This window comes from Pseudoliparis swirei, chromosome 2 (genome assembly GCF_029220125.1).
Source record: "Pseudoliparis swirei isolate HS2019 ecotype Mariana Trench chromosome 2, NWPU_hadal_v1, whole genome shotgun sequence".
In the NCBI taxonomy this organism is placed as follows: domain Eukaryota; kingdom Metazoa; phylum Chordata; class Actinopteri; order Perciformes; family Liparidae; genus Pseudoliparis; species Pseudoliparis swirei.
In genome coordinates, this window is record NC_079389.1 from 20,422,353 (window position 1) to 20,494,441 (window position 72,089).

The 72,089-nt window shown below is 42.5% G+C and overlaps 2 protein-coding genes across 2 annotated transcripts in view; one reads left to right on the plus strand and one right to left on the minus strand.

The window, feature by feature from the left end:
* Positions 1-431: 431 nt before the first annotated feature.
* ube2f (ubiquitin-conjugating enzyme E2F (putative)) lies at positions 432-31,744 on the plus strand. Its single transcript, XM_056431675.1, has 10 exons — positions 432-639; positions 2,702-2,873; positions 3,607-3,636; positions 4,801-4,866; positions 13,412-13,479; positions 16,189-16,259; positions 16,465-16,522; positions 21,113-21,145; positions 22,223-22,285; positions 30,807-31,744. The coding sequence occupies exons 2-10, from the start codon at positions 2,759-2,761 to the stop codon at positions 30,855-30,857; spliced, it is 555 nt and encodes a 184-aa protein (XP_056287650.1). The 5' UTR covers positions 432-639; positions 2,702-2,758; the 3' UTR covers positions 30,858-31,744.
* Positions 31,745-49,729: 17,985 nt separating this feature from the next.
* ramp1 (receptor activity modifying protein 1) overlaps positions 49,730-72,089 on the minus strand; it is a 48,632-nt gene continuing 26,272 nt past the window's right edge. The window contains exons 2-3 of the mRNA XM_056435363.1: positions 65,838-65,973; positions 49,730-51,727 (exon numbers count right to left, since the gene is read on the minus strand). Coding sequence (XP_056291338.1) covers positions 51,472-51,727; positions 65,838-65,973 — 392 coding nt within the window. The 3' untranslated portion in view covers positions 49,730-51,471. The remainder of the gene's footprint in view (positions 51,728-65,837; positions 65,974-72,089) is intronic.

Below are 72,089 nucleotides of genomic sequence, written 5' to 3' on the forward strand. Positions count from 1 at the left end.
CAGGATATAATGGTCATTTCTAAAGAAGACGGCATTAAATAAAGCAAAACAATGCCGTGCATGGACCCCAACATGGCCGCCAAAGGTTGTTGTGGTCACGCTCTATAGCTGTCCTCGTGAATGCCGCTTGGTTTAATGTTGTACAGTGTCACACCCTATACATAATAATATATACTACACCAATTAAACAATGCGGCATTCACGGGGGTATACGTGTTTTCTTCCTATTTTCAACACCTGTCTAACTACGACAACAACTTAAGCGTTCGGTTCAAAGTCACCAGTTAACACGGTCGCTTCTTAAACCGTAACACCGGCAATGCCTCCCACAGGGACCGACCGGAACGTGTCCTCTGCTGCTCCGCGGAACCGTTAGTCTGACGCCGCGTCTACACGGACAACAATAGAAGACGGAACGCACTGCGCTTCCGTTGCCCATGACACCGGAGCGAAGTTCTGACAGATGACTCTCCAATCAGTTTTTATCCGCTCCGAAGCCCCCGAAATAATCACTTTTTAACGTTATTTACAGTCGGACACGCCTCCCTTAACCCCCGGCTGGGGTTCGCAGACAGCGCCTTGAACAAAGGAGGGCGGCTGATTATGGTGTAGCACGGAGCGCGAGCTCTGAGAAAGCAGGTAAAAAAAAAAAAGGCAACCCAAGCTAACACTGGCGAGCAGAGGTTCTCCATGAATAACTATTATGGGCCTCCACGAACTAACACGAGCGACATCTCTTTGGCCCCCGGCGACGTGCGCGAGGAGCGAGCGCGAGCCCGGGGTGGGTTTCTACACCGACGTTGGGTCCAGCTAGCTGAGACGTAGCGGCGTTATCGGCTCGTCGTCAACGCCGGTTAAAAGTACAGCGACAAGGCGGTAACGTAACGTATCAAAGTACTCGCGTTACATTTGCGTTACTCTCGACTCGGGTACAAACGGTTGTCGCCTCTAGGGACTCGCACTTCCTCGTGTTATCGTGTCGAGTTAGCTGGACTGGATTTACTTCCTAACATTAAAGACAAACTCCACCCTTTTTACAACTTTACATTTATAAAGTTAAAAGGTTTATTTTCGCAGTGCAGGTGTGTTTATCGACTGGCTAGTTGTGTTTATGTTTTTTGTGTTCTTCTCCCTGTTTTCGGGGGTTCAACTAAGTCGATTAAATAGCCTATTAGCCAGTTTAAATGAACCCAATGATTGAAATCAGGCTATCGGTTTCTCAAAGGTTGATAAGCTCTCAAACAAGCCCAAAAAGTATACAAATTAATAGATAATTATGAGGATATATGTACTGTATGTGCCTAATAATCATGTGTCTATACATGTATGTGGAGATGACTTTTGGGCAACATCCATGGCGTATAGGAAGTCATCATGACGTGATAACGGATCTCTCTCCCTATAAAACGTTAATCTAACTAATATCACTCCTTCATCTATAAGATCTCCGAGGAAGGGAGCAGCAAGCTTATCCAGCTAACTTAAGATAGACTTCACTGGAGGTTCAAGTTGTTGCCAAACTGGCTATGTGGAACCAAAAAGCCTGATTTATGTCATCTTAATCCTAAAAAGTATCCAGCTAACTCAGCTAGCAGGGTACGAGGAATAGGGCCCTGTTCCCCCGGCAGCTAATCCTAGTATTGCTTATTTATAATACTTGTCTCTTGTTTTCTCTAATCCTGTAAACTTCCCCTCTGCGGCAATAATAAAGAATAATCTTATCTTATCCAGGTGGTGCAGTGACTGACAGCCGAGGCAGGTGGACTCAGTGACACATATTTTATGGGTCACACTGTTACCTGATAGCCGAGCCCTCTGCTAGAGAGGTCAAAAGTCCTCTGCACCACCTGAGCTGTACTACTAGTAAAGAGTAGCGGTGGGCAGTTAAAACTAGTGGGTTTAAAGCCAGGTGTCCTAACCCATGCAACACATTACTTCTTAGTTTGTAACATGACATTGATTAATTACATTTTTTAATAATTATTTTGAATATATGAACGTCAATTTTGCCGGGATTAAGCTGTCATTTCTTGATTTGAAATGTGCTCATTTATTATGAATGTTGTTAATTTCAAGTGCGTATGCAGAAGAATAAAAAACGCTTCCGGGAAATAAGTAAACAACAGAAACGGCAGAGGCCGACACGGGCGCCTGCAATGCGTCAACAGATAGACGTGTTTACAGAGTAAACGCTGTAATCTCTGCGACACCCTTAAAGCACACATTGACGATACAGTACTGCCTCTCGTACCGTATTGCTTAAATATATATATATATATATTATACATTTTAAAGTTGCCAGTACATCTCGCTGTGAGTCTTTTGGTCTGAGAGGACACCCAATGTGAATTTCTTATTTAAAATATTATTAATATTATATATATATATATGTATATATATATGTATGTATATATATATAATATTTTAAATAAGCCATTATATAACAATGTATGTAATATATGTATGTATATGTATATATATATGTATGTATATATATACATATACATATATGTATGTATGTATATATACATACATTTTTATATAATGTCTTATTTAAAATATCAATATTATATACATACATATATATATATATATAATATTTTAAATAAGAAATTCACATATATATATAAACACATACCCCCCCTGCCCCCTCTATTCTATATTAACTTGTTTGTTCTTTACTTGTTTGTGTGATTGACAGGCCTTTTTGGAGCAGCGGGGGTGGGGGGGTGCGGCGGCGAACCACAGCAGAGCAGCCATGCTTACGTTGGCCAGTAAGCTGAAGAGAGACGATAGGGGAAAGACGGTCCGCGCTTCCGGAGCCTCCGACTCCACCCACAGGATCTCCATCAGGGACCGCCTCCTTACCAAAGGTACCCGGGTCGCCGTCCTCTTGGTCCACTGCTTTGTCAGCTCGCCTCACTTTCTTGTATGCGGACACATAAGGTGTTTCCTGATCGTTTTCTGGTTTATTTCAAGACAGAAATACAAACACATGCTCCTCTTCATTCAGGGGAGTTTGGGCTTTGTCCTTCTGTTTTCTTTTTCCGTTTCTACCCGTCTCTCTTGATTCCCCTTCTTTCTCTCTGAATATATTTATGCCTCTTGCTCCTTGGGTTTTTATCTATCGGTACCTCTCTCGCTGCCTGGAGATGCAGCTCCCTAATATATTCACCTTTCTGTGTTTTCGCCTGTCTTGGCTTTGGTCCATACCTACTTAAAGGCATTATTAGACCCAATCACTATGACCAGATGAATGGCGGCTATGGAGAAGAGTAGAATCAACCAACAAATACAGTTCTCTCTAAAAGTGGGTCAATGTAATCTCACAAGCACCCGTCAAATGCCCTCCAGTACGATGTCCGAATGACTTACTCTATTGTCTCGTTTAGCTCAACCTTGTAAAAGTAAATATAGCAAATAGATGGATGCATATAGATGTATTTCATTGTTATTATTATGCTTTCCTGACTGACATTTTCAAAAAGCAAAAATATTTGAGCGTGATAGTGTTACTGTCGTCGTGTGAGGATCTCACACCTGTGTGTGTGTGTGTGTGTGTGGGTCTTTTCTCATTCATGATTCTTTCTCTTCTTCTCTCAATAGAAGTTGCAGAACTTGAAGCCAATCTCCCTAGTGAGTATCGTTTCTTTCGTATCAGTCTCTCTCTGACTTTGCATTCCTCCCTGCGTTTACACACTCGTGTTAGTTCAGCGTGTCTCAGTTATCTGGTCATCGTCATGCATCAGTGCTGAGTACATTTTGATTGCTTTGGCTGAACTCAGCACATTTGTGGCCTGATGATTTGAGCTTTGTGCCGTGGATGTGGACTGGCCTTACTAACAGGAACCCCGGAGATAGGAGGAGAGACGCTGCTTTACATTTACACGGCCTCCTCTGGGTGAGACGGGTTTTCAAAACGACTCGTACCAACACATTTGGTCTATTTTTTTATTTTCTTCTGTTAACTCTTTATGGAGACTCAGACTTATTGACTCGGACTTGTGTGACTCAAAATGCACAAAGCACTACAGACTTGCCGTACGAGTCACGCACGAGTCGGTCTGTTACCGAGACATGATGACGACATCTTAATCAGAATGAGTTTCGAGTTTAAGCCTATCTAGCGGGAAACATCGATCTATAAAAGAAACATTGTTCCTCTGTTATACTGTCACCCCATCAACATTACTGCATTTTTACACTTTGATTTCCAATTCATGCTTTAAAGTTCTGTTGCATAATGTTGCTTTTCATGTGGTGGTTGCTCGGGCACATGATTTATGAAAAAGACAAACAATCTTTCAGACGTGATCAAATGATTCTCATTGGTTGTTCAGTGTCGTTTTGTACAGCGTCTGCTCTGCCCAAATAAAAAGCAGATTCACTTAATTCAGTGTTTCCTGTATACACATTACAGTCGTTGTAATATTACACACAGTATTTAGCACAGACTACAACCAAAAAGGTTATTCGGGGAAAGGAGCTGATGTGATGTAAAGTTTTTAAACTTTTACACGTGAACATGGTTTGAAAAAAGAAAGAGGGAAAAAAAGAAGCTCTCCCTTCTTGGCCGCAGTACACGTCCTTGAACACCAGGGGGAAATGTAGTGCCACAGCGATGCAGCCTGCAGCCTGTGTGGACAGTGTGAACATACTGTGTGCGGCTCAATACGATATATCATAGATGTTAATGCCACTCTGACACAAAGGCAAGCCATCAAAACTAATGGGCTTTTACTGTTGACTCTAATTACTAATACCCCCCCCCTCCCCCTCCACCCATTTGTTCTTGTCCAGGTACATGCAAAGCCAGTTTCCCAGATGAGAACAAGCTGCATCATTTTCAGCTGGCAGTGTCTCCCGGTAAGAGAAAAATTACCCGTCTGTCTTCCTTTTTTTTTTCCGTCTGCTTTCTCATTTCATTTCACAGCTGCTCTGACGATGGGACGCAGCCGTGTGGTATATATATATATATATTCTCATTCTCGGGTAACAAAAACCCAACCATACCTATTTTCAGGTGATTACACAACAACAATTGTTTTTATTTATGTGCTCAGTTTTCTGCCCACATATCTTCCTAAATCCTACACATTGTTCCTTTTAATTCAATTCAATTCAGTTTATTTGTATAGCCCAATTTCACAAATTACAAATTTGTCTCGGAGTGCTTTACAATCTGTACACATAGACATCCCTGGCCCAAAACCTCACATCGGACCAGGAAAAACTCCCAAATAACCCTTCAGGGGAAAAAGGAAGAAACCTGGAGGAGAGCAACAGAGGAGGATCCCTCTCCAGGATGGACAGATGCAATAGATGTAATGTGTACAGAAGGACAGATTTAGAGTTAAAATACATTCAATGAATATGACAGAGTGTATGAATAGTTCATAGTAGGCATATTCCACGATGGAGACCTCCACGATCCATCAGGCAGATGGCGGTGGGGAGGAGGAGTGGGCGGAGTCTCAACAGGACAGTGGCGTAGTCATGAGCAGGAATTTACACCCAGACGATCCATCAGGCAGATAGATCTATGCCGTCTCATAGGGTCCGATGACACCATGAGACGTAATGTCTAAAGGTCTTCCGGGGACAAAGCAGATTTAGTTACGTGTGATTGAGAGATGAAAATTCATCCTTAAGGAGAGAAAAAGAGGAGATAGTCAGTGCATCCTAAAACGTCCCCGGCAGCTATAAGCCTATAGCAGCATATCAAGGGCTGGACCAGGTGAACCTGATTCAGCCCTAACTATAAGCTCTGTCAAAGAGGAAGGTCTTAAGTCTACTCTTAAACGAGGTGACTGTGTCTGCCTCCCGGACTGAAATTGGAAGCTGGTTCCATAAAGAGGAGCTTGATAACTAAAGGCTCTGGCTCCCATTCTACTTTTTAAGACTCTAGGAACTACAAGTAGTCCGCATTTAGTGAGCGTAGCTCTCTAGTGGCAATATGTACGACAAGCTCCTTAAGATATGATGGAGCATCACCAATCAAGGCTTTGTAGGTTAAGAGAAGAATTTTAAAAGTGATTCTTGATTTTACTGGGAGCCAGTGCAGAGCAGCTAGTGCAGGAGTGATGTGATCTCTTTTCTTAGTTTTAGTGAGAACACGAGCTGCAGCATTCTGGATCAACTGAGGGACCTAAGAGATTTATTAGAGCAGCCTGCTAATAAGGAGTTGCAGTAATCCAGTCTCAAGTAACGAACGCTGAACCAATTTTTCTGCATCTTTTGAGACAAGATGTGCCTGATTTTTGAAATATTAGATGAAAGAATGCAGTCCTTGAGATTAGCTTTACGTGGGAGTTAAAGGACAAGTCCCGATCAAAGATAACGCCAAGATTCTTTACAGTGGTGTTGGATGCCAGGGCAATGCCTACAGAATCCACATCACCAGATAATTGATCTCAGGTGCTCAGGGCCGATTAAAATTACTTCGGTTTTGTCTGAGTTTAACATCAAGAAGTTGCAGGTCATCCATATTTTTATGTCTTTAAGACATGCTTGAATTTTACAGAGTTGGTTGCTCTCCTCTGGTTTTATCGATAAATATAGTTGAGTGTCATCTGCATAACAATGAAAGTTTATGGAGTGTTTCCTGATAATATTGCCCAAAGGAAGCATGTATAAAGTAAATTGCATTTTCCCATTCAAACCTTTGGGCTCACGAACAAATTATGTCTTGAATGTATCTTCCTGAGTTCAGTTGTGTGTCAGTGTGTGTCAGTGTGTGTACAGCTTGCAGGCCCAGTGTTGTCTTGTGACAGAAAAGGCTGATTGTTTCAGCGTACGGAAGACACTCATGAATTATTGACGCCGCTGTTAGTCGGTGGATGCTCTCCTTTCTTTCCCTCTTTCCGTTTGTTGCTTTTCTTTCTGTTTTGTAACTCTTTTGTTCCTTTTCTTTTTTCCTTTATCCGCCCATCGCTCTGGTTTTCGACGCGTCGCCGTTTCCTTCTTCATCCTCTTTTCTTCTTGAGAGTTTGTTTAAGCTCTATCTCCGCTTCTCACAGTGTTGTTCTCTCTCTTCTCGTTCATAAAACAGGGGAGACGATGTGTGCGGTCTCATTAAAGCCCCTCCCCCCCCCCGTCAGTGTTGCAGCGAATGTAATCTGGGTGAGGTTTAGAGGTTTATCCTTATCTCAAATTGGCCAGTGTTTGAGTAGGAAGGGGGGGGGGGGGTGAGCTGCTTGCCTTTATGCCGATATTTGAACTGAAACCTTTTGCTCTCAAACAGTTCTCAGTGGTATCGACACATTGAAAGAACGTTTTGAATTGCACATCATCTTCAGCTGCACGTCAGACGCCTCTCCACCTGTGGGACTGAGATTCAATTCAATTCAATTCAGTTTATTTGTATAGCCCAATTTCACAAATTACAAATTTGTCTCGGAGTGCTTTACAATCTGTACACATAGACATCCCTGCCCCAAAACCTCACATCGGACCAGGAAAAACTCCCAAATAACCCTTCAGGGGGAAAAAAAGGGAAGAAACCTGGAGGAGAGCAACAGAGGAGGATCCCTCTCCTAGGATGGACAGATGCAATAGATGTAATGTGTACAGAAGGACAGATTTAGAGTTAAAATACATTCAATGAATATGACAGAGTGTATGAATAGTTCATAGTAGGCATATTCCATGATGGAGACCTCCACGATCCATCAGGCAGATGGCGGTGGGGAGTAGGAGTGGGCGGAGTCTCAACAGGACAGTGGCGTAGTCATGAGCAGGAATTCCACGACCCAGACGATCCATCAGGCAGATAGGATCTATGGCGTCTCATAGGGTCCGATGACCCCATGAGACGTAAAGTCAAAAGGACTTCCGGGGAGAAAGCAGAGTTAGTAACGTGTGATTGAGAGATGAAAATTCATCCTTAAGGAGAGAAAAAGAGGAGATAGGTACTCAGTGCATCCTAAACGTCCCGGCAGCTATAAGCCTATAGCAGCATATCAAGGGGCTGGACCAGGGCAAACCTGATTCAGCCCTAACTATAAGCTCTGTCAAAGAGGAAGGTCTTAAGTCTACTCTTAACGAGGTGACTGTGTCTGCCTCCCGGACTGAAATTGGAAGCTGGTTCCATAAAAGAGGAGCTTGATAACTAAAGGCTCTGGCTCCCATTCTACTTTTTAAGACTCTAGGAACTACAAGTAGTCCCGCATTTAGTGAGCGTAGCTCTAGTGGGGCAATATGGTACGACAAGCTCCTTAAGATATGATGGAGCATCACCAATCAAGGCTTTGTAGGTTAAGAGAAGAATTTTAAAAGTGATTCTTGATTTTACTGGGAGCCAGTGCAGAGCAGCTAGTGCAGGAGTGATGTGATCTCTTTTCTTAGTTTTAGTGAGAACACGAGCTGCAGCATTCTGGATCAACTGGAGGGACCTAAGAGATTTATTAGAGCAGCCTGCTAATAAGGAGTTGCAGTAATCCAGTCTCAAGTAACGAACGCGTGAACCAATTTTCTGCATCTTTTGAGACAAGATGTGCCTGATTTTTGAAATATTACGTAGATGAAAGAATGCAGTCCTTGAGATTTGCTTTACGTGGGAGTTAAAGGACAAGTCCCGATCAAAGATAACGCCAAGATTCTTTACAGTGGTGTTGGATGCTAGGGCAATGCCGTCTACAGAAACCACATCACCAGATAATTGATCTCTAAGGTGCTCAGGGCCGATTAAAATTACTTCGGTTTTGTCTGAGTTTAACATCAAGAAGTTGCAGGTCATCCATGTTTTTATGTCTTTAAGACATGCTTGAATTTTACAGAGTTGGTTGCTCTCCTCTGGTTTTATCGATAAATATAGTTGAGTATCATCTGCATAACAATGAAAGTTTATGGAGTGTTTCCTGATAATATTGCCCAAAGGAAGCATGTATAAGGTAAATAAAATTGGTCCAAGCACAGAACCTTGTGGAACTCCGTGATTAACGTTGGTGGTTATCGAGGCGTCATCGTTTACAAATACAAACTGAGATCGATCTGATAAATAGGATTTAAACCAAATTAGTGCCGTGCCTGAAATGCCAATCGACTGCTCCAGTCTCTGTAACAGGATGTCATGGTCAATGGTGTCGAATGCAGCACTAAGGTCTAACAAGACCAGGACAGAGAGGAGTCCTTTATCTGCTGCCATTAAGAGGTCATTTGTAATTTTCACCAGTGCCGCCTCGGTGCTGTGGTGTTTTCTAAATCCTGATTGAAATTTCTCAAATAAACTATTATGATGTAGAAAGTCGCACAACTGATTTGCGACCACTTTCTCAAGGATCTTGGAGAGGAAGAGGAGGTTAGAGATCGGTCTGTAGTTAGCCAATACCTCTGGATCCAGAGTGGGCTTCTTCAGGAGAGGTTTAATAACAGCCACCTTGAAGGAGTGTGGTACGTGGCCTGTTAGCAGAGACACATTGATAATATCTAATAGAGAGTCGCCAATTAAAGGCAAAACGTCTTTAAGCAGCCTCGTCGGGATGGGGTCCAAGAGACAGGTAGACGTGTTCGAAGTAGAAACCGTTGAAGATAATTGGTCACGGTTGATAGGAGAAAATCCTCAAATATACACCAGGGCATACAGCGGTTTCCAAGGCCATTCCACTTGAGGACAGATTGGCACTGGTTATGGGCAAGAGATTATTAATCTTGTCCCTAATAGTTAAAATCTTTTCATTAAAGAAGTTCATAAAGTCATTACCACTGAGGTTTATAGGAATGCTCGGCTCCACAGAGCTGTGACTCTCTGTCAGCCTGGCTACAGTGCTGAAGAGAAACCTGGGGTTTTTATTTTTTTCTATTATTGATGAGTAATAGGCTGCTCTGGCATTACGGAGGGCCTTCTTATATGTTTTAAGACTATCTCGCCAAACTAAGCGGGATTCTTCGAGATTAGTTGAACGCCATATGCGTTCAAGCTTTCGTGACGTTTGCTTCAGTTTGCGGGTCTGAGGGTTATACCAGGAAGCAAACCTCCTCTTCCTCACTGTCTTCTTCTTCAGAGGGGCTATCGAGTCCAGTGTCATTCTCAGAGAGCCTATGGCACTGTCAACAAGATGATCAATCTGGGACGGACTAAAGTTAGACCAGGAGTCCTCTGTTATATTGAGACGTGGTATCGAATCAAATACAGAAGGAATCGCTTCTTTAAATTTAGCTACAGCACTATCAGTTAGACATCTAGTGTAGAAACTTTTGACTAACGGAGTACACTCGGTAGTATAAATTCAAAAGTTATGAGGTTGTGGTCTGACAGAAGAGGATTCTGTGGGAAGACGTTCAAATGCTCAATGTCAACGCCATAAGTAAGAACAAGATCAAGCGTGTGGCCAAAGCTGTGAGTGGTTTCTGTACTCTGGCAGAAGCCAATCGAGTCCAACAAGGAGATGAATGCAGCACTAAGGCAATCATTATCAACATCCACATGGATATTAAAATCTCCAACAATAATAACTTTATCGGTTTTAAGAACCAAACTTGATATAAATTCTGAGAATTCAGATATAAACTCTGAATATGGACCTGGTGGCCGTAACAGAATCACAAATCGAATTGGCTGTAGTGTTTTCCAGGTTGGATGTGAAAGACTAAGAACAAGGCTTTCAAATGAGGTGTAGTGTAATTTTGGTTGAGGATTAATTAATAGGCTCGATTCAAGATGGCTGCTACTCCACCTCCTCGACGGTGCCTCGAGGAATGTGAGTATTAATATGACTTGGAGGAGTCGATTCATTCAGGCAGACATATTCTTCATGGCTCAGCCAGGTTTCAGTTAGGCAACATAAATCAATGTGATTATCTGATATTAAATCATTTAGTAACACAGCTTTAGATGACAGAGATCGAATATTTAGGAGACCACATTTAATAGACCTATTTTGTTGCACTGCTGAAATAATTGTGTTAACTTGTATAAGGTTATTGTGTACGACTCCTCTTCTGCTTACTTTTGATTTATTTAATTGAAGTGGCCGTGGGACAGACACAGTCTCTACTCTAAAGTCAAGGGTGGGTAACTGCTCGAATGGAAGAGCAGAGATGGTTTGAAATGTAGCACAGATGAGCACAACTGGCTGCTCAACGCATTCTTCTTCTTCTTCTTCCTCACTCTTCTTCTTCGTTTTCCTCACTCTTCTTCTTCGTTTTCCTCACTCTTCTCCTTTTTCTTCTTCTCCTCCTTCTTTTTCTCCTTCATATTCCTCACTCTTCTTCTTCGTTTTCCTCACTCTTCTTCTTCTTCTCACTCTTCTTCTTCTCCTCCTCCTCCTTATTTTTCTTCTTCGTTTTCCTCACTCTTCTTCTTAGTTTTCCTCACTCTTCTTCTTTTTCTTCTTCTCCTTCTTCATATTCCTCACTCTTCTTCTAATTCGTTTTCCGCACTCTTCTTCTTCTCCTTCTTCTTCTTCGTATTCCTCACTCTTCTTCGTTTTCCTCACTCTTCTTCTTCTTCATTTTCCTCACTCTTCTTCTTCTTCATTTTCCTCACTCTTCTTCGTATTCCTCACTCTTCTTCTTCTTCGTATTCCTCACTCTTCTTCTTCTTCTTCTTCGTTTTCCTCACTCTTCTTCGTATTCGTTTTCCTCACTCTTCTTCTTTTTCTTCTTCTCCTCCTTCTTCTTCGTATTCATCACTCTTCTTCGTTTTCCTCACTCTTATTCTTATTCTTCGTATTCCTCACACTTGTTCTCTTCCTAAACACGCCCTCTGTCCCTTAACGAACCTTTAATGGGAATTGATCGGACAGAAGGAGACGGGTATATAAACCGGTCAAACAAATGCCACGGCAATGCAGTATAAAATGCGTGTTCCGGCGGTCGCTGTCGCCCGCGTCAATTAATTATCGGTATTTGCGTCGCGTGTGTTCGCGCGAAATGTCGTCGGCACTCGCGAGTTGGAAATGCAGGATGAAGCCAGTGTTTGACCTCCTCGTTTACCCTCCCGTCTCAGTCATCGATCTCGGTCGAGCTGGTCGATCTCCGCTGCTCAGACGCAGTGAGGCCACTGCCGCGGCACAGGAGGGCCAATCGAATACTGAATCGATCGCTCTGTGATCGACGCATCTGCTCCTGTGGCTTCCCCCCCCCCCCCCCCCCCCAGGTGTACAAGCTAACCTCAGGCTGTTTTGTTCACATATTGTGTTTTGGGTTTAGGTCTTTGTGTTACAGATGATGTCTTAAAGGTTTTTTAAATTCGCATTGAAAATGCGGAAGGTTATGTTTTGATGGCCGTGTATTTGTATGCGTGCGTGCGTGTTATTCGCATAAGTCAAAAAGTACAAACATGCGGACGGCTTGCCAGAATGAGTCCTTGTTACCTTCGCATTAAAAATGCGGAAGGTTATGTTTTGATCGCCGTGTATTTATTTATTTGTATGCGTGTTATTCGCATAAGTCAAAAAGTATTAAACCGAATCGCATGAAATTTGTTGGGATGATTGGTTATTATCCGGGGGCCATTTGATTAGATTTTGGGATCGATCAGGTCAAAGGTCAAGGTCATGAAAAGGTCAAAATCTTCTTTTCCCCATAGCACGGTCAATTTATATCCAATTGGCATGCAACTAATGCCAACATGTTCATAATTCAATGCCCAATCTTGTGATATGCGAAGGTATGCGCTCTACCGAGTGCCCATTCTAGTTTATCATGTTTCGTTGTTACTGCAGGATACTTAACCCTCACCACATTCCAGTCCCGCCTCAAAACACATATTTTCTCATCTGCTTACCCGTAGCCCCCTCCTTCCCCCTACCCATCAGTCCATGTGTGCGTATGTGATTGTGTGTATGTCGCTTATTGTTGTTCGTCTCCCGTCTGTCTGTCTTAAACCGTTTCCCCCCCGACTGTGTTAAAGCGTCTGAGATTTATATAAAGCGCTATAAAAATCTAATATATTATATTATTATTATTATTAATCCAGAGGGTCTCTGACACATTTTGCTAAACCCGTGTCGAACAACAACTGAAGCCTCTCTATCTACAGGAATTCATAAATTGGTGTGTCATTAAACCTGTAATGTACAGGGTTCGTACGGTCACGGAAAACCTGGAAAAGTCATGACATTTTAAAATGGTCATTTCCAGGCCTGGAAAAGTCATGGAAAAAACTTAAATCATAAAAGTTTTGGAGAAGTCGTGGAAATTTGTTATCACATGTTCATTTACGCCGAGTTTGAAATAATTAATATATATTTTAAAGAAAGACGCTCAAAATATAAGCCGGCGATAGCTCTCAATACGCAACATTTTCTACAGTTTTCATGTTTATACCGAGATTTCAGTTTGGTCATGGAAATTTGGTTAAAAGTCATGGAAAAGTCCTGGAAATCCATCGGTCAACATGTGTAAGAACCCTGAATGTAATGTGTATCGATGATTGAAAGCCGTTGACCGCTTGTCTTTCTTCCTCCAGATGAGGGTTACTACCACAGCGGAAGGTTTCAGTTTGAAATAGACGTCCCCGAAGCCTATAACATGGTGGTGAGTGGTCCAGTGATTTCTCACAGTTGGGTCTGCCCTCGTGTTTGTTTGTTTGTTTGTTTGTATTTACGTATGCATGCCCAGCTGCGTATTTGTGTCATCGGCATCTGTCGGTGGCTTCCTGTCTTCGCCTGTCATAAATATCGACTCTGTCGATTTGGGCACGAAGCCTTCAAATCACAAACTAAAAATACGTGCAAATCTCATTTCCTTTCGTTGAAGTTCACATTCAGGAATGTCAGAGTGGCGAGCGGTCGATTCTTCTCTATTCTCTGCAGACTATACTGCATTTTTCATCCTTGACTTCACAGGTTAAACTTACTCTGTTCACCTGTTGGCTTCATCTGTTGATTCTTGCGACACAGGCTGAACTCACCATTCAAGTGTGTGTGTGTGTGTGTGTGTGTGTGTGTGTGAGTGTGTGTGCATCTATCTTTTGATGGTCTCTATGTCTCCCTTAACATGTACGTATGCTTTGTGTCTTTAATCACGCACACACACTCTGTTTCCTCTCCATGCAGACACACCTGTTGCAGTTTTATGACGCCTGCCACAGATTGTTAAATAGTATGCATTCAATCATGAAAGGTTAATCCATTCACGAAAGTAAAGCGTAGTGGCGTTCAAGTAGATAATTGCACGTTTGGGAGGAGCGGTGAGACATTTTCAGAAGCATTCCCCATCAGTAGGCCTAAATCCCTCTTATTAAAATCATGTTGATTGCATAATGCAGTTAAAATGTACAAACATGCGGACAGCTTGCCAGAATGAGTCCATGTTACCTTCGCATTGAAAATGCTGAAGGTTATGTTTTGATCGCGTGTATTTATTTATTTATTTGTATGCGTGTTATTCGCATAAGTAAAAAAGTATTAAACCGAATCGCATGAAATTTGGTGGGATGATTGGTTTTTATCCGGGGACCATTTGACTAGATTTTGGGATCGATCGGGTCAAAGGTCAAGGTCAAGGTCATGAAAAGGTCAAAATCTTCTTTTTACCATAGCACGGTCAATTTTTATCCAATTGGCATGCAACTAATGCCAAAATGTTCATAATTCAATGCCCAATCTTGTGATATGCGAAGGTATGCGCTCTACCGAGTGCGCATTCTAGTTTTTTTATTGTAACGCTTAGTTTGACGTCACTAAATACCACTCTAGTTACCCCTAACTCCTTTATAACAGTCCACTTGGTCTCTGAACAGCTTCTCATTGATTTGCTCTCTTCTTCATATTTACAGGCTTAGAAATGTGGTGTAATTGGGTTTCTATCTTCCATCAAGTTAACCATAAAATGTTTGAGGTTTTTTGGGGATGTCGATGTTGAGTCATTGTGCGAAAAGACTAATAATGCAGCAGCGTCTCAAACAAGTTTGAGTTGAATGTTGAGTATTGAAAATGGTTTAAAAACCCCAAAACACAGTGGGACTCGGAGCATATGCAGACTTGTAAGGCACAGAAGCGTCGATGTTGCCCGACAACAGTGAACACACCATCTGTGCACACTGGCCATTTGAAAGCCGATTTATTTCACTGTTCACGACTTAAGGATCTCACAAAAATGGAGAAAATTGGAAAATAAACTCATTTTTTTTACAAGAATATTTAAACCAAATCACCAGAGATGCAAATACTGTAGTGGATTTATTTCACGGCCTTGTTCTCGACCGTATGTCTTTGTGTGGGCGCCGTTGCTAAACAAAATAATTTTGAATAAGATTTGATTGAACCGCTTTCTATCGCAATAGAACGCGATGACAAAATACGGCTGAATTGGTCCGGCGAGCATTTCACACGTTATCTACAGGAGAGAAAGAAAAGAAACCTTTTGAGAGTCGTCGAGGCTCTCTCTTCTGTCTGTTGATTCCCTTCAAGGTGAATCGGTTTTAATATCAAAATATCTCACAAAACCCCAAATCATTGAAGTATTAATTATACAACTGTGTTATGGTCGAAGGACAAATAATATACACTACCGTTCAAAAGTTTGGTGTCACCCACCCAGACAATTTCGTGTTTAACATGAAAACTCACACTTTTATTTATCAAGTGATTTGCAAAATGAATAGAAAATATAGTCAAGAAATTGACAAGGTTAGAAATAATGATTTTTATTTGAAATATTAATTTTGTTCTTCAAACGTCAAGCTCAAAGGAAGGCTAGTTTTATAGCTTCTCTAACCAGCATAACTGTTTTCAGCTGTGCTAACTTAAAAAGGGTTTTCAAGGGTTTTCTAACCCTCCGTTAGTCTTCTAAGGCGATAACACAATGTACCATAAGAACACTGGAGACAGGCCTCCACACACCGATGTAGATATTTCATTAAAAACCAGACGTTTCCACCTAGAATAGTCATTTACCACATTAACAATGGATAGAGTGTATTTCTGATTAATTTAATGTTATCTTCATTGGATAAAATAGTGCTTTACTTTGACAAATAAGGACATTTCTTCGTGACCCCAAACTTTTGAACGGTAGTGTACATTCATCTCTATATAATCCTTAATTAATGATGAAAACGTGGACTCGCCGAGGAGCTGAAGCCAAACGCTCTGCTGGTACCACAACCTTCAATTCAACTTGTTTTCTCCATCACACCTACAGCAAAGACTCGTTTCAAGTAAATATTCTCAGACTCTTGTACACGAAATCTATAAAACATAAATATAAATGTATCTTTCCCTTTTCTTGCTCATTTTTCAGCCTCCTAAAGTGAGATGTCTGACCAGAATATGGCATCCTAACATCACAGAGTCGGGAGAGATCTGCTTGAGGTAACGCTTCCTCCACAATCTGGAAAAATCATGTTTCATTGATGTTCTTCCTGCGAAAAAATGGATGGAACCCGTCAATAAAACCGTATTCCCTGAGCCAGACTTCCATTCTCACCTTTGACGTCGCGTGAGGGCGACGAGCTGCCGCGAAGTCACTTCACGCAAGTATTGATCATTGTTTTCCTTTCTTTGCATTTTATTTCAGCTTATTGCGGGAACACTCGATTGATGGCACAGGCTGGGCCCCGACTAGAACGTTAAAGGTAAATGCATCTTATTTTGTCGAGAGAGTGTACTCTGTTAAAGAAAAGCCCATAGGAACCCATCGGCTATTGGTCTGGCCACACATAAGCCTCTGGGGGCCTGGGGCTCTGTTTCTGGGGCTCTCCGGCGTGGCCAGTGGGTACAAATAAGTGGTATTGGTGCATCCCTAGATTAAAGGAAGAAAGCGTATGGTATCACAATTCAAGATTTGACTAAAATAATCTTTGATTACAACTACCTTGTGGAAGTGAAGGTAGTTATACGGGGAATAAGGTCTACCTTCCATGCTTAATTTCGATTTAAGCATTCTGATCCAATCCACGGGGAAGCAAAGCGAGATCAACGTTCCTCTCAGTCACGGCACCGGGGTGGGATTCACAATTATGAACTATGTACTTTTGTAGTTTTATTTTCTTGGCACTCATGGTATTACTCATGGTATTACTCATGGTATTACTTATGGTATTACTTATGGTATTACTCATGGTATTACTCATGGTATTACTCATGGTATTACTTATGGTATTACTTATGGTATTACTCATGGTATTACTCATGGTATTACTCATGGAGCTGCCCTCATTGAAAGAAGAGCAAAGGATGTTGCTGAATTCTCTCCTCACCAGTAAAGATATTCTCGCTCTCCTCCCGACTGGCTTCGATCGACCTATGGTTTATCCAATCACCCGCCACGTATTTTTTTAAATGGCCTGCCACTTTTTGAAAGTGCTCTCTACCTATTTATTTTTTAAGGTTACCCTTCTCCTGTGGCCTTGTTTCCGGTGTGTTCTGCCAACGTCAGCATACTTGGGGGCTACTCTGCTACAGGAAGGACGAACATAGTCTGTGTAATTTAAAAACCGTCACGCTAAATGCGCACTCTAGTAATGGCATCGTGACGGGTTCAGTGTCCCTGAACACATCAAGTTGCACTCTGCGTAATATCAATTGCATGATACACCCGGGAGAAATGGCCAACATTTAATATTAAAGCCATTTATCTTTATGTAAAGTACAATCAGGCTCCAATGTGACGGCATTCTGTCTGTGGTCAGATCCAAGATGAAGATACGCCCACGTCCGCACATTCCACTGCGAGAGCTGTCGAGACCGCCTCGAGCTGCAGATCAACTTCCTCACCGGGCATTCAGACATTCAAACATTCAAACAACGAGCTGCTCACGATGACAGCTGAGGAAAATGGGTGCTTTGACTTCAGGAAACGCCACAAAACGAAAATGGCGTGAACGTTGAGGCGGTTGGCCGTTTACTCCTGGAAAACTGGTTTGCCTTGCGCGTCACAGCCGACACACACTCTTGTGGGGTTCACTGTGAAATGTAGGGTGGTGACTTGTCCACCTGTTTGCGGTTATATATTTCATTTAGTCTGCATGCTTTTACATTGTGTCTCTGACATGATGTTTTTATTCTGTCCATTTTAACAATGTTCTCAATTATTTTATTTGCTTTGTCTGTAGATTGTATTTGTAATCTTATGTTTTTCGGTTTGTTCATAACATCAGCATCATTGGGACTACAGATGAAAAATAGCCTCTTGGCACATTTACTGAAATGTTTTTATTAATGTGCACTGTCCCTTAGTAAACTAGAACGGGCACTCGGTAGATCACATACCTTCGCATATCACAAGATTGGGCATTGAATTATGAACATTTTGCCATTAGTTGCATGAAAATTGATATGGTAAAAAGAAGATTTTGACCTTTTCATGACTTTGACCCGATCGATCCCAAAATCTAATCAAATGGTCCCCGGATAATAACCAATCATCCCACCAAATTTCATGCGATTTGGTTTAATACTTTTTGAGTTATGCGAGTAACACGCATACAAATGAGTAAATAAATACACGGCGATCAAAACATAACCTTCCGCATTTTCAATGCGAAGGAAATAAACCCAGTAAACATTTTTTGTTTTAAAAGCTACACATTATATCGTCAAGATGGCCTTCTAGTAATTCAACAGCCACACATGTAGCTGTTGATATCCACTATGAAGACCATTCCACGATGCTCAGCCAAAACGAAGAGCAACGTCATTTTCATTGTTTTAAAATAAGACCTTCAAATGTATATTTAGTTTCAAACTGTATTTCTTTGAAGAGAACACGCGGGTGGCTTGTCATCGATGAAACGCTCCGGGCTCCAGTTGTTTGTTCCAGTTGTTTTAAATACTTCTGTGATTGGAAGAAGTCCCTGCGAAGGAGGCGACTTTGCATAAGGAACGCATTGTCCTCCTCCTCCTCCTCCTCCTCCTCTTGTGCGTTTGCGGTTTTATAGCAATGCCGTCCAGTGAACACACAGTCAGGCTTATTATACACACTCCCTGCAGTTGTGGCTTTTTGTGTAATCGGCACAAAATGCATTTGTGCAACGTTTCACCTGACGGAGGCGTGAAATCGAACGGAACAAACGGGACATTATCTGGTGCAACGAAGCAGCGATGCACCTTTTGTGAGCGGCTGAGCCCCTTGTCCCACGGCAGAGACGACGCGAACAGACCAGAGACGATGTGAAATTCGCTCACGTAGCCCATCGCTTAACGAACAACTTAATTAAGTTTGCATGTTAATTTACTGACATCAGGGCAGCAGGAAGTCTCTACATCTTCCGCCAAAAACTAAAAACACATCTTTTCCGACTATACCTGGATTAAAACACAGATTAGCACTTCAGTGGCATTTAAATAGCTCTTATTGTGGTACTTTTGGAGTTCGACTATGTTGAGGAAATGTTACTTTCTGTATTCTTGTTGTTCTGAGTTTTTACTCTTGGTTGATTCACTTATTGTAAGTCGCTTTGGATAAAAGCGTCTGCTAGATGACATGTAAAGTAATTTGAACAAGAACCTAATCCGATCCACAACTAACACACAAATGCATCAAATTGCGTCTTTATTCCGTCTGCGAGTCTTTCTCGCGACGGCGTGCAGCAGCGCGAGTCGGCCGCCGCGTTCCCCTCCGATGGAGAGCGCGCACTTCCCGTGGAGTTGCTCGGAGACGCGTCGTCTTGGCTCTTCGGCCCGCGTCTGACACCCGGTGGATGTTTTTGGTTTCGTGCCCCCGGTCCCAGCAGCCCAGCGCTGTTTTACTTAAATGCAGATGTGCACATGGCGTGAGAGGAAAAGCAAGTGCAAAAGAAAAGCTATGAGTCAGAAGGGATTGTGGGAGTTTTTAAGTGTGTGATGATGATGTCCCTCTTCTGTCGCCACTCTCGTCCACTTCAACGCTTTCACGCCGCATGAATTAGCCGGGCGGCTGGCAGCCTCTGGTGTCGTCTCCATTGTTCCTGGGACTGAACGTTTCGCTGCAGCTCTCAAACGACTTTCTGAGTGGAAGGACGGGCGGCAGGCTCCGTATCGGAACGAGGGCACTGGAGTCATTTTTTAATAACAGTTGGCAATAGTTTATTTGTGCAGTTCTCGGGATGAAACAAAGTGTTGTGTTTGTTTTGTTTCTTAATCAAATGTATGACAGTACCAATGCACGATGGAGAGAGGAGAGGGTGAACACAAGCAATACATGGGTGGAGGGCTCAGGCAAGAATTATTTTTCCTATGTCCTTTGCTTGTAGCACCACTCAGGTGTGTGTGTGTGTGTGTGTGTGTGTGTGTGTGTGTGTGTGTGTGTGTGTGTGTGTGTGTGTGTGTGTGTGTGTGTGTGTGTGTGTGTGTGTGTGTGTGTGTGTGTGTGTGTGTGTGTGTGTGTGTGTGTGTGTGTGTGTGTGTGTGTGTGTGTGTGTGTGTGTGTGTGTGTGTCCAGAGTATTCTGGGATTTGATCTTTTGTACGTCTGCGCCTCAGCTTTCACAAGGGAAATGATCAATAACATATATATATATACTCTATATATAGTGAATAACCGTCATGGAGATCGAAAGGTGGAATGTTTTACTTTAAAGTGGAAATACTGTAAACCGAATTCTATTACATCGACAATCATGATTTATTTTGCCTTTTTAGTACGGCCATTAATTGTGTACTTACAGATTAATTGAATGTACTGATACTAAGTTGTCTCATGGTTGTGTATTTTATTTTATTCAGTCAATCAAATCCAATAAAATATTATTCTATATAATATACAAAAGAGAACGACTGAAAAGGTATAGGTAGAAGCAAAAAAGGCTTATAATTTCCTATCCTAAATTAAAATCAAATAAATCAGAAAATTAATATAAAATAAAGAAAAAAAATAACAGATGTTTCTGCATAATGTTGTATGACTGCACATTGCTACAAAAAATCCTTTGTCAACACCGTGTTGTCTCGTGTTGGTCGTGTCCGGTTTCTTTTAGCACATACGACTAAAAGGCATTTAGAATAACATTTTATATTAAATTGCCTTCGCACTAAATTAACGTTAGCGGAATGAATGTGAGGTAAATATTCACAAAATTGTTCTTATCATATAATATACATAATTTACTATAAAATCTTAATAATTATTTTTTTAAATTGTTGGTCTTATTGTACTTTGCTACCCTGTGAAGTGTGTATGTCTTCATGAATTTATTGAAACTGTGATACTATTTGATCATTCACACTTTTCCATTTGTTTTTTTCCAGGATGTTATCTGGGGCTTGAACTCGTTGTTTACTGTAAGTTGTGCTTGTTTTTACTCTATTAGCAGAAACTAAGCGTCCTACAAATACATTGTGATGATGTCATCACGCTGACCGGACAAATCGGCCGGCACAGAAACCTCACGGTTATGTGTGCGCACAGTTTCCTGTTGTTAATTTCAATTCAATTCAGTTTATTTGTATAGCCCAATTTCACAAATTACAAATGTGTCTCAGAGTGCTTTACAATCTGTACACATAGACATCCCTGACCTTTGACCTCACATCGGATCAGGAACAACTCCCAAATAACCCTTCAGGGGGAAAAAAGGGAAGATACCTTCAGGAGAGAACAGAGGAGGATCCCTCTCCAGGATGGACAGAACAAGAGATGTCATGTGTACAGAAGGACAGATTTAGAGTTAAAATACATTCAATGAATATGACAGAGTGTATGAATAGTTGGTAGTCGGCATATTCCACGATGGAGACCTCCACGATCCATCAGGCAGATGGAGGTAGAGAGGAGGAGTGGGCGGAGTCTGTTAGAGATGGAAATGATGAAGAGGGCCCGGGTCGGAGGTACCGATATGAACCAAGGCGATTGTTTATCTCGCTTTACAGCTGTAATAAATCCATCTTTTCTGACGTGGGGGATATTATTTTTCTCTGTATAAAGAGCAATTTGAGATGACACGGAAAAGTAAAGAATGAAAACATAATTAATTGTACATCAAGCTTGTGGAAATGCCCCCTCAGCGGTAGCCTGATGTCCCCTGTGCCATGTCTCGAGTATAACGCGTTTCAAATTCTTCAGATATGTCATTTTGAATTTGAATTTAATGGAGGATGTTTAATCAGACGACATTTTGGATGCATCTGAGTCCGCAGCTCGACATGATTATTGTTTTGTCCATGCATACTAACTGCTCACTGCCAGCTTCATGAATCCAGCACATTTCTTACCTCCTATAAAGGAAACGACCTCGGAAAAAGTTTTTTACCCACACACATAATATTGAACTTTGCAAAGATCCTTTATTCATAATCATCACTTGTGGGTTCACGCTCTGTACCTTCCCCCGCCGCCCCCACCCCGCCTCTATCCTCCAGGACCTGTTGAACTTCGATGACCCTTTGAACATCGATGCAGCGGAACATCACCTGAGAGACAAGGTGAGGCGTCGCTGACACATCCAGGGCGATCGTATCCATTTTATTCCCTTTCAATGCTGGACAGTCATTGACATGCAGGCGGTTCTCCATCGAGTCTCACATTTGCTTATATTCTCCATATTCATATTCAGCCCGCATTGAAAATATATCAGGACAAGATGCTGCAGGAGACCCTTTTTTTTTTTTTTGCTGCTGCTTTCTGTGCACACTTTTCTTCTTCAAGTGGGATTATGTGATATCAAGTCAAGAGTGCTTTAAACCGGCGCAGTGGGCTGAAGAGCACACGGCCGCCTCGCTCACCAGAGGGTGGCGGTGACGTGAGTCCAGAGCTGTACTCGTGGAACTATGGTGCATTTTCATTCTGCAGACTCCACAATCTGCGAGTGGAATCGGCACACTGAAGCCTGCTTTGTGTGCGTCTGTTTGCTTCGTGTGTGTGTTTTTATGAAATGTGACATTGATATTGCAATTTGGTGTTCGGTGTCTTGCCCAAGGACACTTGGGCATTTGCAGCGGAGAAGCCAGTCATCGCATTTTCTTCCAACCGATCGGTGGACCCGCTTCATCTCCGGAGACCGATGCAGCTGCCCCTCCCCCGCCTGATGTTCTCGGTGTTCTTCGCTGTAATTGCTTTCCTGGATTGCCGACCAAACTAGTGTGACTCTGCGGAGAGCCCGCTGACCGGGCGGAGAGTTGTTAGTTGAGCCTGAGTTGAGGCGAGCTGAAAGCCTTTTTTTTTTTTTTTAAATTTTGTACATCATTTGACCTTTGGCACTTTGTGCGTTTCCCATCATGCATTGGGACCCTTCCACCATTAGACAGAACAGAGTTGTTGTGTTTCGTTCGTGAGAGGTGAGCGAGAAAAAGAGAGCGCGTACGATACTTTTTCTTCCTGGCTTGTGGCCATGACGGTTTCGATCGAGGCGAAGAAGGAGCCCGTCGACGGGGAGCCTTCCGCGGCGTTTTTAGAAACCCGTATCGAGCCACAGCAGTTTGCCCGTGAGGTGCATTCGTTGATTTCGCAGCTGCTTAAATGCTCCCCCGTTCTCCCCCTTTTCTCAGTTTTCCACCAGCGTGATGAAAAGGTTGACAACAAACAACACACACCTGGTGGGCAGTGGGAGCGCCCGCCTTCTCTGATGTCCCTTTAGCTGCTGGGACCATGGCCGTGGACACCATCAGTCCCCAGCTCCTACATAGTAGCAGTGTCCTGTATTCACGGCCCACCGTTTTATTGGAGTGCGCAATGCATCCACATTGAGAGCGACCCCGCCCCCCCCACCCCCCCCGTTACATTTTATAGACGCCCCCGTCGGTGATGATGTAAAACCGGGAAGTGCCCGAAGTATTAATGTATTGCTCACGACTGAGTCAACTACCAAGTGTCCATAATGTGGGCAGTACTGGAGGAGCGATCACACACACACACACACACACACACACACACAACACTGTCTGCATGTCCAGGTGCACATGTATGCAGATGGATTTGCAAGGCATAAAAAAAGGTCATCGGTGATGCATAAAACATAAGGCACACTGCGCTACCTTTTTAAAAAAATTTCAGACAACCGTTTATTTTCAACCTGCCAGTCGGTTGCGTAACAAATGTGGCTTTTTACTAATTCCACCCCAAAACCAAAGGAAAACTAGAACGGTCACTCGGTAGAGCGCATACCTTCGCCACATTTTGGCATTAGTTGCATGCCAATTGGATAAAAATGTACCGCGCTATGGTAAAAAGAAGATTTAGACCTTTTTATGACCTTGACCTTTGACCCGATTGATCCCAAAATCTAATCAAATGGTCCCTGGATAATAACCAATCATCCCACCAAATTTCATGCGATTCGGTTTAATACTTTTTAAGTTATGCGAGTAACACGCATACAAATAAATAAATAAATACACGGCATGAAATTTGGTGGGATGAGTGGTTATTATCCGGGGACCATTTGATGAGATTTTGGGATTGATCGGGTCAAAGGTCAAGGTCATAAAAAGGTCAAAATCTTCTTTTTACAAAAGCGCGGTCAATTTCTATCCAATTGGCATGCAACTAATGCCAAAATGTTCATAATTAAATGCCCAATCTTGTGATATGCGAAGGTATGCGCTCTACCGAGTGTCCGTTCTAGTTTACACAATGCAACACACTCACAAAACGTTGGCTGTTTTCTAAAACATGATCACTTTTGCTAACTGTCGAGCTGCCCCTGCCGAGGCGTCGCAACAGCTGAAAACACAAAGTCGGCCATCCGTGACCCACTCCCACTGAGCCTGCCAGAATCGACCTCAGCAGCGAGTGGGTGAAGCCGTGGAAGTGTGTGCGCTGTGTGCGCACGCACTAATCCGACTTTTTGTGTGTGTGTGTGTGTGTGTGAGTGAGCTTTTGAAGTGGATATCCTCCTGTGGCTGCTCTCTGAATACATCGGCTGGTTAAAAGGCTGAAAGGAATCATCTTCATGGGAAATTTTGTGTGTGTGTGTGTGTGTGTGTTTTCAGTATTTTCCTCCGCAGACCAGGAGAAATGAATCCGTAGCATTTCTTTGCATTTTGTCTGCCTTTACAAAAAAAGTAAATATTAAGATTTTGACTGCAGTCTCGGGATCAGGGGATTAGAAACCCCGCTCAATGGGGTGAAGTCCCGCGGGGCGACTTCACCGACAACGATGGCCTCAAACACACCTCAACGTATCGACACACACAAACACAATCGTTAAACCTCACAAAGAAGACTAAAGGACCTTTTCTATCGGATTGCACAACATCGTACAGGTGGACCGACTAAACTAACGTATCGCATCGGCCATCTACAGTGCATCACATGCTGCATGTGTTACGTGCAGGGTTCGTACGGTCATGGAAAATCTGGAAAAGTCATGGAATTTTAAAATGGTCATTTCCAGGCCTGGAAAAGTCATGGAAAAAACTTAAATCATAAAAGTTTTGGAAAATTCAGGGAAATTTGTTATATTCACATGTTCATTTACGCCGAGTTTAAAATAATTCACATGTTTTTGAAAGGAAGACGCTCAAAATCTAAAGCCGGCACACACTCTCATACTATCGGCGCAATTATTATTATTTCCCGTTGCAAGTGAACGCACCTTAACTGGAAAGTTTGCTGGCAATAGCAACAGTAGCTCAGGAAGCGGTCTGGATAATGTAATTTGTTTCATTTAAGGCAGGGGTGCTCAATACGTCGATCGCGATCGACCGGTCGATCGCGGCGTTGTATGGTAGATCGCATGACATAAAAAAAAATTGGCCCGCCCCCCTGTCACTTTCTCTATAGCGCCACATTACAGCAGCAGCATGTCATTTCTGTCTCTACGTGTCGCGTTAACAGTCCTCTGCCCGCCGTCTCGTGCGCTGCAGAGCTCCGACACCGGTTAACAGTCCTCTGCCCCCCCCCCCGTCAACAATTCTTCTCGGCTCGCGCGCGATTCTCACTAGCACCCCCCCCGTCCCCCCGTCAACAATCCTTCTCGGCTCGCGCGCTCTCACTAGCACCCCCCCCCCGTCGGTCGATCGCCTTGACTTGGTCACATAATAAGTAGCTCGCATGCTGAAAAAGTGTGAGCACCCCTGATTTAAGGTGTATTGTATGCTTTGTAATTCTCATTGTTTGAATACTACATTTAAAAAAATGTTCATGTATACACCGAGAATTCAGTTTGGTTATGGAAATTTGGTTTAAAGTCCTGGAAATCCATTGGTCAACATGTGTAAGAACCCTGTACGTGGGAGACGAGGAAAAGGAAAACGTGCCCTTAAAGTAGTCAAAATATATAAAATAACATCAGATCGCTCTCTATTGGTCCCACAGTGAGGACCTGTTTGCACATGCAGCATCTCCAACGTTAACCTGTGCTCCGCAGAGATGGATGTGGCGTGAAGCGAAGTGAATTAGCTCCGACCTTCGAGTACGCAGCGGCGACAACGCGTGTCGTTATTTAAATGTCAGATGGTTCTATAAAATGCCAGCGGGCGGATCCGCCAGAAAGCAGAAGAGCTCCGAAAGTCAATACGGCAGGATAATGTATCTGGGATGCAGGAGATTTTTTTCACTCTGTCATTGACCCGCTGCACGGAGGAGGGGCCGAGATATGGAGGCGAATCGCCGCCGAAATCTCCGAGCGCTAACGAGATCCAGGCGTGCAAATCGAAAAGTTGAGTGTAATTTACTTTGACGAGCGCTTTTACATAATGCCGCGAGCAAAAGTCCTCCTCGCAAATATGTCCTGCTCACGAGTGAGTCGTTTTTTTTTTTTTTTACAGTAAGTGGGCGGTACCAGTCACCATTGTATCTCTACATCTGATTGGACTAAAGTTGCCACTAGGCGGTATGAAGCTGTTTTGCCATCGGCCAATAATTACAGAAAACGGGGGGGCTTGCATGAGGCGTGGCTGACCACGAGGAGGTAACATCGTGATCTATGCTTTACGGTTAACTAAGTCATTTGAAGAGCTCACGTTGGGTCACGACAAGCGTGGCGCAGCACGTGTGTCAGGTGTGTTATCCAGCCAATCCAAAGACGAGTATTGTAACCAATGAGATGTAGAGAGACAAGCAAGTGAAACATTTGCAAGCGACTTTTGCTCCCGGAAGGATGTCCAATGAATAAAATCACTTCTTAAAACCCATTTTTATAGAACGGCTTTTAGGTGATCTAGTGTTTTTATGCAGAACGTTGGTTCCCCTAATTTAGTTTGTCTGCTTTTAATTTATTTTTAATTTATTTTTAATTTATTTGTTTTTTAATTTATTTTTAATTTTTAATTTTTATTTTAAAATATACTTTTAAATGTAATATTGGTTTCTTGCTATTCCACTTGTTTTGCTTTGACTCTCTGTGGAGCACTTTGTAAACATTGTTTTTAACGGTGCTATATAAATAAAGTTATTATTATTATTATTAATACGCAGTACAGGTCCAGAAAAGATCTCATTTGCGCTCTCTGATTTTGACCTTCGCAGTGGGACTCACGGCTTCCTCTGGTTTCTCCATCGGCTTAATATAAAATAATCCATCATGTCGCACACACACACACACAAATACAAACACACGCACACTATTTAGTGAATCCTGATCTGGTTTTCGTCGTCGCTGAAGTTCCCTCGGATGCAGCGCTTAAAGAATATTTATTTAAATGAGGAGGTAATGTGAGAGACAACCTTGTGCCAGTAAAAGCTTCAACCCGTGGTGAGGAACTATGACTCTGAAAACTATAGATGAGTGAATACTTATTTCATATTAATCATTGCAACTGGCCGAGGCTCAACACATGTGTACAGCCCCTTTGGACTTGATTTATTTGGGAAGGTGGCCATCTTTCATCACTTTACTGCTTGTTACAGCTTGAATAATTTTTAACAACCAGAAGTGGGCCTTGAGGAACCCCTGTGCTGAGGATTCAATAATATATGAGGCCATCACTTTAATAAATGCATCTTGAGCTCATCGCCATAATGTAACTGTTATGGTCTTGTACGGGGGGGGGGGGTGCTAGTGAGAGGTGAGTGTGTGCTCACCTGTGATCGCGCATCGCATTATTCAAGTCGTGAGTGTGGAGCGGAAGGCTTTGACATCTGCTGCAGACCCTGGTGGTCATGGAAAACCTGGAAAAGTCATGGAATTTTAAAATGGTCATTTCCAGGTCTGGAGAAGTCACGGAAAAAACTAAAATCATAAAAGTTTTGGAAAAGTTATGGAAATGTGTTATCACGTGTTCATTTACACCGAGTTTGAAATAATTAACGTTTTTTAAAGAAAGACGCTCAAAATATAAGCCGGCGTACGCAATCAATACGCAATATTTTCTAAATTGTTCATGTTTATACCGAGATTTCAGTTTGGTCATGGACATTTGGTTTAAAGTCTTGGAAAAGTCTTGGAAAAGTCATGGAAAAGTCATGGAAATCCATTGGTCAAAATGTGTCAGAACCCTGTTTCAAGTTCTTTTTTTGTTGCTCTGAGGACTCTGAAAAGAAGAATGTTGGAGTATTCAACCTGCTGCCTTGCTCATTGCTCACAGCGTGTGAGCTCACCTCCAGCTCAGAGCCTGCAACCATTATTGAATCATTTGAGTCACTCGGCCTCAAGGAATCAGATAATTAGACGCTTAACCCTCCTGTTACCTTTAGGGTCAATTTGACCCCATTCAATGTTTAATGTCGGTGTTCTTTGGGGTCAATTTGACCCCAGGCTGTTTTTCACTGTCAAACATATAAGAATATCAACTTTTTTATATATTTAAAGGGCTATTTAGGTAGTCAACAAACAAACATAAAGTACCTCACACTTAAACTTGGGAAACAATATTAATTCTAATAATTTTCTGGAGGTTTTAATTGCTGGGGTCAAATTGACCCCGAGGGTAAAATATGTCAGTAAATATAAAGGTAACAGGAGGGTTAAACATTGAATGGGGTCAAATTGACCCTAAGGTAACAGGAGGGTTAAACACATCAGAGCATCTCTGAGCTCCCAGGTGCAGAATAAGAGTCTCAGTTGAAGCCATTTCTTCATTTGCTGAGGCAAGTCTCTCACATTGTACCACCGGAGTAAAAATCCATATGGCTCGAGCACATATCCATCAAACCCTCCTGCTCTTCTCCGTCCTCATCACTCGCGGCGTTGACACCGGGCCGAGGGCGGGAGAACGCCTCGGCGGCAATGAGGCCGATCCGCCATCCGGCTGGGGACGGATACTCGCACTGCTGTCATCGCTGCTGGAGTTTTTTGGGGGCGCTAGCGGCTTTTCAGCATTCCTGTCTGTCATCTGTGTTTCCACACACACACACACACTCACACCCCCATGCCTCTTGTTCCCGTCACTCTGACTCTCGTTTTTTTCGGACGCGGCGAAGTCGGTGTGTGACAAGCGGGGGGAAAGTTGCGTTACGACCCGGACCCCAACGCTGAGGAAAGGAGTGACGGGGCTAACGAGTTAAGACGGGACTAGAGAGGGAGGAGGGAGGAGGCAAACGTAGAAACGACATGCGGCACACGATTAGCTTAGCCACACATAAACTAACTAGAACGGGCACTCGGTAGAGCGCATACCTTCGCATATCACAAGATTGGGCATTGAATTATGAACATTTTGGCATTAGTTTCATGCCAATTGGATAGAAATTGACCGCGCTATGGTAAAAAGAAGATTTTGACCTTTTCATGACCTTGACATTTGACCCGATCGATCCCAAAATCTAATCAAATGGTCCCCGGATAATAACCAATCATCCCACCAAATTTCATGCGATTCGGTTTAATAGTTTTTGAGTTATGCGAGTAACACGCATACAAATAAATAAATACACGGCGATCAAAACTTAACCTTCCGCATTTTCAATGCGAAGGTAAATATGAAAGCGTGAACGGGGCCTTTTTCCATGTCGTCTGGAGTGACTTTCTCATTGTAAATCTGAGCGGACAAAGAGCTGAATCTGCAGATCAGAGTCCCATTCAGAAGCAACGTGAATCATTTCAGCACTCTTATTATTCACCTCCGCGGTTAACGTTGACGCCGGCGAAGCAATACCGACCGCATCGTCGTTATTCCGTGAAAAGAATGCCGTGCAACCGAGTCTGACAGTTCCTATAAGGTGCGATGTGTCGAGCCGCGGTGCAGTTCTGCTAACCGGTGCGATTTCCTGCACGGGGAGAATAAAGGAAATCCTTTCGGAAGAGGAAGCTGCCGCAGCTCAAATTGATGATAGCCTTTCCACCAAATCCATGGCGACTTTTGTGTGTGTTGTAAACATTCTGGCTGATGTGCAAAAATAATAGTTTGCAGGAAATATGAAAAGGGTGTAGAGACAAGCAAACCGAGTTAAAACCAGCAGGGGAAGAAGAAACACACGAAGGGCTCCAAAACGACAAGAGGCGAGGGAGGTTCCCCAGGAGAGGAAGAAGAGGTCAGGCGGGGCTCGATCAGGCCGGAAATAACCGGGAGGGGAATGGAAAGAAGCCAAACGCCATCAGGAGGGGCATGATTAAGATGGGAAGAGGAAAACATAGAAAAGGAGGCGGAGAGGAGAGGGTCAGACACGACCGGAAGGAGGAGGTCAACTCGGATGACAAAATATCATAAATGAGATGCGATGTGGTTCAACTCTCTTACACGAGACACCGACACAAGAAGAGATATTCTCTGAATGTTAAAATGCAATAAAAATATTAAAAAACATTGTCAAATGTGCATATATATATATATATATGTATATACATATTTATATATGTATATATTAATATACATATACATTTATATAAATATGTATATATATAAATGTGTATATATTATCTACATATGTATATACATATATAAATATATATGTATATATATATAAAATGATGCTACAAAGACCAAAAAGCATTCTACTTTTTGTTTAAAATATTTCGTCATTATATTCGTATTTCCAGTCTTGACTTCCATTCACCCTCCACACATGTTTAATATCTGGTTCCTCCATCTAACCCTTGTACTCTCTCTTTACCTTTCTCCAATCCAGGAGGACTTTCGGAAAAAGGTTCAAGATTACGTCAAACGCTACGCCAGATGATAGAAGCCACCAAACCAAACTGCTCTACCTTGCCTCTGCTAATCTTGGCCAACTGCCCCCCCCCCCACACACACGTGTGAATCAACAGCTGACTCTTTGACTCTCCCTTGCTGCCCTGCTGTTCACAAGCTTGCAATAAACTCTACATTGCGAGAATGAATTAATAATAATAGTCGTTTGAAAAAGAAAAGAAAATTCAGACGCTATGCGTTTTAAGTAAAGACTTGCAGACGAAAGAAGACGACGCTGCCACGATCCCGATAGATTGAGCGTTACGAAGACCGCGAAGACCACGATGTCCGTTCATTGTGACCGCTGAATGACGCCGCCTCCCCCGAGTCCCGGAGTCAAAAGGCGAGGCACGGAAAACGACCGTCGAGGGATGTGGCGATCCGCCAGTGCGCGATAAAAAAAAAAATGTATTTAAAAAACAAACGGGGAAAGGAAGTTGAGTCCAGGAGAAAAAAAGAAGACAAATCAAGAGAAAGAATAGATGTGGCTGTCACGTCTCTGTTCCAGTGCCTGCTGTGTTTGTGTCACTCCAGAGAAGAAGCATGTCCACAGACACACACACGTATTCACAGGCCTCCAGCTCCACGAGACGGCATGGGAATGACCACAATGTCCGTCCTGTCATCCTCTTTGCATGTCGTCACACACACACACACACACACACACACACCACTCCACTCGCATTAACACACTTTTTGTTTAGCGTTTTCAGCTCCCGCGGGATAAAGCGAGACTAACACCGCAGACAAATGTGTTGCCCTGTGTTCAGCGTCGCCTCGTCGTTGCCCGTTTGTTGTCCTCACACACACACACACACACTCTCACACACACACACACACTCACACACACATACACACACACTCACACACACACACACACACACACTCACACACACACTCTCACACACGTACACACACACTCACATACACACACACACACTCTCAAAAACACACACACACACACTCACACACACACTCACACACACACTCACTCACACACACACACACTCTCACACACACACACACACACACACTCACACACATACACACACACACACACACACACTCTCACACACACACACACACTCACACACACATACACACACACTCACACATACACACACACACTCTCACACACACACACACTCACACACACACTCTCACACACTCAAAACACTCACACACTCACACACACTCACACACACACACACACACACACATACACTCTCACACTCACACATACACACATACACTCTCACACACACATACACACACACTCAAAAACACTCACACATACACACACACACACACACTCTCACACAAAAACACACTCACACACACATACACTCTCACACACACACACACACACACACTCTCTCACACACACGTACCTCTTATGGTTGGAGAGGTTTCATCATATTTCAGTGCAATCATCAGATCCTGTGACATTGACACTTTGTTGGTGTGTTGTTACATCACAGCGGCTTTAAAGCGAAACAATGACGATGATTTTAAAGTCCTGATTCAGGTTTCATTTTTTTAAAAATCCCTAATATAGAATTGTACCATTTCTTCCAAGTCCCAAAGACTGGTGTTCATTCTCACTGCTCTGTGGTGGTTCTGCAAACCGACCCGGTCAGCGTGGAGCAGGTGAGCCTTCAGCAGAACCTCCTGCACCTGCTCCTTCACCAGCATTTTCCTAAATATACGACCTGATTTCTTGAAGAAAATGGGTTTTTTTTAAATTCTTCTTGATATCCAAATTGTCATTTTCAATTTCATTTGACATCGTCAAAGTTTTCCTTTTAAAAGCTGAACGCTAACCGGGGCGTTCACACTCGTTAGCTAGTGAACGTGAGTGCGCTGCTGCTCTTCCGCTGCCATTGGGGATTTTGGCCATAAAATCCGTTTTCATTGTGTGTGTGTGTGTGTGAGAAAGAAAGAGGCTGTCTCTGAGCCAGTGAGTGTGTGTGTGTGTGGCCTGTGTGCGCTAATGTGTGTGTTCCTCTTGGCCCTGGCTGGCGTTGTGCCTCCAGTTTGAGTCTCACATCGTCACCGCCACACGGCCCTCGCTCCATGAGGCAACGTGTGACCAGTGGTGCACAGAGTGTTAGACACGGAGGAGAGGATTGAAATGCTGTTGTCAAAGGGGTGTGTGTGTGTGTGTGCGTGTGTGCACTGACCCATATGTGCTTGTTGAGCGTGTATGTGTGTGTGTGTGCACAGACCGATATGTGGTTGTTGAGCGTGTGTGTATATGTGTGTGTGTGTATGTGTGTCTGTGCACAGACCGATATGTGCTTGTTGAGTGTGTGTGTGCACTGACCCATATGTACTTGTTGAGCGTGTGTGTGTGTGCACTGACCGATATGTGCTAGTTGTGTGTGTATGTATGTGTGTGTGTGCACAGACTGATTTGTGCTTGTAGAGTGTGTGTGTGTGCACAGACCGATATGTGGTTGTTGAGCGTGTGTGTATATATGTGTGTATGTGTGTGTGTGCACAGACCGATATGTGCTTGTTGAGCGTGTGTGTGTGTGTGTGTGCACAGACCGATATGTGCTTGTTGAGCAATGTGTGTGTGTGTGTGTGTGTTAAAGTGTGACGTGTTGAAGCGATGTGATTTGTCCGCATGCTCTCCCTCTCTCTCCTCCGCCTCGGGGTCAGCAGCTCAAGTCGTTATCGTTTTCTCGGTGAACGTCGGCGGAGCGGCAACACCGACAAACAAAGGCCTCAGAACAAAACCGCATCACAGCGGGCCGGGGGAAGAGAAGTGAGCGTGGGCGTTGAGTGGTATTCTCCAGCACGGTGTTGGACCACTGGACTGGAGTCAGCCTCACCAACACGCTGACTCGCCACGCCGCCTTTACTTCGGTTATTTGGTTCTTTGGTTATTTGATTATTTGGTTATTTGGTTATTTGGTTCTTTATTTATTTGGTTCTTTGGTTCTTTATTTATTTGGTTCTTTGGTTCTTTCTCCCCGGATGCCGTTGCGACCGTGTCTCTCTGCTTGAGAAGATTAACAATGTGTTCTTCTTCAAATCCTCAACCGGTTCTTTCTCAGATTGTATATCCATTTTTTAAGATATATTAAAGAGAATATAGATGAAACAAACGTGTCTCGTGGGTTTCATTCACCGAAGGTGGGGTTTTTTTATGCAGAAGTTTCAGCGGGTTGGAATTATTATTGGAAATAAAGATTAGTTTCTAATGTGCAAATTATTTTCTCCAATAATCATTTTGGGGATAAAATAGGTCAGAACATATTTTATCCAACGGGCAACAGATACGATGGAGCGTACGAGTGCAGGACTTTCACCCCGGAGGCCGCTGTTCGTGTCCTAGTGTGAAGTCAAGCATCACACTTCAGTGATGACGTCATAGTCACGTTGTTGTTTTTTTAACACAAACCATGATCAAATTTTCCGACCCTGAGTTCTACATTTTTATGTAAAAGGCCCGATATTATTCTAAATAATTTTAATATTTCAGTGGTCAGCTGGTTGTTTGTTCACACACACACATGTTTTACTTTTGGTAAATTGTACATACAGCAGGACCTCTGTCTGCTATTCACTGACCTAGAAGTGTGTGTTTCTTATCCAGAAGAGTATGCACACAATAACTATCAGCCATTCTCCCATTTAACTTGGCTGAGGCAGAATCACACACACACACACACACACAGTGCCAACATCTGCCAGTCACCCACACAGTCTATTATTATACCTAGTTTTTGGAGGAAACACAAAATCATACTGTACACTCGCCCTGTAGCTATTCTAACTTATGAAAGTCCGGTGTGTGTGTGTGTGTGTGCGTGTGCATGCGCAATGACAGCTGGCAGCCAGGTAACGAGATGGTCGAATGCTATAAATCACCTTTCCCGCAGCTTCTTTTTAACTAGCCTCGATTAAACTTAAAGTACATATTTATATGAACCTTCCTTGGGGGGGAGGGCGAGAAAAAATAACGAGGACCACACATTAAGGAAGAGATGAGTGGGTTTAAATGAAGGGTCATTCGTCACATAAATTGCCTGCAGCACAATCCACAAGTTACATCCAGAACAAGAGAAAAGTTTTAAATATATTAAAAAACTCATTGATATTCTGAGGTAATTTGGTGAGTTACTAACGCTGATTTAATGAAATATATCTGAATAAATATAGCCCAGATTATCTTCCGCTGCAGTAATTGCCACCCCTCTCCCTGTGATCGACAGGGATTAAAGCTCATCTATCCGGCCTGCTCCTTTTTTTTTAATCTCGTGACTAATCTCCCGAGTCATTTCCTCACACAGTGAGCAATGGAAGGCGCATTTATATTCCCGGTGTCGTTGTTGTGGTTCATTAAGGGCTGGAAGCTCACGCAGGATGTAATAAACGTCATATTACAAAGGGTGACTCATACTTGGGTGGACGCTAATCTAGCCATTCATTTGTTATCATTTTTTTAAATTTCCACATGTATCATTTCATTAATAAGTGTAGGTGTCAACTCTTTTGTTGAATATCATTGTCTTTTAAAAAGGAAGTTCACATCCCGTATTCTCCTCTCGGTGTACATAGAGAATCAAACCGATGTCTTTGGAGCAGTACAGGGGCGACTGTGGGTCCGTGGTCAGAAGGTCCGTCTTTCAATCAGGGGGTTGGTGGTTCAATCCCCGCCCTCGTCGATGTGCCCTTGAGCAAGACACTTAACTCTGAATTGCTCCCTGTAGCTGTTCTAACGGTCTATGGTTGTAAGTCACTTTGGATATACACTCCCGTTCAAAAGTTTGGGGTCACTTAGAAATGTCTTTATTTTTCAAAGAAAAGCACTGTTTTTTCAATCAAGATAACATTAATCAAAAATACACACTATACATTGTTAATGTGGTAAATGACTATTCTAGGTGGAAACGTCTGGTTTCTAATGAAATATCTCCAGAGGTGTATAGAGGCCCATTTCCATCAACTATCACTCCAGTGTTCTAATGGTACATTGTGTTTGCTAATCGCCTTAGAAGACTAATATCTGATTAGAAAACCCTTGTGCAATTATGTTAGCACAGCTGAAAACAGTTATGCTGGTGATATAAACTATACAACTGGCCTTCCTTTGAGCTTGAAGTTTGAAGAACAAAATTAATACTTCAAATATTAATCATTATTTCTAACCTTGTCAATGTCTTGACTATATTTTCTATTCAATTTTCAATTCATTTGATAAATAAAAGTGAGTTTTCATGGAAGACACAAAATTGTCTGGATGACCCCAAACTTTTGAACGGTAGTGTAAGTGGAATATGTAATACAGCACAGGCCTACCGACCGTGGCTCGGCTATCCGGGATAAGCTGACGACGAATTGATTCCGGGAGTTCTCATCCAGCTATCTTGTTGTTGTTGTTTGAACTCAGTCAGAGGATTGATTAGTCAAGATTAAGTTATCTAGGATAATCACCATGACCATAAGTTCAGTTACGCAAACACCAGGCATGTTATCGGCCGACTGGATGGCCATTGGCGGTTATCATGACATCGTCATTAAAGGTCCTTTATTTCATCAAAGGCCATTGGCTGTTACCATGACATCATCGTGCTTCAGAGCACCAAACGGCACCTGCCATTGTGAAAGTCAAACTTCAGGTATGAGCTACAAAAGCACGACAGGATCGCCTCCTGCATGAAAGTCCCGTGTTTGTTACATCATTCCATTATTTCTCTGAAGCGTGTTTTTTTAATTTTTTTTTTTACCATATTACACATTTTTGGGGATGAAGATCCCTCGGCAGCAGGAGCGGGACTTCTCCGTATGCCCGTCATCCCTGAGGCCAGACAGTAAGATCATGGATTAGATGTCAAATGTTCATCTTTGTTCCTTATTTCACTGCATCTGTGTGTGTGTGTGTGTGTGTGTGTGTGTGTGTGTGTTTCCACCGTCTGACTGTCTGTCCGTCTGTGCGTTTGTTTTGCTGACCCGGTGGGCGTTCGGTGCCAGCTGCCTCGGTGGAGCTCATCCCATCCTCCACGCCGGCTGTTTCCAAGCCGCCTCTCATTCCCACGGCTCTCGACACACCTTCTGAAATCTTCATGAGCCCTTTTTCAGACACACGTCGTCCGCCGCGGTTTCGAAAAGCCTCCAAGTGTGTCACGATTCTTTGGATCAGGAAGATAACTCCGGTTGCCTTAAATACTGGAATCCATTGGGTTGTTTTTTGTGTACCGGTATGTGTTCACAACAAGTCATCACCAGGAAGCCTGAACCATTCCGATTCCATCCGCTTATTCCGCTTGTTCGGGTCGCGGGGGCAGCGGACCCGGCAGGTTGACCCGGACTTCCTTCTCCCCCGTGACATTTTCCAGCTCATTCTGGGGGATCCCGAGGCGTTCCCAGGCCAGCCGGGAGATGTAATCCCTCCAGCGTGTCCTGGGTCTTCCCCTGGGTGTCCTCCCAGTTGGACGTGCCTAGAAAATCTGAGAGGCGTCCAGGAGGCGTCCGGGAGTCTATGTGTACAGATTGTAAAGCACAAAATGGGCTGTACAAATAAACAGAATTGAATTGAAAGTGGACCGGAAACTCTGAAACTCATCGTCACAGGTACAACGACGCCTCTCGCGTTCAATGTCACCTCATATCGCATTTTACAGGTCGATGGAGATAGCTCACTGGCAGGGCATACCCAAGGTTTTATGAATCTGAATATTCATCCGCCATACGTGCGTTCCCGCCGATGTACGGACGCAAACATTTAGCGTGAATCCTAATCATCAAAATTACAAATGAGACCCGTGGGTTGGGCAAACCACCGGGCAGATGTTTGCCGGCCCACACGCGTCCACGCGGCGGTGCATATAGTCGCGCCTCTGAAGAAGCGGCGCTCCGTTTCCTGTGTTCCTCTTCAGACGCTGCCCACATGCTGCCTCCAGCAGTGGGAGGCATTTCATTGTTCGGGGAGATGAGCTCGGCAGGCTGCAAACAGTAATGCGTTTAGGCATGCTCACTTTCACAGAAGCAGAAACAATGAGGGCATTTCCGTCATTTAATAAAGCCTCATCTCTGCTTCTTATGGCTTTGTTGCGTCGGAAACACAAAGATAATGTCACGCCCCGGCGTATATTTTCTGACATCAATGTTAGGTGTGGCTATGGTGTTTTGTTTGTTTGTGTATTTTATTCAGTCAATCAAATCAAATACAATACAATATCATTCTATGTAATATACAAAAGAGAAAGACTGAAAGGGTATAGGTAGAAGCAAAAAATGCTTATAAATTCCTATCCTAAATTGAAATCAAAATAAATCAGAAAATGTATATAAAATAAAGAAGAAAAAAAAAATATTTATATATACTACCACATATATCTTCCATATAAATACGTTTGTAATCACATTTATAACTCTCAAGAATTGTTTTATAAATAATTCCCTTGAAAGAGGAACTGAGACTGGGCTCTTGGCAGATGATGGACATCAGGCTCCGGATGCGCGTGAATTTAGTTTAACAATATTTAATGGCAAGAAGTGTAAACAAACAGTCCAGGTTCAGGATCGTGGTTGCCGTGGTGATCCGGGCTCAACAGGAAGCAGCCTGAAGGACCCGGGTCCAGACAAAGAGAACGATGTTCCCCCAGTACAGAGTCTTAGTCCCAGAATCAGCCAATCAGCTCCTCTCAAAGGTAGTTCAGCCTCTAACACCTTCCTGTTGGATCAAAGTCCCGCTATCAAAATGGAGAGGTCAAAGGTCATGAACCCCGGGTCAAAACGTCACTTCCGGTCAAGTCGCTAAACAAGTATTTTCACAATAAAAGTCCCGTCTGTTATTGTCTCATTAAAGTGACTTCACGGGCTTCAACCGGCTTCGACATTCACAACATTAAACTCACATTCACTCTCATCAACAGACATTACTTCTTCCCATTTACATTTGCATAGGGTAAACATTACCCCTAACAACAATATCAATATTCTCCCTAATATTTCCTATTATAATATCGTTCTATATGTATTAATTTAAAGCATAAAACCTCCTCTGTACATGTGCAATATCAAAATAAACTATTACAACCTAACAAGTTGCAGCCCTTTAAAAAAAACATTTTTCAAACACAATGATGAAGCTCTGCATTATGCACGGCCGCAGGAAAGAGCATCGAACGATGTACGTTGACTTTGCTCGTCACCTTGTTGATGAGAAGCACCGTCAGCCGTCACGTTGGATGAGTTTAAACAAAAGTCACACGAACCAGACGGACTCGCCATGCGTGACGTGAACCGCGGGGCGCCCTGGAGCCCTGGAGGAGTGTATCTTCATTTATTCCCTCGGTAAACATTGTAAACATGAGTTCATGGTCTCAATCTGTAGTTTCGAGTCTTCTTCAACGCGGCGTGGCGTTGGTGTCGTACACTCTGGTTCCTTTACAGTCAAATAGACCGTCAAGCGGAGGATGCTTCATGCTTAACCGTACACTGGTGCATGTTGCTGTCAGCCACGTCCTGCACCGATGGCCACAGGAGCAATTCCTGAGGTTTTCCAACGTTTGTCCGCTAATTACCTTCGCATTGAAATTGCGGAAGGTAATGTTTTGATCGCCGTGTATTTGTATGCGTGCGTGCGTGTTATTCAGATAAGTGAAACAGTATGAAACCGAATCGCATGAAATTTGGTGGGATGATTGGTTATTATCCGGGGACCATTTGATTAGTTTTTGGGATCGATCGGGTCAAAGGTCAAGGTCAAGGTCAACATCTTCTTTTTACCATAGCACGGTCAATTTCTATCCAATGGGCATGCAACTAATGCCAACATGTTCATAATTCAATGCCCAATCTTGTGATATGCGAAGGTACGCGCTCTACCGAGTGCCCGTTCTAGTTAGTTTTAAAAGGCACAGCGATCTCACTCGGCTCCCTCCAACCGCCTCCCACCGGGCTGCCTGATGCACCGGGTGGAGGACGCTGCAGTCGGTGGAAATTCTGTTTTCGAGAGGCAATGAAATGGCCTACTGTTGATTTCTGTTGTTTACTAAATGGGCAGTTTGTGTCGGATGGCAGAGCTAAAGCGAGAATGCGGGAAGCGGCTTTGCGTCCGGTCCCACGCTAGAAGAGCGTTGCTGCAAACATTGACTTGAAAATGTACAGAATTACACATCAGATTCAGCCGCTATACCGTGAAACTTTTTTTTTTAAACGACCACGCTGAACCATAATGCAGTACGGAAATATGGCGGAGGGGGATGAAGCCCCCCCCCCCCCTTGTCCTCTTTCTCCTGAGACAGTGCAGAGCGTGAGATTGCTCTCATGAAACTGCATAATGTGACCGGAAAGATAAATTGGCGCTGCAGACACTTGATTTGAATCCACAGTTTCACAAGCACAAGACAGAGAGTCTTCTCTTGTATTATTATATCGAGTCACCAAAAAAAAAAAACTCCCGCCTGTTGGCAGATTGAAATGTCGCTTGAGGTTCCACTGGGGAAACTGCGTACGAGTCTGAAATACACCAGAGGCACTTGGGAAAACGGGTGTGTACACACAGAGCGCCGAAAATAACATGCACCCACATTAATAGTTGACATCTGTGAATGATATTGCGCCGCCTGTTATTAACCTGTGGGAAGGAGGCGAGAGGGAGCACTGCACGGATGGAAAGAGTCCATAAAACAGGCCCTAAAGCTCTGAGTCGCCCTGCTCTAAGGATATTACCCTCTCCTTATATTTACTAAAGAGAATACATGTGCTGGCTCTGATTGATGGCGCCTCGTTACTGCAGCATTCCAACAGTTGGAATATACAAGAAAAAGCATCTCTATTTCTGGGCGCAGCGACAATGGACTTCAACCCTCCTGTTATGTTCGTTGCTTACATACAGTCTCCTCAATTTGACCCGGTTAATGTTGAATCATCCAAAAGTGGTCAGAAACCAAAAATAATTCTATTAAATATAGTTTGTACTTCATCACCAATGTCATTACTAAGAATTCAATCAGTTTTTAGTGGAATTGAGTTGTTCACCCCTCCATAGATCAGAGTTCAATCAGGAGAACTCACTCGTTTTAATGAAAAATACATGTTCAAACAATTGTTTTGGTACATTGGAAAAATCTAGATATAAATTGCATTAGTCTACCATAACATGTATTTTCCCCTAAATTTTATTTGTATTCTGTAATTTTTTTTTTCATGGAGTGATGTAGATAAATAGAGATGAGACACCTGTGCTGTTCAGGGTCATATTATCCCGCTCACTCACCATCAAGCCAAATGAAATCCACATTCTTCTTCAGCGTTCCCTTCATTTCCGACATCGCAGCTGACGACTGAAGGGAAATGAAATGTTATCCCACGCTAGGTGCAGATATCGCTTGTTCGTGGAGGAACAGTTTTTCATACTGTTGCGGTCGCTATCTGAGTCGGACCCAGATTGAGACGAGATAGAGACGTCTCACACGGAGCAGCGTCGCTAAGCCGACACGACCGAGGTTTGTTTGTTTGTGTATTTTATTCAGTCAATCAAATCAAATACAATACAATATTATTCTATATAATATACAAAAGAGAAAGACTGAAACGGTATAGGTAGAAGCAAAAAATGCTTATAAATTCCTATCCTAAATTAAAATCAAAATAAATCCGAAAAATAAAATAAAGTTTCAGAGAGGTCGCTGCATCGTCTTCTTCCCGTCGAACTAGTCTGTGTCTACGACTGAAATGATTTAGCAGTAAAAAAGAACGACTGCCAAACGGGCCCTATGTGGGCAGGTTGTTTTGTCATGGATATAAAGCAGGTAGGTAGTTTTTAAAAAAACTTCTTTAAAAAGAAATCCAAAAACTGGATGTGTTTACATTTCCATTACAATGGGCCAACTCGTCGTACAGACGAAGATCAAGTGATGAAGAGCTAAATGATACCGCGCTGCGTCAAGTCTCATTATTTCAGACGGTAGAGCAGGGGTCAGGAACCTTTTTGACTGGGAGAGCCTTAAAAGCCAAATATTTCCAAATATATTTCATTAAGAGCCATGTAGTATTTTTAACGTGTAATTGCGGAAGGTTATGTTTTGATCGCCGTGTATTTATTTATTTATTTATTTATTTGTATGCGTGTTATTCGCATAACACAAAAAGTATTAAACCGAATCGCATGAAATTTGGTGGGATGATTGGTTATTATCCGGGGACCATTTGATTAGATTTTGGGATCAAATCGGGTCAAAGGTCAAAGGTCAAGGTCATGAAAAGGTCAAAATCTTCTTTTTACCATAGCGCGGTCAATTTCTATCCAATTGGCATGCAACTAATGCCAAAATGTTCATAATTCAATGCCCAATCTTGTGATATGCGAAGGTATGCGCTCTACCGAGTGCCCGTTCTAGTTTTGCAACTGTTTTGCCTCATTAAAGAGTGCTTTTTGTTATTTATATTGTGTCCAGCCTGTCTCTCTGCGCCTGAGCTTCACCCCGTCACAAGAACCTGACAGCTGGTTAGAGACGATCAATAACAGACGTTTAGTTTAATAAAAGAACAAAGACGTCTTGAAGAAAAGGGACCTTAAATTACTTCTGCTGTAATCTGGCGCGACAGAGAAAATTACAGGGTGGCGGGCAGAGATTTTTTTTTCCGCAACTCAAAATTGTACGCCAGCCATATGCCGTCACCGGAAGAGCCATATATGGCTCGGGAGCGTAGTTTCCCGACCCCTGCGGTAGAGTATAACAGCATATCATATTAACCATCAAAGGACATCTTTTCACCGCTTTTCATTTTCTCTTGTGTCTTCAGACCACTTTGGCGTCACCGTGAGGGTTGTAGAGCTCCTCCGTTTAACTTCCTCCGCCCTAAAAACCAGCAGACCGGCTCTTGTGATTTGCAAGAGGGGGACGAACTTGACAGAAGCAACAGAGCCACCGTGAGAGGGAGAGACACACGTGCAATAGGGTGTGTGTGTGTGTGTGTGTGTCCTGCTTCATCTCACGTGTCCTGCGGCGACACCGCACTACATGCCGATTTATCATTATTATATATATTTTTTTCTTCGTCTGTGAGCGTGTGGTGGACGGCTACATGACCTCCTATCACTTCAATAGGTGTGTAGGTAATGTAAGTATACTGGAGCGAGAGAAGGGGGGGGGGGGGCATTAAGACATAATTGTCGCTTTAGATTTCAGTTTAGAAAGCTGCAATTATCGAGTAATGAAATGCAGGGATGGAGCGCGAAGAAGTCGAGATGAAGCTTCCGCGTGCGTGACCTGGCTTCACGGGGTGGACGTGTTATTTGCCTTCCTGGGTGGTTAATTGGATCAACTCTGGAGTTCTCAGGCACTTTCTCTCCAACGTGTTCTTTGGGTGACAATGAATACTTCACTGGTATAAGTGAAGAACTCACGTTGATGGCAAAAGGTGCATTTTAATCCCCCTCTTGTTCCTGATCAGGACTACCACACATCAGCTTTTCAGATCACCGTAGTAGTATAAACTGGGGTGAAGAGAATTATGGAAAAATATAACTGTAAGAACTGAGGTTGGTGATTATCGGTTGTAGAATATAGAAGACATTACGAAATTAAAAGCTTAGTTTCCTGAGCCTACTTTCATTTGTCATACATGCATGTGCCTTTTTAATCTGTGCCTGTGGTTTATTACCTTCGTATTGAAAATGCGGAAGGTTATGTTTTGATCGCCGTGTATTTGTATGCGTGCGTGTTATTTGCATAACTCAAAAAGTATTAAACCGAATCGCATGACATTTGGTGGGATGATTGGTTATTATCCGGGGACCATTTGATTAGATTTTGGGATCAATCGGGTCAAAGGTCAAGGTCAAGGTCATGAAAAGGTCAAAATCTTCTTTTTACCATAGCACTGTCAATATTGATCCAATTGGCATGCAACTAATGCCAAAATGTTCATAATTCAATGTCCAATCTTGTGATGTGCGAAGGTATGCGCTCTACCGAGTGCCTATTCTAGTTCATTTTTATTTTTGTCAATCTTTTTTTGCCTTCACGGTAGGGGGGAGGGAGGAACGGAGACGCCATTCAGCAGAGGCATCAGGTTTAATATCTGACTGATAAACAAGCAAAGATACTTTGGGGCAAATGATTTGGAGGCGGCTCCTTCTCTGACCTCAGCCCACTCACTGTCCTTGGTCATTATACAATAATTGACGTCTCGGGCGCATCACTGCTGCCGTCAAAATGGCTGCTGGCCTTGCAGTCATGTGCGGCTTCAGCATCTGTAACTCCTCAGGTTGCCTTCTCCTCCATAAATAATTCACCAGGCAGAGTCCGGTCGTTAATGGGATGAGTTAGCGTGGGCGGAGAAAGGTCACGGCTGACAGAAAAAACCCTCTTGAACGCATCGTTGTAAGTATTTGTGTTATTGTGGCATCTTTGAGGAGCACGATTCTTCACGTCACATCTCATACTTATTGTTCACCGAGACCTTGTGATGATGAAAAGATCAGGAAGTCAGAACATGTCGGTACCCAAAGCCGTGAGGTCAGACTGTCAATTTATTTTTGTATTTCTTACCTATTCATTTTAGTCACCTGTCCCAAAAAAACTACTTTTTATCCAATGTTTGCTGCACGTTAACATACGTTTACTGGCAGGTAAGACGAGGGTGACCAGATTTGAGTTTGTGAAAAGGAGGACACTTCGTCTCGTGTGTGTGTGTGTGTGTGTGGGGGGGGGGGGGGTGGGGGGTTGTTCCTCCAACATGGTTGAACAATAGACCGACATTTGCTCGTAATTTGGGGAGTAATTAAGAATTAATTATATTTTTCCATCAATGTTCTTTCCAAATTTTGCACAGATGTTGAGGATTGTTGCATAATATTCACACCAAGTTCCTGTTCCCATTTCAGTTTTACATAAAATGTTGTATTACCTCATTTTTCCATCATATTTTGATATAAAGTTGATATGTTTCTCTATTTATTTGACTTTTAAGCTGCCATTATGGTTCTAATCATCCCATTTTTTCCCAAGTTAATTTTGTGCTTTATTTATTATTTATTTAAAGTCCTGAAGTGGTCCTGGTTGTTTAGTGAATATTTATCTGTCATCGCCTGAAAACTCGCGACACTTCCATCTTTAATAACTGTGCATATTGCCGTTAATCTAGATGGAATCCATTATTCAAACCTCTGATCAAGAGTACCTGGAATAAAATGTATCCATCGCAGAAGCCTTACATCAGTGTGTTTTTCATTCATGGAAGTAAATTGTAACTTTTTAGGCCTAAAAAGATCTAATTCGGCGTTTGGTTGAACTGAGCTCGTCCTTCTCGTGTCTTGGACTCGTCTCAAATGACTCGAGGCTTGGCCCTGTCTCGGATGACCTGAAGCTTGATTTAAACTTGTCTCAAATGACTTGAGACTTGTCTCATCCATGTTTTAAATGCCTTGACCCTTGACTGAGACTTGTCTCAAATGTCTTGAGACTCGGTTCGGATTTTCTCCAAAAAACCTCTCTGACTTTGAGAGGACAAGTCAGCCCTTTCATCTTTACCTTCGCATTGAAAATGCCGGAAGGTTATGTTTTGATCGCCGTGTATTTATTTATTTATTTATTTATTTATTTGTATGCGTGTTATTCGCAAAACTCAAAAAGTATTGAACCGAATCGCATGAAATTTGGTGGGATGATTGTTTATTATCCGGGGACCAGTTGATTAGATTTTGGGATCGATCGGGTCAAAGGTCAAAGGTCATGAACAGGTCAAAATCTTTCGCAGAACTCAAAAAGTATTAAACCGAATCGCATGAAATTTGGTGGGATGATTGTTTATTATCCGGGGACCATTTGATTAGATTTTGGGATCAAATCGGGTCAAAGGTCAAAGGTCAAGGTCATGAAAAGGTCAAAATCTTCTTTTTACCATAGCGCGGTCAATTTCTATCCAATTGGCATGCAACTAATGCCAAAATGTTCATAATTCAATGCCCAATCTTGTGATATGCGAAGGTATGCGCTCTACCGAGTGCCCGTTCTAGTTTTGCAACTGTTTTGCCTCTTTTTGTTATTTATATTGCGTCCAGCCTGTCTCTCTGCGCCTGAGCCTCACCCCGTCACAAGAACCTGACAGCTGGTTAGAGACGATCAATAACAGACGTTTAGTTTAATAAATGAACAAAGACGTCTTGAAGAAAAGGGACCTTAAATTACTTCTGCTGTAATCTGGCGCGACAGAGAAAATTACAGGGTGGCGGGCAGAGATTTTTTTTCCCGCAACTCAAAATTGTACGCGAGCCATATGCCGTCACCGGAAGAGCCATATATGGCTCGGGAGCGTAGTTTCCCGACCCCTGCGGTAGAGTATAACAGCATATCATATTAACCATCAAAGGACGTCTTTTCACCGCTTTTCATTTTCTCTTGTGTCTTCGGACCACTTTGGCGTCACCGTGAGGGTTGTAGAGCTCCTCCGTTTAACTTCCTCCGCCCTAAAAACCAGCAGACCGGCTCTTGTGATTTGCAAGAGGGGGACGAACTTGACAGAAGCAACAGAGCCACCGTGAGAGGGAGAGACACACGTGCAATAGGGTGTGTGTGTGTGTGTGTGTGTCCTGCTTCATCTCACGTGTCCTGCGGCGACACCGCACTAGATGCCGATTTATCATGATTATATATATTTTTTTCTTCGTATGTGAGCGTGTGGTGGACGGCTACATGACCTCCTATCACTTCAATAGGTGTGTAGGTAATGTAAGTATACTGGAGCGAGAGAAGGGGGGGGGGGGGCATTAAGACATAATTGTCGCTTTAGATTTCAGTTTAGAAAGCTGCAATTATCGAGTAATGAAATGCAGGGATGGAGCGCGAAGAAGTCGAGATGAAGCTTCCGCGTGCGTGACCTGGCTTCACGGGGTGGACGTGTTATTTGCCTTCCTGGGTGGTTAATTGGATCAACTCTGGAGTTCTCAGGCACTTTCTCTCCAACGTGTTCTTTGGGTGACAATGAATACTTCACTGGTATAAGTGAAGAACTCACGTTGATGGGAAAAGGTGCATTTTAATCCCCCTCTTGTTCCTGATCAGGACTACCACACATCAGCTTTTCAGATCACCGTAGTATAAACTGGGGTGAAGAGAATTATGGAAAAATATAACTGTAAGAACTGAGGTTGGTGATTATCGGTTGTAGAATATAGAAGACATTACGAAATTAAAAGCTTAGTTTCCTGAGCCTACTTTCATTTGTCATACATGCATGTGCCTTTTTAATCTGTGCCTGTGGTTTATTACCTTCGTATTGAAAATGCGGAAGGTTATGTTTTGATCGCCGTGTATTTGTATGCGTGCGTGTTATTTGCATAACTCAAAAAGTATTAAACCGAATCGCATGACATTTGGTGGGATGATTGGTTATTATCCGGGGACCATTTGATTAGATTTTGGGATCAATCGGGTCAAAGGTCAAGGTCATGAAAAGGTCAAAATCTTCTTTTTACCATAGCACTGTCAATATTGATCCAATTGGCATGCAACTAATGCCAAAATGTTCATAATTCAATGTCCAATCTTGTGATGTGCGAAGGTATGCGCTCTACCGAGTGCCTATTCTAGTTCATTTTTATTTTTGTCAATCTTTTTTTGCCTTCACGGTAGGGGGGAGGGAGGAACGGAGACGCCATTCAGCAGAGGCATCAGGTTTAATATCTGACTGATAAACAAGCAAAGATACTTTGGGGCAAATGATTTGGAGGCGGCTCCTTCTCTGACCTCAGCCCACTCACTGTCCTTGGTCATTATACAATAATTGACGTCTCGGGCGCATCACTGCTGCCGTCAAAATGGCTGCTGGCCTTGCAGTCATGTGCGGCTTCAGCATCTGTAACTCCTCAGGTTGCCTTCTCCGCCATAAATAATTCACCAGGCAGAGTCCGGTCTTTAATGGGATGAGTTAGCGTGGGTGGAGAAAGGTCACGGCTGACAGAAAAAACCCTCTTGAACGCATCGTTGTAAGTATTTGTGTTATTGTGGCATCTTTGAGGAGCACGATTCTTCACGTCACATCTCATACTTATTGTTCACCGAGACCTTGTGATGATGAAAAGATCAGGAAGTCAGAACATGTCAGTCCCCAAAGCCGTGAGGTCAGACTGTCAATTTATTTTTGTATTTCTTACCTATTCATTTTAGTCACCTGTCCCAAAAAAACTACTTTTTATCCAATGTTTGCTGCACGTTAACATACGTTTACTGGCAGGTAAGACGAGGGTGACCAGATTTGAGTTTGTGAAAAGGAGGACACTTCGTCTCGTGTGTGTGTGTGTGTGTGTGTGTGGTGGGGGAGGGGGTTGTTCCTCCAACATGGTTGAACAATAGACCGACATTTGCTCGTAATTTGGGGAGTAATTAAGAATTAATTATATTTTTCCATCAATGTTCTTTCCAAATTTTGCACAGATGTTGAGGATTGTTGCATAATATTCACACCAAGTTCCTGTTCCCATTTCAGTTTTACATAAAATGTTGTATTACCTCATTTTTCCATCATATTTTGAAATAAAGTTGATATGTTTCTATATTTATTTGACTTTTAAGCTGCCATTATGGTTCAAATCATCCCATTTTTTCCCAAGTTAATTTTGTGCTTTATTTATTATTTATTTAAAGTCCTGAAGTGGTCCTGGTTGTTTAGTGAATATTTATCTGTCATCGCCTGAAAACTCGCGACACTTCCATCTTTAATAACTGTGCATATTGCCGTTAATCTAGATGGAATCCATTATTCAAACCTCTGATCAAGAGTACCTGGAATAAAATGTATCCATCGCAGAAGCCTTACATCAGTGTGTTTTTCATTCATGGAAGTAAATTTTAACTTTTTAGGCCTAATTCGGCGTTTGGTTGAACTCAGCTCGTCCTTCTCGTGTCTTGGACTCGTCTCAAATGACTCGAGACTTGGCCCTGTCTCGGATGACCTGACGCTTGATTTAAACTTGTCTCAAATGACTTGAGACTTGTCTCATCCATGTTTTAAATGCCTTGACCCTTGACTGAGACTTGTCTCAAATGTCTTGAGACTCGGTTCGGATATTCCCCAAAAAACCTCTCTGACTTTGAGAGGACAAGTCAGCCCTTTTATCTTTTAAATATAGATAAAGAAGAAGCCGTTTGCTCTAATAGACATCTGAGTTTCATTGACTTCTGCTTCTGACCACGTTCTAGTGCAAGATATAACTCTACGTGACTGCACCTTCATTTCCTGTTCCTCTGCTCAGGCGACAGCGCTGTTCCCCGACGCAGATGTGAAGAAAAGAGGATGAGACTCAATTCCTCTATTTGCGGATAATTCCTCAGGCCACGAAGCTTGTTGACGTATGGACAGGAGGCCTTTCTGCACACTTTACTAAATATAGTTTTGCCGTTGTTACATTTGTCACCCTTCAGCAAACGACGCGGGGGCTTGAACCCAGCGTGTTCACGACGACTCAATGCTGCGCAGCAAGCCACGCATGCATTATTACCTTTGCATTGAAAATTTGTATGCGTGCGTGTTATTCGCATAAGTCAAAAAGTATTAAACCGAATCGCATGAAATTTAGTGGAATGATTGGTTATTATCCGGGAACCATTTGATTAGATTTTGGGATCGATCGGGTCAAAGGTCAAGGTCAAGGTCATGAAAAGGTCAACATCTTATTTTTACCATAGCGCGGTCAATTTTTATCCAATTGGCATGCAACTAATGCCAAAATGTTCATAATTCAATGCCCAATCTTGTGATATGCGAAGGTATGCGCTCTACCGAGTGCCCGTTCTAGTTACAGGATGCATCATTCATATTTAACACAGTTCCCAGAAGCCCTTTGTAGCATCCCACCCAACCCCAAGTGCCAAACACCCAGTGTATCAGACACATTAATCAGATGTTTTATTCAACTTTAATTCACGATCATCGTTTTTACAATTCAGTCATTAGAAGTCACTCCAACAGAGAATTAGACATTTCACAGCAATCACTGCCGGATGTTTTCCGAGAGCTGTTGGCACGTAGTACAAATGGCGGTGGGCAAGCGTGGGCGTGCTCTCTGGTGTGTGTTGCTGACAAGCGGGTTACAGGTCAACGGATCTAGAAAGGAAAGTGAGCGTTTCTAAAAATATCAATGAGGAAACAGTTCATGCGGTGCACTCTACCACACTGGGAGATCATGAATCAATATTAATGTCCATGATACACAAACTGTGCTTCGGGAAAGGTTCAGCAGAGATGTGTGTTGGCTGATCCATCCTCTGTGGTTAGATGTGTCTTTAGACAGTGAAGTTCCGACTCTTTGTTCTCTCTTTTTTTAAAGTTTCTTGCAACATTTTCACATTACTTCCGAAATTGGATGCAATCGATTTGTTATTTTTTGGGCTCGTGTCTTTCTATATCGTGACCAAAATGGATAAAAGCCGTTTAGTTCTCCCGTGGCCTTCAAAGTCTTGACTTGTCCAGCTGTGTGTCTGCTGGCATTTCTTCACTTTAGTTTCCTTGGTGACGGAGGATGGAGGATGCAAGAGAACACAACATCATCACAGGCCGTCCAAATTGGGGCCTCGACCTCGTCAATCCTCTCAGCACCGCGCCGTTTTTCACCTTTACTGCACACCTGCCAATCTTTAGAATATGACTTTGCTACCTGCCTTTTCCCAGCTGGTTCAGTCTGTATCATGCTATGGAAACACATCTTTGTTTCTCTGCAGGCATGGCGAGGACCTTGAGGCTATGATATGAGCAGAGGGAAAGAAAGGAAAACACACAAAAACTGACGGATTCCACTCCCACTAGAGCTCGACAGCATGACGGAGAGTATATTTTAAATATAATGCACATATGTTCAAATGTTGTGTTTCTTTGTGGAAACAAAAAAATTGCATCTGAGAGATTTTGATTTAGTTTGACTCTACTTTTACAAATGTTCATCTTGATTGTGTTCCAAAGAAATTCTGACAGTCCACTGACAGATGCATCTCATATTGTAAATATTGTGTGTATATACAGTATAATATGTATATACACATCAAATCTGGTATCCCTGGGTTCCCCTAACACATGCCGTTAGTGTTCTTTTGTCGCTTGTCAAAGTGTAAAGCAAGCCTCCCGGGAAAGTTCACCACTTTGTTTTAATCCTGTTATCCTGGAGAAGGTCAGTTATTTCCATGGACTCCACAAAAATGTGTGAAATTCATGTTTGAGTTGAGGCATTTTTCCCACTTCTAACATTATTTGAAGCTGCTTCATCTCCAGAAAGAAATTTTCTCACAATTGTTCTATAATTTATATATTTTATCTTCATATGTTTGCACCGGTCACTCTCCTGGTCCACGTCAGATTCAGGTACGCTCCGTAAACAACGGCGATGATTTCGGACCGCGTCAGACTATTGGTGTTACACCAGATGGGAGTAAAGGCGTCGTATTGGCGTCAGAGCATTCAGGCGTCACTGAAGATCTGGTTTTAACGAGGATCTTGAACAGCTCCTCTTCCAGGTCCATCAGGAAGTGGTTCTGGTCCGTTTGTTCGCCTTGAGCTAGGGTGAATATGATGCAACCGTACGGCACAAAAAGTACCTCTGGTCTTGAAATGTGCAACCCCTCCCCCCCCCACTCCCCGCTCCCTTTCCCCTACACCATGCCCTCGCTGCGCTTGCTCCTCCACACCACCAGGGCCGTCATGAGGAGGGTGACCAGGATGGGAACCGCAATGAAGGGACCCAGGATGCGATTGGGCGGGTCCTTCAGTTGCCGTCCGGTCAGCGAGCAGTTGTGGAAGTAGTGCTTGTGGACTCGGATGAAGAACTCATCCACCAGCCTGTTGGGCCAGAAGCAGTCCATCTTATGCGCCACCAGGGCCGTGCAGTTGGTCAGCTCGCCGTAGAGCCTGCATGTCGGTGACACAACAGAAGAAGACAAACGGTTACACGGTGAAGGTCAACTCACCATTTTCTCACACTATCCGTCTCCCCTTATGTAACTGTTGTCATCGCCCATCCAACTCTTTGTTCTCACACATGCTGGTACCTCTCCAAACTCTTGGAGCAACGGGTCCTTGATCTCAGCTTCTGATAGTGGTACATTTGTTATCTTCACAAGTAATGTAGGACTCTCTTTGTTAAAGTCACTGTTGATTGGGAGTGTTAAGTTCTCCAAATCCAACAAAGATCCGAAGAGGTTTGCTTAGTCTTGCGCTTGAAAGCACTGCAACCGTAGGCCACTCCTCTAGTGACGAAGCGAACTACTGAGACACGTTGAAATGCATTGCTCACGTTAGAGCAAATATACACCGTCTATATACACCGTCTATATACACGTCTGCTCTATTCCTTCTACTTTTTCCTCATTGTTTTTGGTTTCAGAGAAGCTAAACGAAGACATTGCCCTCCAAAGTCTTTGAGTGTCGAGCATCTCTCTTGCCACGAGGCCCTTTACACCGCCGCGCCATGCGGAGGAAGCCAACGCTTCCTTAGTTAGGGTAGCTAAACTATTCACTCTACAACATTCACTGTAGAAACAATTCTTTTTATCTGTTGCTAAATGTTCTTTTACTGTATGTGTTGATAAAATCTAGTCTACCACTCCGTGATCTTTAAAATGCAGACAATAAATCAATCAATCAAACTGTTATTACAGACTCAAGGTTCAGATAGTACAACATATTAAAATATAATAAAATACAAACACAACCACAAGTAAAAAACTAGAACGGGCACTCGGTAGAGCGCATACCTTCGCATATCACAAGATTGGGCATTGAATTATGAACATTTTGGCATTAGTTGCATGCCAACTGGATAGAAATTGACCGCGCTATGGTAAAAAGAAGATTTGGACCTTTTCATGACCTTGACCTTTGACCCGATCGATCCCAAAATAGAATCAAATGGTCCCCGGATAATAACCAATCATTCCACTAAATTTCATGCGATTCGGTTTAATACTTTTTGACTTATGCGAATAACACGCACGCATACAAATACACGGCGATCAAAACATAACCTTCCGCATTATCAATGCGAAGGTAATAAACAAAGAACTACACATGCTTTATAAATAGACAGCTGTACCAGTGTCTCCACAGCTGGGACTGGTATCGTGTAGTGCTGCATTTTATATTTGATAAAAACATGATGATCTCATGTTCGGAGTCATCAACCCAGCAGATAAACTTGTACATTCAATTTCTTAAAACGGCGTTAAATGTGTTGACTCCTGCAGCCACAAACATCTCACTGGCAGTGATCAGTGTGATGCACACGCCTGTTTCCTTTCTAATTAAAAATGACAATATAGAGATTTAAGGGATTCACCTTGTGTAACAATCTGATAATTTATTGCTTTAAAAAAAAAATGTCATCGGATAAATCATGCATAGTTAGATAATTACATCTCCTCGGGATGGACGGAAGACCAGACACACACATTACTAGATTGTCCAGGTGGCTCGGAGGCAAAACACTTGTCCTTCGCCGTCGGAGACGCTCAGGGAGAGAAACAGCGAGCGGGAGGGGTCGTGCTCACGCTCATCGTTTATGCCGAGTGCGTGCGTGGTGCTTCTCCTGTGAGATGATCCCCATCATAATTGAGGTAATGACGCATGATTATGACACACTGAGCACACAGAGGATACTGCGAAAGCTCAAATTGAGGTCGCATGGGCCTGTGAGGTTCACGTAGAGACAATCACACCGATACAGCGGCCAACTTATATACAGAAATCAAAGTTCACTGTAGTGTAAGTAATAATAAGGTAGGTCTTTTTATTTTTATTTTTTTAATTTATATTTTATTTGTGTTCAGTATCTCACTTACACATATTTCAATTTTTCAGATTCTATGTATAGAGAGAAGTAAAAAACAAAAAAAGAAACACATACAAATAAAGAAACAAAAACAATACCATAGTAACACAACTATAAATAAAGCAGGGAGAAATCATTTTCCAGGTAGGTCTTTTTATAAGACTAAAACATGTGAAGTGAAGTGAAGTGTTAACGTGACACGTAGAGACAGAAATGACATGCTGCTGGTTAGAGACGATCAATAACAGACATTTAGTTTAATAAAAGAACAAAGACGTCTTTAAGAAAGGGACCTTAAATTACTTCTGCTGTAATCTGGCGTGATAGAGAAAATTACAGGGGGGCGGGCGGAGATTTTTTTTTTTTTTTACTCAAAATTGTCTGGGAGCCATATGCCGTCACCAAAAGAGCCATATATGGCTCGCGAGCCATAGGTTCCCGACCCCTGCCTTAGGGGAACGGCATAGTGATAAGTCTCTAATGGCCGTATCCCTGCAAGTGACCCCTTTGACATGAGGTCAACTAACCCAACATAAAAGTGTCAATTAGTGTGAAATATAATGCAATGCAAACATTTAACCTGCGTTGCTCGTCCTGTCTAATCTGCACAGCTCAGATTATTTATTTGTGTCCACTATTATCTTTTTGCTGGTGGATCCCAACATGGAGTCTTTCTTTCGTGAGGTTCTGTCGATGTGAGCAGCTCAGGGCTGGTTGCCATGGGACCCGCGGTGCAGGGCACTCTGGTTGCTCCGGGTAGCAACTGGATGTTCCTCCCTCGGCTTTCCCCCTTGAAGTTTTTACAAATCAGTCGTGGAGGAAACAAAACATTATGCTGGTCTTGCTGCGAGGGCAGGGGCGGCGGGTGTGGTCGCATACTAGTTCGTCTCAGCCTCAGCTTACGTCATTTCTCTGAGTAGCCATTTCATTTTTCAGAAAGGCAAATAAATGACACATGCTGAAGCTTCAGCTCCATCTTCAATCGGCAAGCCGGTCGCCAGCAAAATGTTTCGGCGTTGTACGTCTCTGCAAACCGGGGGTCGGTCGAACGTCAACCTTCTTTAGTTCAATCAGAGTAAATGGCGTGGGGTATTGAGCGAGGCTGATATGAAACGTCTATTATCTGGTGACTGGGTTGAACTCGGCCGTTGTGCTGCGACTGGAACAGTCAGCGGATGTGTGCTCATGTTTTTATACCTCTTCATCCACGAGGAATCTCTCTGTGAGGCCCCAGGGCAAGTGTGTGTGGGAGGAACATGCCTTTATGTATGTATGGCCCATGACGTATTCATACATTTTCTTCCAGTTAATAAGAAATAAATCCGGGGGTAAGGTGAGGCAGTCAGGAAGGGGGGAGTGCGTACAATTTAATTCCAATCGTATCTCTTTTTTCTTTCATTACCTTCGCATTGAAAATGCGGAAGGTCATGTTTTGATCGCTGTGTATTTATTTATTTATTTGTATGCGTGTTACTCGCATAACTCAAAAAGTATTAAACCAAATCGCATGAAATTTGGTGGGATGATTGGTTATTATCCGGGGACCATTTGATTAGATTTTGGGATCGATCGGGTCAAAGGTCAAGGTCAAGGTCATGAAAAGGTCAACATCTTCTTTTCACCATAGCACGGTCAATTTCTATCCAATTGGCATGCAACTAATGCCAAAATGTTCATAATTGAATGCCCAATCTTGTGATATGCGAAGGTATGCGCTGTACCGAGTGCCCGTTCTAGTTTCTATCTGCAGTGCTGTCATCCGGAGCTGATCTCCATCCTAAAATGAAGTGCCATGAAAAATTGTATTACCACACATACTCTGGCTTTTATGGTCCACTGAAGGAGTGTAACCTGAGGGTCAGAGGGGTCAGGACTGATGGCCTCCAGTGCAATACACACTTACAACCAAACAGGTGTCAACCAGCTCGGACGGAGGCTTTCTTTGCTGTGTTCCCTGTGGGATCAATAAACTGCAGGCTGGTAAAAACATGAATGCTGGTGCAGAAACATCCCAGATGAGCAGTTTTGCTAATTTATTTAAATGCTTTAAAGTAAATAAATACAATTTAAATAAAATTGTCTATATTTACTCTAAATGTATCATAATTTACTAAATGAACACCATGCTGTATTGAAGAAGACTTGAAACTAAAGATTGAGACATAAACTCATGTTTACAATGTTTACTGAGGGAATAAATCAGGAGAGAAGTAGAGTCATTTATGCAGACTTCTATACAACCAGACTTCTGAGCTCGATACTGCATGTGTATGTTAGCACTGTTGAGGTCTCTATCAAACTAGACTCGTCTATTCCTAATCAGATTTACCATCCCAATGTAAAGCTTGGTGGCATCTGTAGGTCAGTGGCTAGCAGGTCCGTCAGGGGGTTGGGGGTTCAATCCCCCCCCCCTCCCCTAGACTATGTGTCCTTGAGCAAGACACTTAACCCTGAACTGCTCCCTGTAGCCGTGTCTACAGTGTATGAATGAAACATGATTGTAATGTACATAGAATGGATTTAAAATCACTTCAGATGTCATGATAATGATCTGCTGCTGATTGACATCATGTTTTCTGCTTCATATTTCACGACTTTTCCTTATTTAAAGAGGACAACTGGGTAAACATGAAATGAACATGATGACATGTTGTCAATGTCCTGAACACACTCGTGACCCCAGGCTGAAATATCAACATGTTATAGATCTATGTTATAGGTTTGGTTGTTTTGGATGATATTGAGATCATTATAACTATAAAATGCAATTTTCAAAATCTTCCAAAAGGTGTTGGGCCCTAACATAACCAGCAAACCACAGACAGTTCACACATGAGGCGGGGGAGGGGCCAACATGTACACGTTTACACAGCAGCCTTCTACACACGGTTTTATTTAAGGGCTATTTAGGCATCAACAAACACACATTACGTACCTGACGCTTAAACATGGGAACTGATTGGAATTAGAATAATTTTCTGGAGGTTTAAATCGCTGCAGTCCAACTGACCTCCAGGGTAAGAGATATTACAACATTTGAAGGTAACAGGAGGATTAAGTGTGTTGAGTTCCTCGCTTTGCCAGCAGAGCTGTCAGGTTGCATGCCTGGTCAAGGCTGTGCAGCGTGACCGTCTCACGTCTCAAGTGTGTGGGAGTTGAAGTGCGCCGCATGCGTGTTGAAATAAAAAAGCTTTTGAGCCTGTGAAATGCTGTTTGGAAGTGATTTCACGTCCTGTGCCGGTTCATCACCTGAGAAAAAGTTCAGATGCAACTTCTGTTCCGGGTTGGTGAGAAATGAAATGTGCGTCAGGAGAAAATCACCTCACAATGTGTGTATGCGGGGAGAATACAGACGGAGGTATGGGAAGAGACGCAGACTAATTGACTCGAGTGGTTATGAGAGGATCCCGTGTGAAGCAGAGGAAGTGCAGACGGAGCTGAATTCGACATGGGGAGTGAATAAATATAAACAACACAGAGAAAAACTGTTCCATTGACTTGAAACTGAGTCAGCACAGTTCCCTTTATTTCGAGTTGTTGTTGCGAAACACATGACACATGTCATGATTTCTATAAATAAATAACAAGGAGGTTTTGTTTTCATCGGAAACTTTGAATGGGACTTTTTGGTGCAGATCCAATGTAGTTAAAAAGCAGATTTGTTGTTGTCAAAATAACAACACACACACACACACACACACACACATTGAGCTAAAGTGGAGTGATATTTCCCGCAGAAAGCTCTCACTCAGTTTGAAAATATGTTTTTCTTCAGTTGATTTGACATGCGTTCACTTCTGTCGTGTCATATTTGTCGGAAATGAAAATGTGAAAGAGGAGGATGTCATTTGGGAAACCCACAAAAAAAAAAGTGTAACATTGACGTTACGTCTTCTATCGCCCTGCAGACAACCTCCCGAGTCATATTCTATTCAGGAGCGCTGCATATTTGGCCACGCTCAGCCTCGCTTTGAGCGGCCGACGTCTCCGGGGCGATGTCGCGCCGTCCGCATCGACCGCAGCAGACGGGGCTCCGGCTGAAGAACGAAGAAGTTGAACGACGCTCGACTTTTTGCTGCAGATACACGTGAGGTCACATTCCTGGGGGATGACTTTGGTTACGTGGAGAGCTGGCCTCCTCACTCGGAGAACCCTTTACAATACTGAGAGAAACCATATTCTTCAGTTTAAGGCAGGGGTCGGGAACCTACGGCTCGCGAGCCATATATGGCTCCTCCGGTGACGGCATATGGCTCCCAGACAATTTTGAGTTGAAAAAAAACTAAAATTCTCTATCGCGCCAGATTACAGCAGAAGTAATGTAAGGTTCCTTTTTTTAACCCTCCTGTTACCTTAGGGTCAATTTGACCCCATTCAATGTTTAACGTCGGTGTTCTTTGGGGTCAATTTGACCCCAGGCTGTTTTTCACTGTCAAACATATAAGAAATATCAACTTTTTTATATATTTAAAGGGCTATTTAGGTAGTCAACAAACAAACATAAAGTACCTCACACTTAAACTTGGAAAACAATATTAATTCGAATAATTTTCTGGAGGTTTTAATTGCTGGGGTCAAATTGACCCCGAGGGTAAAATATGTCAGTAAATATAAAGGTAACAGGAGGGTGTAATATTGAATGGGGTCAAATTGACCCTAAGGTAACAGGAGGGTTAAAGAGCACGTCTTTGTTCTTTTATTCAACTAAACGTCTGCTATTGATCGTATCCAACCAGCAGCATGTCACTTCTGTCTCTACGTGTCGCGTAGCATCGTGCAGCACCAGAAGTCGCATTAAAATTATACGTTAAAAATACTATAGGCCTATGGCTCTCAATGAAATATATTTAGAAATATTTGGCTTTTATGGCTCTCCCAGTCAAAAAGGTTCCTGACCCCTGGTTTAAGGCCTCGTCTGAATTATTAGTAGAGTCCATTTGTTCCATTGCATTCTGAGGTAGTATATGATCCATTCTCCGTGTTTAATAACTCAGAACAGACCGACTGTTGCCCAAAGCTTTGTCTCTCTATCTATAAACCGTGAGGACAATCGAATTTGAGCCTGAATAAACGTTCCTGACCAATGTTTTCAGCTTTTTTCCGCATCACCTTATATTTTCTTGGATATCGGAGCGCTACTTATGAAGTCACAACTTAGATTCATGCCCTATCCCCTGATACCGTCTGATACCGACACACAAGCCGCCCGTCAGCGTCTGTACGACACGCACCCGGCTTTCAAGTGACCTTATTAATGAAAATTGTGTTGTTACTGTGTTATAATTTGTGTGTACTGATTCCTTCTGGTCACATGACATCTATTGTTCTGTCCATCCTGGAGAGGGATCCTCCTCTGTTCTCTCCTGAAGGGTTCTTACCTTTATCCCCCTGAAGGGTTATTTGGGAGTTGTTCCTAATCTGATGTGAGGTCAAAGGTCAGGGATGTCTATGTGTACAGATTGTTAAACCCTCTGAGACACATTAGTAATTTGTGAAAATGGGCTATACACATAAACTGAATTGAATTGAATTGAAAACCACACAGGGTGGGAGGAAAAAGAAGATGGACCGGTCAAACACACACTGGAGCTTCCACCGAGGGGACTGGTGTTGTTGACATTGTTTACATCAGCCATTTGTATACTTATGTTTCGTTGTTTACGTTTCACATGGTTGAAGTCGTTATTTTAAACCCAAACCATGAGGTTTTCGTGCTCGTTTTTTGGTGCTCAAGTGTTTTTTCATTGAATTCCCAACGTCAACCTGCGTTTACTGCGACCGTAGCGGAGCGCCTCAGTTTGTGATTTGGAGAGGAATGCCAAGGGGTCCGACCCAGGGTCAGGAAGTGATGAGTTGGGATGGGAACGTGGGTAATAAATCAAGTGAGAAGAAGAGTCATTTCCTCTTTGGCTATACACTCGTACTCCTCTCGGCATCCACAGTTATCGCCCCCTGCTGTCAGCGGAGAGAATGCAGGTTTAAGTCCCTTCAGCATTGGCTTGACTTTTAAGAACAGTAACACATTGAAAACTGAATCTTTAATAACTGCAGTATTAAACTAAACCGGGCACTCAGTAGAGCGCATACCTTCGCATATCACAAGATTGGGCATTGAATTATGAACATTTTGGCATTAGTTGCAGAAAAAAACCTCAACGTCTTAAATGTGAACGCAGCACAAGAGGCGACTTAAAGGCTACAGAGACTTTGTTTGTTTGTTTGTATTTTATTCAGTCAATCAAATCAAATACAATACTATTATCCTATTTAATATACAAAAGAGAAAGACTGAAAAGGTATAGGTAGAAGCAAAAAATGCTTATAAATTCCTATCCTAAATTAAAATTACAATAAATCAGAAAATTAATATAAAATAAAGAAGAAAATAAAACAACAACAAAAAACAATAAACAAAATAATAATATAACTCAAGAATTGTTCTATAAATAATTCCCTTGAAAACCAAAAAGGAGTTCACCATCCTTACATCCATTTCAACATTATTCCATAATTGGACTCCGACAACAGAAATACATCTTCTTTTAATCCCTTTTTAGCCTTTTGTACCGTGAATTTACAAACATCTCTCAAATCATATTTACACTCATGTATTAAAAATAAACTCATGAACTGAAAACAACCTGTCAGTAACAATAAGGCAGCCACGCCCCAAAACACAGATTAGCACTTCAGTGGCACTTAAATGGCTCTTATTATGGTACTTTTGTAGTTCGACTATGTTGAGGAAATGTTACTTTCTGTATTCTTGTTCTGAGTTTGTACTCTAGGTTGATGAACTTATTGTAAGTCGCTTTGGATAAAAGCATCTGCTTAATGACATGTAATGTAATGTAACAAATAGGATGTGTCCTTAGTGTATCTAATACACAGGGATTAACAAGCAGGATAACATATGTTTTATGCGAAATAAATGTCTTCTTGGAGAATTTGCACATACACTACCGTTCAAAAGTTTGGGGTCATCCAGACAATTTCGTGTCTTCCACGAAAACTCACTTTTATTTATCAAATTAATTGAACATTTCATAGAATATATAGTCAAGACATTGACAAGGTTAGAAATAATGATTAATATCTGAAGTATTAATTTTGTTCTTCAAACTTCAAGCTCAAAGGAAGGCCAGTTGTATAGCTTATATCACCAGCATAACTGTTTTCAGCTGTGCTAACATAATTGCACAAGGGTTTTCTAATCAGATATTAGTCTTCTAAGGCGATTAGCAAACACAATGTACCATTAGAACACTGGAGTGATCGTTGATGGAAATGGGCCTCTATACACCTCTGGAGATATTTCATTAGAAACCAGACGTTTCCACCTAGAATAGTCATTTACCACATTAACAATGTATAGTGTGTATTTTTGATTAATGTTCTCTTTATTGAAAAAACAGTGCTTTTCTTTGAAAAATAAAGACATTTCTAAGTGACCCCAAACTTTTGAACGGTAGTGTAATGCTGGAGGAGTGTGTATTTGTGTTTGTGTTTGTGTGTGTGTGTTGGAGGCTACACTAGCCACGCTGAGTGCCACAATCACCCGACTAACCCGACTGACGGAGTGGATGGATGAGTATAACAACAGCCTACAGGGCTTTTGGCAGATGGGTTGATTAAATAATATTTAAAGGACCCAATACATATTCATGCACAGCAAATGATCTAAAGTTTTTAATGTTAAAGTTTTGAGGAAGAGATGAAGGGCATTTTAACTTTTTATTCCCCATCAAATGCAGATTAGTGTTGTGGAGATGCACATTTCTGTATTACTTTTTCATTATATTCCAGACAGAGATCACACTTTAATCCATTAATCAGAGGCATATTTATAGTTTACTCTATTTGCTGACGGATCCGGCAAAATGATGTTCTGCAAAGAGGAGTTGTGAAACATCCATCTTATTGCTTTCCAAAAAGTTGAGATCCATGACCGTAAGTCGTTTCACTCGACATGACGGGCACAATGCAGCTCAAATAATATTACATTTTTAAACTCGTGAAAAGAATAAACAGGAGCCTGACACTTCATTCATTTCACTGTGCAGTTTTTGAGAATATTAAAGCAGATGTAAACTCAAATGAAATAATGTCCTCATATTTGTCACAAAACAATCCTGAATAGGTGTAATGAACTCCTCTTCAGTAGGACTCACTCTGACCGTGATCCATTTCAAGTTATTTCCCTTTTTTTGTTTTGTTTTATTCGAATTTGTGAAAAAATAATCTCAAAATACATTGTTACAAGCCAAAGGAAATGTCCTCAAACTCCTTAAATACTTTCCTTTCAGAGGTTATCTGACATTTTCCATGTAACCTGTTCAGGATGACCCTGTGAAATCTGAAATAATGATACTTTTTCGCTCCAGACTAAATAAAAAAAGCTGGCAGCATTGATGGTGTTCCAGAATAAGTCCGACTGAAGGCAGTGGATTGAATTGGGCAAATGTGTTCTCTATTGCTTTTGAATCAGAGTTAATAGGATGAATGTGTTATTTCCTCTTTGAAAAGGATTGCGTGATTTCTTTTTTTTTTCATAAAAAAACGTAGGGCTGTCATTTACACGCTTTACATGTTTTTAGGCTCGTTGAGTCCCTCTCTATGGAGAACAGAAAAAGTATAAATAAATAACTAAATGCATGAATAAATAGAGGAATAAATAAATAAATGCTTAAATAAATGTAGAAATAAATACAGGAATAAATAAATGAATGCTTAAATAAATGTATAAATCAATAAATACAGGAATAAAAAATTGCTTAAATAAATGTAGAAATAAATACAGGAATGAATAAATGCTTAAATAAATGTACAAATAAATACAGGAATAAATAAATAATTGCATAAATAAATTCATAAATAAATACTGGAATGAATAAATAAATGCTTAAATAAATGTACAAATAAATACAGGAATAAATAAATAATTGCTTAAATAAATGTACAAATAAATATTGGAATAAAAAAATAAATGCTTGAATAAATGTATAAATAAATAATCTAATAAACTCCCGGGCATAAACTCGCTTCACACACACACACACAACAACAACTTCCCAGACTGCAAGAGGGAAGCAGACTCCTTCAAACCCAAACAAAAGAAATGTATGCTCCTAATGTTTTGCACGCATGACTCCTCGTCCATGGAGACCGAAGCCCCCGAGAGATGAAGCAGATTTGACCTATTGGCCAAATGGTATAATTATGTCAAGAGATGCCTTCAGCTTTTCCCAAGACCTTTTCCCAGAGAAAAACAACGGGATAGAGGCGTACCTCCAAGTTTCTTTAATTCCCAGTCCTCTAAATGGGACTTATCGAAGTCATTACAGCATTGAAAAATGCGAATTATAGCGGAATCCAAAATGTTTGTTACTTCCTCCGTTCATAAGAACGAGCCCGAGGCCGAGGGCTGGGAGGCGGGGTTGAAGAAAGCGCTCATGCATTTGCTCTATCGGTTGCTTCCCTGCGGAAGATCAGGGTAATATTAGACTGGGATTTGCTTCACGCGTTAATGCGCAAATTTCATAGGAATGATCGACGCCCCGCTTCCAAAGCTGAATCCACATCCGTCCGTCCTCGTGGGCTACGGTCATCTGCACCCTTTGGTCAGACTCCGCCTCCAGGACCCTTTTCTTTTTTACCATGGCTGCAGAGAAGATGAAAGTCGCCCGATAGTCGCAGTTGTGCCCATCGGCTCGAAGCAATTAAACTGTTAAATTCTTTTGTTCGGAGATGCCGTCGGCGCCGAGAAATTGGACAAGACAGCCGAGTACCGAGTCCTTTATCCTCCTCCTCTATTTTTCCCTCCAGCTGTTCTGTAATTATTTTTCGTCGTCCATTTCAGAGTTTCTCGAAAACTGCCGCGTGTGCACTTTCTTCGGCCAAAGCGGAACCTCTGCGAACGAAGTCTAGATCTCTGCATTGGAGGCAGGGGCCGAGGCGGCACGCGCATCATTGAGGGAGTTACGACCTACCGAAAGCTCCGAGGAACCAAAAGCTCTAAAAAACTTTATCTAGAGGTTTGAAAGACTTGCTATTCATACACTGTCATATTCATTACCTTCGCATTGAAAATGCGGAAGGTTATGTTTTGATCGCCGTGTATTTATTTATTTGGATGCGTGTTACTCGCATAACTAAAAAATTATTAAACCGAATCGCATGAAATTTGGTGGGATGATTGGTTATTATCCGGGGACCATTTGATTAGATTTTGGGATCGATCAGGTCAAAGGTCAAGGTCAAGGTCATGAAAAGGTCAACATCTTATTTTTACCATAGCGCGGTCAATTTGTATCCAATTGGCATGCAACTAATGCCAAAATATTCATAATTCAATGCCCAATCTTGTGATATGCGAAGGTATGCACTCTACCGAGTGCCCGTTCTAGTTGAATGTGTTTTAACTCTAAATCTGTCCTTCTGGTCACATGACATCTATTACACCTGTCCATCCTGGAGAGGGATCCTCCTCTGTTGCTCTCCTGAAGGGTTCTTCCCTTTTTTTCCCAGTGAAGGGTTGTTTGGGAGTTTTTCCTGATGTGATGTGAGGTCAAAGGTCAGGGATGTCTATGTGTACAGATTGTAAAGCACTCTGAGACAAATTTGTAAATTTGTAATTTTTGAAAATGGGCTATACAAATAAACTGAATTGAATTGAATTGAACTTAAAAAAGGCCGAAAGAGAAAGATGGAAAATTGAAATCAAGAGATGGTGGAAGACGATTCATGGTTCAGGCCGCGATGGACTCCTGGTTGGGTGACACTTGCGTCGTTGGGCGCTGTGCTGTCGAAGTCAAATAAATGTTCATCAGTCACCTCGCCACACTCGGCTCAACTTCTCCGACAGAAAAGGTTTGCGCTCAAGGGCAGCGATTAATCACGAAGTAAACCTCGCGTCAGGTGGAATTAGTAAGCGAGGTGGTTTGAAGAATAAGAGTAGAGGAAAAACAAATGCACTTGTTGATGTGGTCTGGAGACAAGAGGCAATTGAGAATTAAAAAGCGTCGCCCCTGAGAGCTTCACTTCTTGCAGCGTGCTGGAAGAAGGTCAAATCTGAACCCAGACGGCGGCGTGTGATGGTTCAGGTCTCCAGCTGGACGGCCACCATGAGCAGAGTCGTCATTTTTCTTCATCTTCCATCTGCTGAGTGTCTCGTAATCTGTTTCAATAATCCCACAACTGAACTTTCCCAGCGGAGGAATAATAATCTAATCTATGGGGTCAGATCAGTCTCAATAATTGCAAATTGAATTATATTCAATTTACAAATGCACGCAGAACGATTCACAAATACATTCCAATGCGCGCGTGAATAAATTATGATTTATATAAATGTAAAAGAAAAATCACAAATATAAATTAAGCATTTCGATGTGGATTTGTCTATTTGTTTGTGGATTTTTATTTATTTATTTGTGGATCGCACTGCATTTGTTTGTGGATCGCTTCACACATCAATGAGCATCTCCTGCCGTGTGTTTTGTGAATTTGTGTTTTTGCATTTGCGAGTTTCTCTGTGTGCGTTTGCAATTATAGAGACTGATCTGACCCCAGAGGTATCCAACTACTTTGATTCGTCTCAATGAAAGAGCAACTTGTCAACAGATCGGCCCAAACAGGTCCTGTTCCCGGGGACGGTTCGTATTAAAAATGCTCCATTGTGTCTCCGAGCTATTTTCATTTCCAATAATTACCTTCGCATTGAAAATGCGAAAGGTTATGTTTTGATCGCCGTGTATTTATTTATTTATTTAGTTATTTGTATGCGTGTTCCTCGCATAACAAAAAAAGTTTTAAACCGAATCGCATGAAATTAGGTGGGATGATTGGTTATTATCCGGGGACCATTTGATTAGATTTTGGGATCGATCGTGTCAAAGGTCAAGGTCAAGGTCATCGAAAGGTAAAAATCTTCTTTTTGCCATAGCGCGGTCAATTTGTATCCAATTGGCATGCAACTAATGCCAACATGTTCATAATTCAATGCCCAATCTTGTGATATGCAAAGGTATGCGCTCTACCGAGTGCCCGTTCTAGTTATGTTTGCATTTATGTGGAAAGTTAAACTGTTTGTGTTTGGACGTCTCTCTCTCTCTTTCTCTCTTTGTGTGTGTATGTGTGTGTGTGTGTGTGTGTGTGTGTGTGTGTGTGTGTGTGTGTGTTTATTCTACTCACTCGACTGTGTCCTCCCAGCTACACCAGTGTGTCTGGTCCAGCTCTTGCATGTCAAGTCTGAATTTGGCGAGGCAGAACTCCTCAATGGCGAATTCATAGTGGGGTCCACACCCCAGTGCCGACACACACTGAGACACTGTTTAGAGATAGTAGGTAGAGGGGGGGGGGGGGAGAAGAGAGAAATGTGGATTAGTGAAGAGGGAGAGAAAACTGAATATATTCTGATGGTTGCCAAAAATGTAAACAAGTGGGATATGAGTAGCGAGATCAAATCAAACAGCCGAAGACCGAATACAGACCAAAGATTCCACCACTGCATGATTTCTGAACTCTCCTATTACCTTTGGGGTCAATTTGACCCCATTCAATGTTTAACGTCTCTAAATAAATGATTGACATCATTTTTTTTGCTTCATATTTCACGACTTTTCCTAATTTATTGGGGACAACTGGGAAAACATAAAATGTACATGATGATATGATTTCACTGTCCTGTACAATTTGACCCCAGGCTGTTTTTCACTCTGTAAAACATAAGAAATATCAACTTTTTCATTTATTTAAAAGGCTATTTAGGTAGTCAACCAAACTACATAAAGTAGACACTTAAACTTGGGAAACAATATTCATTCTAATCATTTTCTGGAGGTTTTAATTGCTGGGGTCAAATTGACCCCAAGGGTAAAAGATGTTATATATTTGAAGGTAACAGGGGTAATGTGAGTACATAGCGCTGTGCGGGCTCTTCAATCATTTTCTTTTTAACAATAAAAAGTTGTATCAAGACAGTTGGGAAATATTTCGACGCGATGAGATAACTTTCTGTTTTTGGAACTTTAACACAAGCTGTGGCAGACCGGCATCGAGCTGTCGTGGAAGGAGTCTCCGCCCGTCTTTGTATTTTCCTGACAGCTGTTCATCCGATCGACTTCACACTATGCGCATACCTGTGTGAACTGGGTTATGATGACTTGAGTCTTAGTTTTGGTTTTATTTATGTTGTGATCGAAAAAATTATCTTTATTTTGTACATTTTTGTTATTGTCTGTCACTGTTTTATGTTGTATTGTCTGACACTTTGTGTAATGTGCTGCTGCTGCTGTCTGGGCCAGGATTATCTTGTAGAGGAGATGTTTGATCTCAATGAGGCATTTCCTGATTAAATAAATTTGAAATAAAATAAAAAATAAATGCAGGGTCCAGCTCGCTCTCCATAGCTCACCTCACACACCAGTGACCGGTCGGTGTGTGTGTGTGTATGAGAGAGAGAGAGAGAAAAAGAGAGAGAAAAAATGGGAAAAGGAAAACAATAAAGACAATAAAGGCAAAGCAATTTTAAAATCTATGCTTTTTTTTTTACGGTTCTGGGCAAATAATAAAATGACAGACACAGGTGGGAACGGGCAACTCGCCAACTGTTTTCAATTCCCTCCACAAATAACAAACTAGGACAGGGACCTTCATCCGGAGTAATTACAAGCCAGAGTGGATACAATCCCCAACGAAAAAAAAAAATGATTTGCTCATGAATCTCTGAACATGTTCCTCTGCAGCATCCCGCAGTCACGCGCACAGCGGCGGCCCGTTGGCAGCGAGCGGGCTCCTCAGAGAAATGAAATGCTAATTTTTCCGAGTCCTGCTTCACGATGCCTTGATGAAGCCGAGCGGGGGCGTCGTGAAACGTTTGAGCCGCTGAGACGACAGACGACCTGGGTCCTCTGTGAAAACGTTGCATTTTATTCCCCTCTCGACCAGTTTTGAATCCCTTTCCGGTGAGTTGTGTCACCAACAACCCTTTCTCTTTCTCTCCAAATCTCATTCCAATCTTGAGGAATTATTTCCCTTGCCGCCTACTACCCACTTTCCCCACTTGCGATACTTTAGCTCCACTCTGTGAAACCCATGTAAATACAGTGCGTAAAGTACCGATCAGACAATACGGCGAATCCCTTCCTGCTGCGTCCTGCTCACGGCGTTCCATCCCGACTCCCAACAACACAATGTAACAACACCTCCCACGTCATCGGTTCTGGGAACACAGAGCGTCATCACCTGATTTAATGGTTAACCCTCCTGTTACCTTTGGGGTCAACTTGACCCATTTCAATGTTTAACGTCTCTAAATAAATGATTGACATCATTTTTTCGCTTCATATTTCATGACTTTTCCTAATTTATTGGGGACAACTGGGAAAACATAAAATTCACATGATATGTTTTCACTGTCCTGTACACAACTTGTACTCATCGGTGTTCTTTGGGGTCAATTTGACGCCAGGCCATTTCTTCACTGTGTAAAACATATAAGAAACTAGAACGGGCACTCGGTAGAGCGCATACCTTCGCATATCACAAGATTGGGCATTGAATTATGAACATTTTGGCATTAGTTGCATGCCAATTGGATACAAATTGACTATGGTAAAAAGAAGATTTTGACCTTTTCATGACCTTGACCTTTGACCCGATCGATCCCCGAATCTAATCAAATGGTCCTCGGCTAATAACCAATCATCCCACCAAATTTCATGCGATTCAGTTTAATACTTTTTGACTTATGCGAATAACACGCACGCACGCATAGAAATACACGGCGATCAAAACATAACCTTCCGTATTTTCAATGCAAATGTAAAAACCCAAAGAATTAAGAGCAGCGAGGGCTCTGCAGGTCAACCGAACGGCCTCGTGAACAGTGAGCTCTCCCGTGTGATGTCGGTAGCAGCTGTTCGGGCATCAGACTCACGGAGGACAGACACTGGACCGTGGCAGGCCGTGAAGTCATGGGCGATCCCGCCTCCGTCCGGCTGGCAGACGCTTCTCTGTCAAAGGCGAGAGAGAGAGAGAGAGAGCAGGGGTCTCTCTCTCGCCGTCATCATCGTCTCACAGATGATTCACAGAGAACGAAGTCTTCATCTTTTGGCCTTTTGATCGGAATTGTGCCAGACCGACCGCCGCCCCGCGGCCTGAGCTCGCATCCGAACGCCCACTTCCTCGACTTCTAAAACACTTTTAGACGTCACCGTTCGTGCGGTAGTCGAGGAGAAAAAGGAAAACGAGAGCTCCGCTTCCTCTCCCCACCGGCTCGATTTAGATTCTGCAAAGTTACACGTGTTTTATGCATATTCATGAAAACCCACACAATTCAGCTCTTGCTGTGCAAACTTTTGACTTTTTTAACTCTGGGAAGTTTGGGTGAGTCTTTCTTGCACCTAACTCCTCTGTCTTGGTACACAATAACATCACCGCATGTCGGGTTTATGCATTGTTAAATCATTGCGTGTCCTTAAGACCAGCCTTTTTTACTTCCTCTCCTTTTTCTTTCACACATTCCCTCCTTCCTGTGTTGTTTTTGTGTCGAACAGCTTCCTCCTTGCGTATGAGACGGGAAGCAGTTAAACTCCACGACGACTAACTTGACTTGTCCTCCTCTCTTGAAACAAGTCAATCTTTCTCTTCGGTTTATAAAATGCCAACGTTGTGTTCAGAGCACCACAGTTAATCAGAGTGCTGTTGGTCTTATATATCAAACCGTAAGTCCAAAACTATTTTTTGGGGGAAATTGGAGCTAATCTGAATATTTCTCTCCGAATAGGGAATTTGAGACCACAGTTGTCATATATTATAAATATGAACGGTTCCTATAGGCTAATTGTACATCAACATATGTTAATGCCAAGTCGCTGACCCAAGAGTCTCTGATTGCAGTTCTCATTGGACAAGTGTGCTAATCTTAAATTACTCAGCTAATTGCTTCATCTCTGTTACTGCTGTAGAATAAGTGGTCCGGTCAGAAATAGCAGGAAAGCCGGACCCTTCCTTCGTGTTTGTTCTCTCGGGCGCATCTTCTTTTTCTGTCGTGGTCCTCGTCTCTCCTGCCGAGTCGAGCTCACACACCAGTGACCGGTCGGTGTGTGTGTGTGTATGAGAGAGAGAGAAAAAGAGAGAGAAAAATGGGAAAAGGAAAACAATAAAGACAATAAAGGCAAAGCAATTTTAAAATCTATGCTTTTTTTTTTACGGTTCTGGGCAAATAATAAAATGACAGACACAGGTGGGAACGGGCAACTCGCCAACTGTTTTCAATTCCCTCCACAAATAACAAACTAGGACAGGGACCTTCATCCGGAGTAATTACAAGCCAGAGTGGATACAATCCCCAACGAAAAAAAAAAATGATTTGCTCATGAATCTCTGAACATGTTCCTCTGCAGCATCCATGATCACGCGACAGCGGCCCGTTGGCAGCGAGCGGGCTCCTCAGAGAAATTAAATGCTAATTTTTCCGAGTCCTGCTTCACGATGCCTTGATGAAGCCGAGCGGGGGCGTCGTGAAACGTTTGAGCCGCTGAGACGACAGGCGACCTGGGTCCTCTGTGAAAACGTTGCATTTTATTCCCCTCTCGACCAGTTTTGAATCCCTTTCCGGTGAGTTGTGTCACCAACAACCCTTTCTCTTTCTCTCCAAATCTCATTCCAATCTTGAGGAATTATTTCCCTTGCCGCCTACTACCCACTTTCCCCACTTGCGATACTTTAGCTCCACTCTGTGAAACCCATGTAAATACAGTGCGTAAAGTACCGATCAGACAATACGGCGAATCCCTTCCTGCTGCGTCCTGCTCACGGCGTTCCATCCCGACTCCCAACAACACAATGTAACAACACCTCCCACGTCATCGGTTCTGGGAACACAGAGCGTCATCACCTGATTTAATGGTTAACCCTCCTGTTACCTTTGGGGTCAACTTGACCCATTTCAATGTTTAACGTCTCTAAATAAATGATTGACATCATTTTTTTCGCTTCATATTTCATGACTTTTCCTAATTTATTGGGGACAACTGGGAAAACATAAAATTCACATGATATGTTTTCACTGTCCTGTACACAACTTGTACTCATCGGTGTTCTTTGGGGTCAATTTGACGCCAGGCCATTTCTTCACTGTGTAAAACATATAAGAAACTAGAACGGGCACTCGGTAGAGCGCATACCTTCGCATATCACAAGATTGGGCATTGAATTATGAACATTTTGGCATTAGTTGCATGCCAATTGGATACAAATTGACTATGGTAAAAAGAAGATTTTGACCTTTTCATGACCTTGACCTTTGACCCGATCGATCCCCGAATCTAATCAAATGGTCCTCGGCTAATAACCAATCATCCCACCAAATTTCATGCGATTCAGTTTAATACTTTTGACTTATGCGAATAACACGCCGCACGCATAGAAATACACGGCGATCAAAACATAACCTTCCGTATTTTCAATGCAAATGTAAAAACCCAAAGAATTAAGAGCAGCGAGGGCTCTGCAGGTCAACCGAACGGCCTCGTGAACAGTGAGCTCTCCCGTGTGATGTCGGTAGCAGCTGTTCGGGCATCAGACTCACGGAGGACAGACACTGGACCGTGGCAGGCCGTGAAGTCATGGGCGATCCCGCCTCCGTCCGGCTGGCAGACACTTCTCTGTCAAAGGCGAGAGAGAGAGAGAGAGAGCAGGGGTCTCTCTCTCGCCGTCATCATCGTCTCACAGATGATTCACAGAGAACGAAGTCTTCATCTTTTGGCCTTTTGATCGGAATTGTGCCAGACCGACCGCCGCCCCGCGGCCTGAGCTCGCATCCGAACGCCCACTTCCTCGACTTCTAAAACACTTTTAGTCGTCACCGTTCGCGCGGTAGTCGAGGAGAAAAAGGAAAACGAGAGCTCCGCTTCCTCTCCCCACCGGCTCGATTTAGATTCTGCAAAGTTACACGTGTTTTATGCATATTCATGAAAACCCACACAATTCAGCTCTTCCTGTGCAAACTTTTGACTTTTTGAGGTTTTACACTCTGGGAAGTTTGGGTGAGTCTTTCTTGCACCTAACTCCTCTGTCTTGGTACACAATAACATCACCGCATGTTGGGTTTATGCATTGTTAAATCATTCTGTGTGCTTAAGACCAGCCTTTTTTACTTCCTCTCCTTTTTCTTTCACACATTCCCTCCTTCCTGTGTTGTTTTTGTGTCGAACAGCTTCCTCCTTGCGTATGAGACGGGAAGCAGTTAAACTCCACGACGACTAACTTGACTTGTCCTCCTTTCTTGAAACAAGTCAATCTTTCTCTTAGGTTTATAAAATGCCAACGTTGTGTTCAGAGCACCACAGTTAATCAGAGTGCTGTTGGTCTTATATATCAAACCGTGAGTCCAAAACTATTTTTTGGGGAAAATTGGAGCTAATCTGAATATTTCTCTCC

Bases quoted from the DNA above. Each gene is read 5' to 3' on its own strand.
- ube2f (XM_056431675.1), top strand. From the start codon at position 2,759: ATGCTTACGTTGGCCAGTAAGCTGAAGAGAGACGATAGGGGAAAGACG. The intron at 2,874-3,606 runs GTACCCGGGTCG...TTCTCTCAATAG, and splicing joins GGACCGCCTCCTTACCAAAG to AAGTTGCAGAACTTGAAGCC. The intron at 3,637-4,800 runs GTGAGTATCGTT...GTTCTTGTCCAG, and splicing joins ACTTGAAGCCAATCTCCCTA to GTACATGCAAAGCCAGTTTC.